The 72,089-nt window shown below is 38.5% G+C and overlaps 1 protein-coding gene across 1 annotated transcript; it reads left to right on the top strand.

Moving 5' to 3' along the window:
• The first annotated feature begins 20,955 nt into the window (after positions 1 to 20,955).
• Positions 20,956 to 70,213, top strand: SLC35F1 (solute carrier family 35 member F1). Its single transcript, XM_019613024.2, has 7 exons — positions 20,956 to 21,054; positions 42,660 to 42,787; positions 54,590 to 54,749; positions 59,216 to 59,372; positions 62,700 to 62,752; positions 68,533 to 68,687; positions 69,970 to 70,213. The coding sequence occupies exons 2-7, from the start codon at positions 42,707 to 42,709 to the stop codon at positions 70,006 to 70,008; spliced, it is 645 nt and encodes a 214-aa protein (XP_019468569.1). The 5' UTR covers positions 20,956 to 21,054; positions 42,660 to 42,706; the 3' UTR covers positions 70,009 to 70,213.
• The last annotated feature ends 1,876 nt before the right edge of the window (positions 70,214 to 72,089 follow it).

The following is a 72,089-nucleotide window of genomic DNA, read 5'->3' as shown; positions in this document are numbered from 1 at the left end:
TATTTCTGCATGACAGCACTATAATAACAATTGCAACTTCATCTGAGAAGTTGTTTACAAATGTAGCTCTCTAGGAATAAGCTGCTGTATTTTCTTCCCTCTGCTTACAACCTGCTGAGCAGGCAGAAGCACAGAGCCACTTTTGGACATTAATGGAATTTCAGGGACCTGGGGACTTGCCTCTTGCTTCAGATCTCCTTTTGGCTGAAATTTTGGTTCACAAACCCAGAGGGTGATTTAGACACAGGTGGCTACCGAATAGAGGAGTGAAGGTGCTCCCTCTCAGTGCAAGTTCATTAGCAGTCTACTCTACATTATCTTTTCCTGATTTAATGTTAAAGAGAGAAGGAGAAGGATAATGTATGCTGTCTGACAGCCTCCTTCAATTCTTACTCACATTTCCCCCTGATGCATGGAGGGCTCTTTGACAGCAGTAATGAGCTCACTAAATACATGGAGGAGGCAGAAGCCATGGACGTATCTCAGAAAAGAATTTATCCTTCAGTTTTCAGTTATAGATTGGTGACAGTCAAACTGTTACAAAAATGTAGCAAGTGAGGTTTCCAAGGAGAGCTATGTATCTATACCTTTTCTGAGTTAAATATTCATGATCTTGCTTCTGTGCAGGTGCTAGAATACTTAATACCAATTTGTCCATCCTTCTCTGTTCCTCTGTGATCTGATACCTGGTTTTGTTTTATTAAATTGTACAGGAGATTTTAAAAACTCACAGAAGAAGTGAACTGTTACTGCTGTAATTAAATGGATCTGCACTTATTTACCCTGATGATAATATTAATGAAGAAGTGGTATTTTCATGACTGCGTTAAAATATATTCTATTATCATTGCTTTTTCAAATCTTTTATTTGAACGTGTTCTTGAGTATCCTGTTAAGGTTTCAGCCAATTGGAGCACAAGAAGAACGACTAGCTAGTGTCTATGTTTTGTACGTTTGGTATTTTAGTGGTTTGGCTCCATTTTAAAGAAACAGTATGATTTGTTCTCAGGAATACCAGATTCTAAGAGTATAAATTATTTTTAAAATTAGTGTATATTGCTTATTGTCTCAAGCTCTGGTTAGCTCAGGAATACCTGATGTTTGCTATGTTTAATTCTTCCTTGAAGGGACAAATTATAAGATGTAGGCCATGGTATAACTAGAGACATTTTGTGTCCTCACACAGCTTTCATAAGAGTTCAAAGAAATTAAATGCCATAAAGGGGACAGAAGCTTGCCAAAATCCATGCTTTCCATGGAGCCAAGTTGCCAGTGAACTCTTTGCAAGCGTGTCCCAGGGTGAATTTCTGACACCAGTGAAGGATCCTGTAAATGCTCTCGCAATAGGATGTTGAAACCATGGACTAAATTTTATTGTAAGAGGTGACAGGAACTGCATTCTGAAGCTGAAGGGAGCAGAAAAAAACATCTGAAGAGCTGAATTTCTGTTGTCCTCATTGCACGCTAAGCCGAAACTTATACTGTAGAAATGCTTGTTAGGAACTGGTTCCTGCTAAAGCTGGAGGTAAGAGAGCTGGGTGAACTTGGCCATTGAGCTAAGCAGCCATCGGTCAGTGATTTGAAATCATTGAGTTGAATGCTTTCTACGAAAATCATGTATCTGAGAGTGTGCAGCAACTGGCAGGAGGCAAAGTTAGAGAGGCAGCTTCACAGTCAGAAGTCTGAGTGAGAATATCTTAAGCAGAGGCTGAAAACTGACCTGCCCTGCTGCTCTTCTGAATGCTGGTATTTGACAAACTGCAGCATGTCAAGGTACAAGAATACTGTACCAAACAAGAGTATGTCTTGACTTTTTAGTTCCTGTTTAGATGATAGTTTGCCTGGCATATAGAATTGTAGTGTTGTTTGTGTTGGAAGGGACCTTGAAGTAGTTCCAACTGCCAAATATATTCCTGTCGCATCCCAAGCAACCTCTTCCCATGATGTTTTCCTCATCCTACAGCAGATACTGCATGTCTGTGGCAAGGAGTCCTACTGAAGATAGTTGTAGGAAGGGTAGTAATCATTGAACATTATTGAGCAGAAGCAAGACTAACACTTTCTTCAACTTTTCTGCCCACACTGCAGCTTTAGCACTGAAACTGTGTGGATAATTGTGATTGAGAATGTTTGTAGATCTGCAGTGTGTGGTGGACCAAGATCTGCAATTACAGGAACATTGCTTTTTTTTCTCTGGTGAATTGGATGCTAAAAACGTAGAATTCAGTCACTTTTAGTTTAGTGAGGATATTGAACCTGTGTGATTTTTGTACTGTTATTTGCTTAGACAGAGTAGAACAATCTATCAGAAGAATATTTATCCGAAGTATGTAGTGAAATAAAGCTAATTTAAAATAAAAAAAAAAATTCTTTGTAGGAAAGTACACTTTCAGAAAAATATTTTGCTGAAGAGAAAATTCAAGTAATATCTCAGAACAGCCTGCCTATAAGAGGACAAATGACTGTAGTAATTATGATAGTATTTTTGCCAATAATGTATTGTTTGTTGAATAGCAATTTGTACTTGTGTAGTATATGCAACTATTTCTTGCTCTTTGCTCTGTATGTTTGTTTTTCCATTAAGAGAAATTCATAATTGCAAAGAAGAGTCCTCAATGTGCCTGTGAATGAATTTATAAACTTCTCCATGGGAAAAGGAGGGAGGTCTTAAATACAGAGAAGCTGTGTCAATTACCTTGTATAGAAAATCATGAACAGTTTTTAATAATTATTTATAAGCAAAAGTACACATCAGCCATTTAAAGGGACATTTATAAGTAAATGCATCTGCAGTTCTAAGTAAAATAGTCTAATAAACACGAGCCAGATTACACAAGAAAGAAAATTACTTCTTTCAAATCTAAACAAGCTGTATCTTCTTAGAAGTGTCACAGTTGCCTTCTGTTTTTTATATACACACTCAGTAGTATAGTAGCAATTAATTCCTAACTGGCATTAATGCCAATTGTAAGGTTCTAACAACTTTCTTTCTCACTTTTCTCAAAAGACTAATTTCTTTAATCCCTGTTAATATATTTCATGTTTTGTCAGTATTATGATAAAATGTCATCTCCTTTTCCCCAATATTTTGAAATGTGGAATAAAAATGTCAATTCATTTTCAACTGTCTCTGTCACATTCATTACAGAGGAATTTCTTCTCATGATTTCCATGAGGCTTATGTTTATTTCCATTATTTCTACTAATCCTGCCTGGGTGAGGAACAGTCTATCATTTTCTGCTAATGACAGTGCTTGAAAGAGAATGTGACTAGGTTTCTTCAAATTTTATCAACCATACTGGTGATGTTTCTCACTGTCTATTTTATTTTGTACTTCCTTAAACTCTGTTTAATGTTTTATGGGCTTAATCTGTCATAAACTGTAGAGTATTTAATGGACTGGACACGTTATTGGTTGAAAATGTAAGAAACATTTGAAAGGAGCAGATTTTTTTATGAAAATCTAGGTATTAAGAGAGAGCTTATTGGCTTAACTAGAATGCTGTAGAATTACAAAGTTACAGGTAAGAGGATCAGTAGCACTAATGACGGTCATTGCCTTTTGTAGTCTCAGGTAAAGGTTCATATTTGTTTGATTGGAACTATTTAGTTGTACAAGACAATATATAATTAGTGAAGAGTTTTGAGCAAATTACTGGTAGTGGTTTGCCCTTATTTCAGCTGAGATAGCGTCATACCAGATACTAGAAAGAAAACTATGTTTTGGCACTAAGCTAAGAATAATGTTGATAACACACCTATATCTTAGGTTTTGCTGAGCAGTACTGTACAGATCCAAGGATGTTTCAGTTTTTCAACTCCTTGTACCCTCCTATGAGGAGGGGGCTAGGGGTGCACAAAAAGCCAGGAGAAGCACAACCAGGATAGCTGGTCCCTACTGACCTAAACAAGCTGAAGGGATGTCTGATACTGTATAGTGTTCTGCTGAACAATAAAACTGGAGGAGTCAGCCAGGCTGCTGCTGCCTGGGGACTGGCTGGGGGGTCAGGTGAGCAGTTGTGCATTGTTTCTGCTGTATATGTTTCTTTACCATTATTGTTATTTTCCTTTTCTGACCCATTAAACTATCTTTATCACAGCTCACCAGTTTTACCTTTATTCAGATTTTTTCCCTCATCCCACTGTGGGAGTTGTGAGCAAACAGCTATGTGGTTCTGCCTGTCAGGTTAAACCACAACATGGTTTTCATCTGAAGGCAATATCCTATACAGACAATTTAGCTGCAGAGTGGCATTTAGGAATAAACCATTCCCTTTCAAGGAATTTAATATCAGACTTTTTTCATTTGAGTATATTCATTTGAATATATTGAGTATATTTCTGTCAACATTACTTCAGAACAAGGATAATAGCTGCTCTAGTAGATATACTGATAACTATTTCACAGCTATAGATGATTGAGAGAAAGAGCTCTTTTTTCCACTTTCTTCCAAAATTATATCATTTAATAATAGTTATGTGAGGGGGAAAAAAAAAAAAAAAAGTTAAAGACCTTCCAATGTAAGCTTGGTGGGGATATATTGCCACTCAATTGATCCACTGCATCAACAGTTACCAGAGAAGGCTTTAACACTTCTTTGTTTTATAAATCAGTATTTGAAAAATATCTTCTAGAAGTAATATGTATATACAAGAAATCATCTCTGTTGCAAGGGGTTGTATGAGGTTGTTTATATTTCCGTACATTCTTTGGCCAAGTACAAACAGTATGCATGCCCCACAACATCTGTTCAAAGGAAGGCATCATCCTGTTGGTATCTGAAATAAGAATATTGAGTTTGAAGCTCCTAGAAGACATGGTCAGAGATGGAATTCTAAGGAAAGTTGTGAGACAAGGTCAGCAAGCTATGAAAGCCCAGGAAGAGCAAATACTTGTTCTGGATACTTGCCCTTGTGATACAGGAACATCCTTTACAAGTGAATTATTTTTGTTGTATTGGACCGCTCACTGTATCCTAAGTACCAAGTTAATAAGCCGTGTTGCCAGTTTTCTGTGGTTGACTCGTATGGTCACAAAACAGGTTTTTTTTCCATCAGTACTCCCAAGTCCATCTCTGAGACCAGTATAAATCTCTTTCCCTCCAGTGGTCAAATGTTCCCAAGGTGGGAAGTGATAGCCAATTAGCTGTATATGATCGTGAAGATAAGTAGAAAAATCATTGCTGGAGCTCTTTTCTTCTGCTTAGATTGACCAAAGGATATACTGTTAGGGAACTTCGTGGAAGTGAAGATAGGAGAACAAAAGTGGGATAGTTCCACAAGGACATTTCCTGGAGATCTCATCATTGTTTCTCCAATTCAGGGTGGCACGTAAGTCACAAGAGTTCTGTGACGCTGCTAAGCAATTTTCTCACATAAATGCTATTAACTGCCACTCCTTCTAGTGGCGAAACAATCTAAGGAAAGGGGAAGGATTTCAATTCTGGCACTTGAAAGAGGAAGTCTCGTTTCATGATGTGTCTGTAATTTACCTCCATCAGATTTAAGAAGCCAGGCACCAACCTTATGCTCTGGATTTCTGAATTTGCTGATGGCACCATCTCCAGATGACTGCATGATGGCTATCTGCTTGGACAGTCAGATCTGATTTTTGTTTTTTTTTTTTTTTTTTAATACTATTACAAAGCAAATCATCCCTCTTCAAAGTATGAATTTGCAACTTTCTTTCTCCAAAGTTCAGATTAACGGCGGGAGTTGATGACACCTCTTTCTAACTCTGCCACCCTCATGGAACAAATGAAAAATAGTCTTTTGATCATCCTCAGTTCCCATGAAAAGTGAAAATTAAATACAAACTTAATAATAAATGATCGTGTCTGAAGATGGCATTTAAGGTTTTCATGGACCTGAATGGGTTGGGCAAAAAGTAAAGTGCAGCAGAAAGTGGTTTATTTTCATACTTTTAGAACATAAATACTGTATGATCTTCGTGCAGCCTTCTGGGCAATTTTAGAGACCCATACGAGGAAATCTGTGTAGGGTTTTCACGAACAGAAATTAAGACTACAAAGCTATAATGAGCAGGGGGAGTTGAGACCAAAATATTGATGGAGGCTTACACAAAGATAAGTGAGTCAGCATGCTTGGAGAACAACAGTTCTCATCTTCTACTTAATTTGAAAGCCTTGTGTTGAATCTGTGATCAGTGGAATTCCCTGCTGATTGCAGTCTTCTCCATCATACCAAAATTATTTTTATGCTGCTTGTCCCTACTATCAGAGTTTTTTTTCTCTTCTTATCTATGATGTTCTCATTTCCTTTTTTTATTAAATCTTTTTTTATAATGTTGCTTTCCATACATTATCCTATAAACATTTTTTTTCATTTATTCTAAGTGCTATCTGTAGATGAAAAATGCTTGTCAACTGATTGTGACTTTTAAACTGTCTTCAAGTGATGCATTTGTTTCTGAGTCAGGGCTTAGCATCTTTTCCACCTATTTTACGTTAATGTATTGGTAGCAATTTTTATTCTAATATGGTTTCATAAGGATGCAAATTGTTTACTATTTTTGGTAGGAGAAATGAAACGAATATCAGAGCTGTGATAGTGTGTTGTACAAGGCGCTCTGCTATCAATTGAAATTAAATTAATGAATTCTGACATCATTCCTCCAGACCTTTCTCTAAAAGAATTGTAATACAAGGAAGATTTATGTAACGAGGAACAAATGGAAAAAGAAGCTATATTTTAGAACAAGATGCTGCATTTTCACTATATCAGTAATAGGTTACATCCATACCTAAAATAGAGACAAAAGTTGAATTAAATTTCACAAGGATTTGGGTTATGTTTAAGCTATAATGAGAATGCAGAAGACTCCAATTAGCTTTGGGGTTATGTGCTCTGGTAAAGTGGGCAAAGGTGTCTATCTTTTTGAATTGTATGTAAATACAAACTGTAATTTATAGAGTTTTAACAATTAAATGTTTCATCACAATATACTGGTGTGGTTAGTTTGAGTGGGGTAACCTTTTCATAGCTGCTTCCTTGGAAATGAAGCCAATAGTCATGTCTGAAAGGTATGCCCCTTGTGGTTAGACTTCAGTCAAGCATAGCCCTAGGAAATTAGTAATTTCGGTGCTGAAGACTACAAGTTCCTTGGAGACAGTAAATCAAATGAAAAGCGATCTGATTATCTGTCTGTCCATTCATTAATTACCGTGGTAGCTGAGTGCCTTTAAAATCTATTTTATTTTAAATCTCATATGTTCAAATATATTAAACAAAACACTGGAAGTGTCAAAATTCTATTTCTAGCTTTGATTCTAATTCACACTGAACAAGTCGTTTAAAATGTAATGTTCTTTATCTGCTGTGAACAGGAAAGAAAATCAGCAGAGACACTGAAGCAAACTTTCAAAGACTGTACTTCGTACAAAATAGTATTGCCAACTTTTTTAGAATACTTTTGTAACAAAGAGATTCATGCTCATGTGGGGGTTTTTCTTTTTCTTAAAACCCTCATTTAATTTTGTCAATCAAGAGCACCTCCTCCAAATTTTACAAGAAGTGTGTTTCTTACATAGCTGCAAAGAAAAACGCTCAAACATGAAATGTATAATTCACTTATTTTTAAATCTCAAATTTAGGATGTTTATTACAATGTGATTCCTAGAATGTTTCAAATTTTGAAAGATATATCTACTTCAAAGAAATTTTGGCATATTTGTGGTTGGTTGTACTAAAAATACTATATGCCTCGTAGGTTTAGTAGTTTGTTGCTCTTAAGAATAGACTACATTTGCCTGTGCTCTTTTTGGCAGAGCAAATGAAAATAGTGACAAACAAGATAGGAAAAATATGATAAATAGTGCTGCTGATATTATGGTACAGCCATACGTGGTGGTTTGTCCACTGATTGTAACTTTTATAAGTATCATGGACTGTACAGCCTTCACTCAATGCAGAGGGCTCAATGCCACCAAAACTGCCATACAGTGCACAGACTGCTCATTTACAGTCACGATGGCTCACTGATCTCTCCACTTGTAAAAGGAGGAAAGCTTTCTGACATCAAGTGCATAGTATGGGGGACAAGATGCTGTTTGCCACTTTGGACACTTGTCTTGTAGAACTTTTAAGAACTTACTAAAAACCCAGCTGAATCAACCTGAAGGTCTGCCTCATGTAGTCTTCTGTCTCAGAAGTGGCATAAAGAGGTGCTTATGTAAGGAGACCACAGGAGCTTGTCCACTGTCTATGGTCTTTTTTCTTCCATTAGTAAATTTTTCTAATGCTTTTGTGAACTTCTTGATATTCCATGCCTTCTTGTGGTAACAAGTTCCAAAAGTTTGCCACACATTGCATATGAAAGCATTTCACTCATCACTCCTCTCTTTTTAAACAGCTTCAGCTCCTTTGATCACTTCTCTTAAAGCAGCTGCTCCATCCCTCTCATAATTAGTTGTTCTTATTTCTACCTTATTTAGCTCCACTTCTCCAGCCTGACAAATGACCAGTGAACCTGTGTTTCAGTTAGCTTCCAGTTATAAGAGGACTTTTCCACCAGTCCTATGGCAGCTGTTTCTTCAACAACCTGTTGTGAAACCTTATAAAGGATTTTAAAATCCAAATATGTTACACATATTAAATCCCTTGTAGCTGCCTGCTTATTGACAACACCATGGAACTGTAGCAGGCTTTTCCTTTACAGAGACTCCTGTAAAAGCAGAAAGCAGACTTTTTCCCAAAAGGAGCTCCTAAGCAACAGATTCCCATATACCATCCTACTACCAGCTTATTATTGACCATATAAGTATTTTTAAAAGGATGATTTGTAAGATAGTCCTTGGTATGAATATAGATAACATAGTTGAGTCTGTAAGCTTTCCTACATAGCTGTTATGAGTAACCTGATGCTTCAGCTGGAATCCAGTATCAAAAGCTTCTATGGGCCTTGCAGCCTTAGTCATTCAAAGGTTAAGTGGACCTAGCTGAGCACTGGGTGACATGTTCTTCTGATTTAACTAAGGTCTTTTCAGTCTTCAGTGGTCCAGTGCCTCAGCAATAGACATGGCTGGTTGTTTCTAAAACCAGCAGTGATGATCTTACAATCTCACACTTCCATTCCACAGTGGTATGTGGCAACTGTATTCCTTCCAGTTGAATCCTCATTTCTTGATGCTGGATGATCACCATAAATATTTTTATGCCTGGTATTGGCAGTCTGCCTTTCATCTCCTGGCTCCAGTAAGTGAGCAGCCCCTCCTTCCTTGCTGTTCCCAGTTTCCTTGTAAAACTCATCATATTAGAAAGCTTAAGTGTCATAGTAACTTGAAAGAAAACCACATGATAAAGAGCCACTTGCTTGGTTCCAATACCCCACTGGCTACTACAGCTAGCCTGCTAGAAGAGTGCCTTTCATTCTGAGAAAATAGTAACTACCCGAGTTTTACATATCTGTTCTGATCCTTCTTTCTTATGCCATTTATAAACTCAGAGATACGTTTCCATAATAATTTTCTTCTGCCTTCTTTAACTCAAAGGGCTGACAGAATCTCTAGCAAGATTTCTTAATTTGCTGAAAACAAACAGCATCTTTTGATATTACTGAATTTATCTGTAATATGACCTAGAACCAGTCAAGTATTCCAAAAAGTGTGTATCTAGCCTGAACAGATCTTCTGACATTTGCAGAGCCTAGATAATAGTATAGTAGAGTTATGTCTCCTTAATAAGAAGAACAAATTCACAAAGTAGGAGATTAGAGAGGTTTTTAATTTTCCAGTTGAATATCTGAGATTGCTCTTGATGTCTGACAAGACTGGGCACAGCTGAAGGAATGCTGCTGGAATTTTAAATGACCATAGAAATTAGAAGGGGAAAAAAAAAGGAACAGAAACAACTTTACCATACCTAAAGATAACTCCAGAGGGATAATGCTTTTTTACTGTAACTACAGGATTAGTCACGTCTTAAGTTGGCCCTGCAGCCAGGTGGAAGTGTTCCCATATCCTTTTGTCTTCACTAATTCTTAGTGAATTATACCAAAAATAGAGCACCCGGAGATCAACTTTGTGACCTCTTACTTTAGACAAAACCAGTTTCCTGGCATGGCAGTAATAGTATTGAAATTTATGTCACCCATAAAACTTTTATAGCAATGTAATTGGTTGGGCTATTAATAACTACCCAACCTTAGCCTTCCTTTATTGCTGTGAACACAGCTTGTAATTACATAAATGATAATAAGTAATAATGCTTAAGGGCATTATATAAACCCAAGCATTTTAGTCTCTCTAGTGAGTGCTTTTTGTGAACGAAAGTAGGGGATGCTAAAGCTTTACCTCTCCTGTGAGTACTTATTTCCATGCTCTCCTTAGAGAATTCTCTAATGGTAAACAAGGTCATAAAACTTCAATTCTGCTCTCACTGCTTTAATCTGACTCCACTAACTGCTGTGCTAATACAGGTGTAAATTAGGCAATAGCAGGAAAGATTCAAAGAGTTTGAAGACTATCATTTTGCAGCACACTTCTGCAAATCAAATATATCCTTTTAAAGTGTTCTGGTGTTCTCAGTAGGGGATTATTAAAATCATCTCCTTATTGCCTTGTCTATGTTTCGTGCTGTTTTGTAGACTTACTTTACGAATAGGATAGTATTTGTTCAACTTGTTTTCCTTGGTGAGTAGAGAGGATAAATGTCCTGCAGTTGAGGAAAGCATAGTTCACTCTGCTTTGCAACAGGTTTTGAAGTTGCTTCTGTTCTCCGTCAAGAGGAGTCTGGATGGCTATTCCTTCTGTCTGGTGCTTTGTGTCTCCAGTATCTTGTGTATTTGGACTGCACCACTATTTTAAAGTTTTCTGACATATCTGGTCCTCCGGTGCAAGTCAGCTGATCCAACAGCAGATCTGTTGTTTAAGTCCAGTAAGAATAGTGCTTTTATTAAAATTTATCTGTATTTAAAATTTATCTGTAGCATTAATAGTCAAAGGAAATTTCACTTTGTTGGTCAGCAGGAATTTAGAAAGCGTGAAATAGACTATAAGCTAACTGCAAGCAAATTGTTCAATATTTATCTTCCAACCAGGCTAAAATGCAGTGCATTTAAAAACAGCTCAGAATGAAACTCTGTATGGGTCTTCTCACATTTACCAATCTACACCACCTTTGTTTCTATTTATTTACAGAATCGTCCATCCTTAGGTTGCTTAAGCTGAGGGGTGCAAATAAGACAGACAAGGTCAATCTGTCATTTAAGGTCTTTCTAATTACCCGGCTCTTTTCTGCTCTTTCCCAGAGGTTGGGGTGAGACAACATTAAGCATAAAACTTAAGTATAAGTAATAAATCTATTTTGCCCATGCTGAGGAGATAGAAAATTACTAGAAAATGCCCAGATTTTGAGACTGTTTAATTCTCTTTAAGCTAAAGGCAAATTAGCCACTAAACATTCTAGTTCTAACTGACTGGAAATTTCAATGAGAACTTCCTCTAAAAATTTATTCAAGAAAAAGGTTCTCTGAAGAAGTAAGCAGTCAGCTTTCATCTTCAGTCATTAAACAGTTTCTCCCGTAACTCCCTCAGGAATACTTCTAAATCTCCTATAAAAACCTCATATCTGTGTGAGAATTCAATTTCTGCTGTATTTCTGAACATAATGAGGTTCAACAAGGCCAAGTGTTGCACTTGGGCTGGGGCAATCCCAGGTATTTATATAGACTGGGGAAAGAACTCCTTGAGAGCAGCCCTGAGGAGAAGGACTTGGGGGTCCTGGTAAACAAGAAGCTAGACATGAGCCAGCAGTGTGTGCTTGCAACCCAGAAGGCCAACTGTGTTCTGGGCTGCATCAAAAAAGAGGTGGCCAGCAGGGAGAGGGAGGTGATTGTTCCCCTCTACTCGGTTCTTGTGAGGCACCATCTGGAGTACTGCATCCAGGCCTGGGGCCCCCAGCATAAGAAAGATGTGGAGCTCTTGGAATGAGTCCAGAGGAGGGCCACTAAGATGATCAGAGGGCTGAAGCACCTCTCCAATGAAGAAAGGTTGAGGGAACTGGGCTTGTTTAGCTTGGAGAAGAGAAGGCTGCAGGGAGACCTCATTGTGGCTTTCCAGTACTTGAAGGGAGTGTATAAACAGGAGGGGGAATGACTGTTTACATGGGCTGATAATGATAGGACAAGGGAGAATGATTTTAAACTGAGACAGGGGAGGTTTAGGATAGATACTAGGAGGAAGTTTTTCACACAGAGGGTGGTGACTCATTGGAATAGGTTGCCCAAGGAGGTTGTGGATGCCCCATCCCTGGAGGCATTCAAGGCCAGGCTGGATGTGGCTCTGGGCAGCCTGGTCTAGTGGTTGGCGACCCTGCACATAGCAGGGAGGCTTGAAACTAGATGATTATCTGGTCCTTTTCAACCCAGGCCAGTCTATGATTTAAGAGAACCTTTATTTTACAGTATTTTGCACAAGTTCATGCTAAACGTTAACGTCAAACAACACAGTAATTGTCATTTAGAGGGCCTTGCAGAACTCCTTGGTCTGTTGTTTGATTTTGTTTGGGTGTGTGACCCAAACACATATCTTCTTCTTAAAACATCCGAACATCTGTCTCTTCCGTCAGGGTTTGATGCTTGTATCAGAAAAAGTAGGAAGCCAAATTCAAAACATAAATAGATTTGTCTTTGCTACTAGTCCTCTGAATACTCATGATCAATATTATTGGACTGTAATCTGTGAGGGAACATTGTACTTACATGGTACTTTTGGCTTTAATGCTTTTGCTGGATGCCTGCACATCAGTACTCTTCCTTCCTCTGCTTAGGTGCCTACTATTCAGCGCTTGTAGTTGTAAAGAAATTTTGCCTGACAGCTTGTCTTTTTGTCTTCAGCATGGTTACTTAGAGTTTTCTAGCTCTTGTGAAGTATTGGTTCTGTGATGAATGAAGGATTAAGTCCCATACTGTTTCCAAGCTCATTCCTGATTTTTGGCTTTTGCATGGCGTTTTAACTTTAGAGTGATTTTTTTAGAGTTTCTAACAAACACTCTTAATTCATGGAGTACTGTGCTACTTGAAAAATACAGTACGAGTTCTCTAATCTCAGAGCATGCTCCAAAAGCTTAAATATTTTTAAATTGTTTAGTTTTCACTTCTGGTTTATTACAATTTAAGCATCCATAAATTGGTCTCACACTAGGATATCTTGTAAAACCTCAGGGCCTCCTGATATAGCCAATGCCCTAATTGTTTTTTAGACACTTCTGGCGGAGTTTCCTTGTGCACTCTAATACAACAGTCAAAAAATCATGGTTGAGAGGGAGCCAATAAGTACCCTCCATCAACTTAATGTGGTGCAATTACTGTAAGCTGAAGAATGCACAGTAACTGGGAAGAGAAGAGATGAAATGCAGAGCAAAACAGGTTATCCCATTCAGACTTTCCAAGACAAAATTATCAGCAAAACCAGCAGTATCTGTCACACAGGTATTCTATATAAGCATTTGCTGTAATTGAAACAGATGTGTTGTTACAAATAGTAAGGGACAGACTCCGAAAGACAGCTAATGTAACATGTAGTTCATGCACATTTGCATCACAAAGGAAATTTTGAAACTTTCCTTTAGTGTTATTAATAGCTTGCAGTCCAGCAGGTTCCTTTTGGAGTTAAGTATGGCTGCTTAATATATTGTGATGTTTTTATGAGCACAGAAACATTTTCTGTTGCTCTGGAGTGGTTCATTGGATGCACTTAGCTCAACTAGGCATACGTTTCTGCATGTGATTTTCTGTTTTCAGCTGTCCCATCAGTTAAAGCTCTCCAAGACTAAAGCAATAAAAATTGCTGTACTTATTTAAAATTTAGATAATAGGCATTAACAAATGTTGCCTATCTAATCATGGATAAAAAAAAAGTTAATTTCTTCTAGCAATAAATACCAAAATGCTTGTTTGACAAATAATTGGAAGAAAAAACTAAAAATAGATCTGTATGTGTCAATCTAGCAGATAATAAATGCAAGTATGTTTGAAATACAAGGAAGAAAAAGCCCATTCAGATAATGCTCTGAAGCACTTCAAACTCAGTGCTAACATAGTGCGAATTTATGAAAGGTGATTGTATAATGATAAAAATCACACACAATATGGATGTGAAATCCTGAGTCAGGAAAGCATGTTAACACCACATAAGCAAATAGTAAGGGGGCGTTAAGGCAGTACAGGTATGAATCCAAAGGTTTTGCATTAAGAAAGTTCCCTAGAACATTCAGCACTCCTCAGCACAGAAAGACAGGGAATAAAATGCCTTCACTGCAGGATAAGCTTTCCTTTGTCAAATTGAGTGTTGCCCTGTATTTCTTATCACTTGTGCTCTACTTCCTGAGTGAAGTTTGGGATCAACTTAGGTATTCATATCAAGAAGAAGCTTCATCTTCTATGTGATGTATGTGTGAGCAGGATCCTGCATTGTGGAACCAGGAAAGCCATTCCCAAGGCTGAGCCCAATCCTAGTTTCACCTAGTCTTCACCAAAACAGAGACATCATCTTTTACTGACAAATCCTTTAATCACACGTTTGTGAGAAAACAATGGGGGAGGAGGGGAAAGGAAGAAAAAAAAAAAACACCCTTAAATGTTTATGTTTGTTAACAACCTCATTAAAAGTTATTATTCACATGTTGATCATTTATGGATACTAATATTATTTAGCTGCTCTGACCACAGAGATTACTCAGAGTTTTAGCTTAGTCATATTCAGGATAGAAATGATCAGAGTTATCCCATAAGAATTGTTTCTCCATCGAGCAACAAATAGTTCTAACCCATGATTAAAAAATCACCATCAACCAACTCCTCTATTTATTGCCAATAGCAGTAATTAAAAAAAATTGCACATCCTGAATTTTGGAAGCTGAGTGACTTCTGTTCACCTATTTAAATTACTTCTGCGTGCTTGAATACAATCAGCTGTGACTAGAAACAATTCAAATCAAAAATGACACCTGGCAATATAAGCAGGTGTTGCCTTAAATAGCAATTCTTCCTTCTTCTGGCAAAAAAACAGAAGAATTACTTCTGCAGCTGGATAGTAGAAGTAGTATTTTACAGATCTGATTGGTTTCCTTAAATCTCAAGTACTTTTAAAAAAATTTCCTGAAATTTCTAAAATTTGTCTTTAGTATAGAATTTTGTTGCTCTTTTCTAAGTTTATTCACATACATTTAAAGCCAAAACTCTTTATTAATTTGCTTAGATTATGGGATATGTTAAAATACTGAGGAACATATATGCATCAGAGTCATCACGAAGAAATTGTTTTCTAGTCTTTTGCATGGTAATATATCCTTCTTATATAAGTGTAAATTGCAAGCACATTCTTTCAAGTCAAGTGCTGTGTAGTCATGTATAGTGTTGCATCTTATGACTTTTGTTCACACTCAAATTTGGATGAAAGTATTAATTATTTACTTTCTTACCACTTCCTAAGTTTTGCTTGCAGAACTCAGCAGTTTTTTTCCCACCCAAATAGTCACATGACAGCTGCGCTACAGAAATTTCTAAGGCAGCATAATGGCTTAAAGCAGAATACATAATTTATAACCTGTGAAGTTTTAAATTACTTCGAATCACAAAATTGTGGGGGTTGGAAGGGACCTCTGGAAACCATTGAGTCCAGACACCTGCTATAGCAGGTTCACACAGGAGTAAGTCACACAGGAAAGTGTCCAAGTCTGTCTTGAATATCTCCAGAGAAGGAGACTCTGCAGCCTCTCTGGGCAGCCTGTTCCAGTGCTCTGTCACCATCATAATTGAGAAGTTCTTTTTCATGTTCTTATAGAACTTTCTGTACTCCAGTTTGTTTTCACTGCCCCTTATTCTGTCGCTGGGCACCACCAAAAAGAGCCAGGCCCCATCCTCTTGTCTCCTACCCATTAGATATTTACGAGCACTGACAAGAACCCCTTTCAGTCTTCCCTTCTCCAGGCTGAACAGCCCTAGGTCTCTCTGTCTTTCCTCGTAAGAGAGATGCTCCAGACCCTTCATCATCTTTGTAGCCCCCTGCTGCAGTCTCTCTAGAAGTTCTCTGTCTTTCTTGAGCTGAGGAGCCTAGAACTGGAAATGGTACTCCAGATATGGCCTCACTGGGGCGGAGTAGAGGGGAAGGAATAACGAATACTTCTATCTGTGAAGACTTTGTCTGTTACTTCTCATTTATTTATGTATATTATTTTCTTTTCTCCAAGCTTCAAAGTCTTTCAGAACAATGGCTAAAAATACCACTTTCAGGCATCTGATCCTCACTTTGCATTGCTGACTCTGAGGGGACAGTCCTCTCCTGGGGTCACCGGTGCTGTTCCAGATCTTCACTTCCTTCTGGAGAACAAAGCTATGCCGGTGACTCCTCTTGCACTGAACTGTACATAAAACAAGTAAAGTTGCTTTTTTGTTTGGATGCTTTTTCCTTCTTTTTTGAAGGGCTGTGTGTTAGTACCAGCCTTGCTAAAAGCTCACCAAGGATCTCACTGCTGATCAATTCCTAACCTCCATTTCATGAAAAAAAAAAAAATTAAATTAAATGATACTCTTTTTCCTCAGTTTATTCCTCTCTTCATCTGCCTGCTTCATTTATTTTCTGTTGCTGGCAGCAAAGGTGTTTTCAATTCTCAATGACACAGGGTATTTATTATTGATAATACTAATTGTAGATGATTTCTGATCATTCGTCCCTGCTATGTCCTGCGATATACTTATGATTGATTCTGCTAAACTGTTTTCTCATTATGAAAGCTCCAAGATTTTGTTGCAAAAGTAAAGATAATCAAGCTATAGAGAGGAAAGCAAATTTTTATGTGTCTGCAGAGGAAAATTTTGTTGCTCTGGCTGCCCCCACAGGGATTTGTGTTTAGGACTTCAGGACTAGTAGAAAATAACTAGGATTAATCAACACTTACCTCAACTTACTACCGCATCTTCTATCAGCTGAGAATTAGGTGTTTGGTGGTGTTTACAAGAGAACTGCTGCAAGCAATCTTCATCACAGACTCAGAAAGAGTGAAGTTATTGCAGCTCTGTTTATTGGTGGCACTGGTGATTACAGTCACCTGGAAACATTATTCTACCCAAGGAGCCTGCTGTCAACAAATAGCTTGAGTTTACTAGTAAAACACAAATACAAATGAAATGAATACTAAAAACAACAACAACAAAACACACATAGGAGTAGCTCTGATAAAAGGAGGACAGTATAAAAATGAGTTGTGAATGATTGGAGCTCTGCAAAGAAGACCTTATACCATTACATTCTCAAATATTTAACTGACTGACTGATTTCTTAAAACTCTGTGATAATTTGGAATCTTAGTTCTGTATTATAAGCAGATCCTTTGCAAACACCCTCATCAGATGAGCGATGCAGCAAGGTAGTGTGTACAGAGGCAGAAGTATGGCACACCATCCATTTTCTTTGTCTTCATCCCAGCAATCACTAGAAGCAGAGCAAAGAGATCTCAGCATCTATCTCCATATTCTGCTATAGTGTATCTTCTGGTATTTTAACCATTGCAGAAGTTGTCCAGACGTGGTGCTGGCTAAGCAGTTGTAAGTGGCCCTGCTCAAGCTGCAGTTGGACCAAGTGAACTTCAGAGGTCCCTTCCAACCTCAACTATTCTGTGATTCAGACTTAATTCGAAGATTCTATTTCTAAAGTCAAAACTATGCTAATCAATTCTTGTTAAAACCAAAAAGCAAGTCTTTAACTATTCATGGATAAGAAAAATGCTCTAAAACCAGACCATAAGTGCTAAAAGGCAAAAAGCAAATTATGAGTGTTGTGCTCAACAATTATGAGTAAATGTTACGTTTGCTCTTATAATTAGGACTGTAAAAGACTGAAGATGGTGAAATAGCCTACAGAAGTTCAGTGGTGTTGGATCTATATTGTTATGGAGGAATAGAGCCTGCTCTTACTCTGTGTTTACATCCAATACACTTCACTCATGCAAGCTGCAACTGCTGAGCACTGGAGAGCTGAATTCTAAAAAATCATCTGCTAGCATTAATCTTTTCTTTCCTTAAATTCTTCTGTGCTATGCTCAGCACATTGACTTTTTCCCAAGCCATTGTAAGAAAATAAAAGCAGGTGCACATTATTAAAACATCAGTGTCTCATCAGTTTTAACTATATGTTTTCTAAATTACTTGTGAGACTAAATAGAAAGTCTGGATGCCAGAATCAGAAGCTGGCCATCTGTGGGCTAACAGTTGCAAAGCACTGCATTCTTTCACAAGCAAAATGCTGGCCAAGCTATTGCTTCAGTGAGGCATGGCAGCAAAGCTTAAAAAAACAAAAACAAAAAAACCCACAACAGATTCTTAGCATTTATGCATATTCAGAGGAGGTCATCATGATCACTCTGTGTCAGCTGCACATGTGCTCTGAGTGAGGCACAGAAAGGGGGAACAGAAAGTGAGGGAAGTGAATAATATTACTGAGAAGGATACTTTTATTCTCTGCTAGAGTCAATGGAAAGTGCTGTCAATAACAAGCACCATAGGAGAGTAATGACTGCAGAAGACCTCTCTCCCACAGTGAGATGCTGCAAAACCTGAATGCCAATCAGACCCCTCCTCTTTTGGCTGTGCAGCAAAAAAATTCCCTTTGCTTAGCGCGTGTGTGGCTGATTGAAGCTATTGTTGTTTAGTGCGGCTCTTTTCTTTGTGGCTCACTCAGGGAAAAGCAAGCACTGAATTGAGGCTTTCTATCCTCAGAGAACAGCCATGAAGGAGATCAGTCCCATTCCCAATTAAAGGCTGTGGTCCCACAGGAGAGCAGCTTGGCTATCACTTTGTGTAGTGTTTGAGGCCAAGGGTGAAAAGCAGATGGCGGGAGGAAGAACTGCACTGCATTTTCTGGGTCTTGCAGCTTATGTTAAAAACAGGCTATTTATAAGGAACTCTCTTTCAGACATTTATCAGACCTTGTTACAAGAACTGATGATATGCTGTCATTATAGACTAGGGAACTGATTAAATGATGACACGAGGCACAGAGATGCTCTTTCAGGGTATGTTTCATCTGAGTAGCAGTTTATTAGCAGACATCCTTAAAAGAGGTCAATCTGTTGAAAAAGTAAATGCATGTTAAGAAAGCATTATACTGAGCAGAATGACAAAACCTATAGAGAAACTGCATTAGTTGCTGCAAAACTGGTCTCTGGTTCTGTTTATCGCAACAGAAAGCAGCAAAAAGGCCAATCTCTGAGTCAGGATTTCTCATGGAGTCAGATGAGCAGATGGATGGCTGTCATTTTCTAAAGAGAAAGGAGGATTTTGTTGGGTTAGAGAAAAACTTTAGGTCTTACAGTGCTGACTGAAAGTCTTGCTCGACATTTGTAAGTGAATCTAATTAGTTACAGCTCCAGGTAGGACCAAGACAAACTGAAAACAATATGGAAAAGACTATACCATTCACTAAACACAGTAAGTGGTAGAAATAAGACTGGTTCTGTAGTGCATCCATTGTAACCCCACTGACTGCAGTAAAATCTCTTTAGGCTGGTGCTCTCCCTTCAGTCCTGGTGATTGCACAGGAGGGCACCAGACCTCGGCAGCTGCTCCAGGCAGAGCCAAGTGGAAGCAGATAGAGCAATTGTGGGGACACGGTACAAACCAGAGCTGTGTCAGTCTGGCTGCCTGCTGTTGTCCTGATGTGAAGGTGCCTGCTGCTCTCTTGGCTGCTAGGTAGACATCCAGTACAATGGCTGAAAAAGACAGATGCCCTTGCTTGGCCATTGTTGCAGCCAAAAATGGTGAGAGCCTTTCATCAGGTCCTGAGTTGACAGCAGGAATGGAGAGTGATGTAGGTGTCCCTGTCTGAAAGCTGAGGGGCACCCATAGCAGCATCAGGTCAAAGTGCTGTTTGCTGAAGGCTGAGAGCTTAGGAGACAGCTGGTTGTATACCCAGCCAGTTTTAACACCTCCATTATCCCATGCATCTCTTCAGTCCTGAAAAAGTAATGTTAGGGTGTGTTTTCAGGACTGAGGCTAGTCAGTGCACAGTGGCAGCGCTGCTGTTGTTGTGGTTTCTGTCTCCAAAATTTGCCCAAAGTAAGTCATGAATTTCTTAACAATTCACGGTAAGTCCTTATGGCACAGCCTTTGCATTGAGAGTCATATTCCAGCAAAGACAGTGTGATAACTGTTTCCCAGTTAGAGGTATTCCCCATGTATGGGAAGACCAGATCCATAGTCTCACCTCAGTGTAGGCACATATCAACATTTCTCATTATTACTGACTTTCCCACGAGTGAAAGATCAGCCCTGCATCTCCCACATCCCCTTTATTGAGGCTCTGCAAAGGAGTGAAGTTAATACCTGGTTGGAGGGGACCAGCAACAGTCAGGCCATGTCTGCTATGGAGTTGCTTATTCACTAAGACTTTTCAGTTAATTTCAAAGTTCAGATCCTGCACTCAGATTTCTTTTCAACCACTGGCAACAGTGGCCAGAATTTTCTTTTGTTGACCTACAAGAACTCATATTCCCATATTTGCATTTTTTAGCACTCATCAATTGCTATTTTTGAAAGCTTTGTTCTTATTCATTCTTTCTCGCAGATAAAACCTAATAACAATGCTTACTGGATGTGTTTATGAGACTCTTGGCTGAAAGATATAGTGTAAACTCCGTGTTATGCCTATGGCAAACATGTTAGAAAATAATTAGCAACTGAAATTACCATGTTAGCATAGATTTAATGAAAACTAATATTTCTTTTATGATTTAGATCTTACATACAGATTTATGAAGTCCCAGTGGATGCCAAGCTGGCAGTGATTGTATTACGGGCATCAGCTTATTTCAGTTCAGCCTCAGGTCTAGGTTAATGGACAGGGCTGCCTATAGTAAAGAAAGTAATAATAATTGATCAGCAGCATCCCTTTGCTCAAGTTTTCTTTCTCTACAGCAGCATGAGATCACAAAGACCAAGATTCCAGAGACCTGTACTTCTCTGTCAACAGGCAATATTGTAGTGTTGTTGCTCTACATGGCTATCCAAGCTTGCCTCCACTTGGCAGTTTCCCCACCATGAGGTAAATCAGTGTTAGTCTATGTGTACTACAGAAAGCTCATTTCCCTGCTGCCTCATGATCTGTGTCAATCACTACCCCCTTAAAGAATTTATTAAGCTATTATCCAAATAAAATACAGTGCAGTAAGTTAGCATAACCACCAAGAAGAAATACACCAGCTTTACAGGGGGAACGAAGATAAAGTAGAAAACTACAAATGTCAGTATCTTCAGAGAAACAAAACAAATCACATTTACCTGCTCTTGAAGTTATTTTTTACACAGTGATAACAGACTATCAGAATAATACAGTAGCTTATATTATGTTTCAATTTAATCTGTTTCAATTTAATAGTAGTGAAATCTGGCTTCAGGTTTGGCTTTAGTATAGGTGAGAGATTTCAACTCAACGGCATCATCAGTAGTAGTAATTTCCTGTTGTTCTCCACATCTGTTGCTGCTTACCTGCTACCCAGCAAGCCCCTCAGAGATACACAGCTTTTCTGTATGACTGCTTAGACTCAGTTTCCTTATTCTTCAGCTATTGTATTGTGGAGTCCTTTTTCATCAGCTCATCTCAGTACAGCAAGCCGCTGAGTTTGTGCTTAACCCGTCAGAACTTCAGGTACCAGCAGTATTCGGTGTCAGGGTGCTACTGGCAGCAACAAGATGCATGTGTTGAGTCAACATTTCTCTGCACTTTAATCCCACCTGTCATCTGTGTTCTTTTACATATACATGTCCTATTGTCAGCATGGCAGCTCCAGCACAAGTTTAACTTGCACATCAACTGAGGCCTCTGCTCTTTCCTGTTGATTATTCCAGTTAATTAATAGTGAAGTTTCTCCTTTCTTCTTTTTTATCTCATGCTTGTGTTTTAGTACATTCTTGTTTTTTATCTTTTGTTAGCCATTTTCAAACTCCTTTCTGTTCATGTGCAGGAAGTTTTTATGTGTGATCTCACTGATTTTGGCCCAGTATTCAGGCTGGCTTCTCCAGCAAGAGAGAAACAGTTTGACAGAGTCCAGCAGCGTTACCTTTTCTTTTTATGCAGGTACCTGGGGCATGCTACCAGTCCTTTTGAGGTATTGAATTACCTGTTCTCACCCATTTAATTTCAGTATAATTCAGTTCATTTAGCTCTTAATCAGAATCCCTGTGTTCCGGTTACACAGGATAACACAGTTATAGCTGTAGTTGTAGGTACTGAGACTCACCTTGAGGCTGCTCTGTTTTATATCAGTTCAGCCTCAGGTCTAGGTTAATGGACAGGGCTGCCTATAGTATTATAAGCCCAATTTCAAGGTGCTTTGGGACCAATACTTGGTACTTTCACTGATCCGCGTACGTGGAACATCTACTTGGAGCAGATAGCATTTGTAAAAGGTAGATAATCCATGTCCATTCTCAGAGCTATAGGACATTTCTTAAGGACAGCAAAGTACTGAAAGAGGAAGGAATGATCTCATGAAATAGTAAGGAAATGCAAAGGGAATGGAAATGGAACTGAGTGCCCTGATCTCAGTGAAAGCACTATATTGGCTGTAACATAAATTAGGATTTCTTCCCTTTCTCCCATTGCTTCTCCAGCCCCACAGCACAGTGCTGTCAAAAACAGGTGCTGGAAGAGACCTACAGTGGGATAGTGATGCTACCTGTTGCTACATGGTACCTGTTGCTTCTCACTTGCCCATAACTTTTCTTTCCCTGTAATACAAATAAGCTTAGTCCTACATGGTTTGTTTTTGACAAATTTGTCAGTATCACCCTTCTTTGTATTACATTCATTTGCACTCTGTGAATTCTCAGAGCTGGTAATAATTCAGTGACTGTGTCAACAGCTCTTCTAAGCATCCAAGGACAGGGCTCTTCAGAGTCAGCTGATTTTATGACATGTAATTTATCAGCTGCACTCTAGTCTGTCCTTTGGCTCTTCTAATCCAATCTGTTCCCCCTTTGAGAACACCAAGAGCATGTGAGACTTGAGCTTCTGTGCAAGCTGTATGACCTCTCTGTGCCTGGTCTCTTCAGCTGTAGTATTACAAGGGCTTTGAGGTTCCAAACCCCGGGAGGCTGTACTTGGGTAATGCCTGAGGAGACAAACCTACAAGAGGTAGAAGATGGGAAGCATTATTATCTCAGTGTTATAGATGAGAATTTAAGACAAACTGCAATTGAGTGATTTACATAAGATTACATTAGATGTCTCTGTCAGAGCCAGAAGAGCCATCAGTTTTTGATATCTTAGATTAATATTTAATAACATAACTAACAATATTGATTTAATATAACCAAAAGTCCTGGCTACCATTTCCAGTGCTGGTGGTTTTCCAAGATAAGCTCTGCCCCTCCTACACACTGAAGCTCCCTTCAGCTAGTGCTTCTGCCTCTGCTGCTGACTGATCTGATAGCTGTTAGCTGTTTTTGACTTTGCTCACCTAGGCTGTCAATAGACTGCTGGCACTTACGGGAGCACTATATTCCATTGCTGATCTGTGGGCACACTAGTTCCATCAGCCTTTCAACTCTGATTAACAGGAGTAATTAATTGTACACTGATGAGGGCTTGCGGTGACTAAGCCCTCTGCAGTTAGGTGAGCAGCATGTAGATACTGGAAGGCAAACTGTGAAGAAAAAAAGAAAACAGGAAAAAAAAGCTATGTGGACTTTTGTTCCTTCAAAATGACCTTTCAACACTGGTCCTTTACATTTTCATTTCCTTTATTTTGTTCTTTCTCTTATTTGTCCTGAAAGGAATCAGGCATTCTTTGGGAAGTTATTCATATGCAAAAAGTTTTTGCATTGGGATTCATCTGATAAGGTCCACAGAGGAGACTTATTTACATTGACAGGTTGGCAGCCAGACAACCTCTCAATTTTCTAAATGAAAGGAGAGTAGCAGCAGGACATCTCCTACTCTCTGCCTTTCGGCATTGGAAGAGAACCAAAATCTGGCAAGCAACAGTTCTGTGGTGCCAGCTCTTTAGAAGATGAAGAAATGCATGGGCACTGAGAATGCAACATAAGGTTTGCCTTCTGTGAGAACCAATGCAGACAAGTGACATTCGGGTTGACAGTTTTTGGAGGTTGAGAACCTTGACTATCAGATGCAATTTGCTTGCTTCTTTTCAGCATGAATTCCAAATGTGAAATAATCTAAATGGATTTTGAATTCTTGTTTGTAAAAGTCAAGAATGAATATTAGTTCAGTTTTATATTCCAGCCTGTAATCAATGTTGAAACACTGTGCCATTTCCTTCAAACCATCCCACAGGGAAAGAGAATAAAGGTATCTCAAACACCTGGTTCCCCCATATATCAGTGGTGTGACTGTCAGATTAATAACACCAAGTCTTAGGCTAAGCTGTGATCACTGCCTCCATGTTTGTCCAGTTAAAATAACATATGTATGCTTTAACTCCTACCATGTGTTTTAAACAAGAACACATAAGTCAAATCAGTGCAGCAGAAAAAAAGTCACTTATTGATTTCTGCCTTTGTCAGGCACCAGCAAAAAAAATCTACTGCCCAGGTGCAGCATAGCCTGTATCAGAGCATCTCAGAGGAACAAAATTTCAGTTAACACAGTAGCAAATTGTAAGTTATCACAGCTTGCTGTTAGTACAAGAGTCCTACACTGACAAATAAGAGTATGTCCTTACTGTAGCAGGCCGCATCTCTCTTCTGCACACTCACTTCCCTGGATGAGTTTTAAGTATGCTTTTTACAGAGTCATAACTGCTGTTAAGCTTGGTATTCCTCCTGATGATGCTAAGGGCACTGGGAAAATATATACAGTAAAGGAATACCTAGCTATGTTTCAGAAAATGTTGTGTAAGTGCAAAGGTTGTAGTATGGAGATGATACATGTCATGGTTGCTTACATGTGTTCCAATTAGTCTTTCTCTTCTGCTTTAATGAGTAAAATAGTGTTGATACTTGAAAATAGGTAGCTTCTTGTGTTAACTGCATACTGTTTGATCATACCCTTTTCTCTTTGGCTGGCTGCCTTGTTGAAGCTGCTGCCTGCTTTCCTGACCAGTGCACATACCTGACATCTCTGCTCTACTTGTTCCTGCTGCAGCTGTTTGCTAGAGTTCACGTTCTTAAAAAGAAGGCCGCAGACTTCACTGATGTTGCCATGGTCATAAAATTGAGATAAATTAGTATGATTCCCTGTATAAGGTGAGAAGTCACTTCTTGGTCACACAAATGTCACTGCAGACTAATAGCAGTGAAAATAATTAACACCCCTACCCAGATTCATTGCTTCTGTATATATTCCAGAATCACAGGGTTTGGAAGGGACCTTGGAGATCATCAAGTCCAACCCCTATGCTAAAGCAGATTCCCAACAGCAGGTCACCCAGGAAAGTGTCCAGGCAGGTTTTGAATATCTCCAGAGAAAAACACTGCACAAACTATCTGGGCAGCTTGTTCCAAGACTCTGTTACCCTCACTGCAGTGTTCCTTCTCACATTCAGATGGAACTTTCCGTGTTCCAAATTGTGCTCATTGCCCCTTGTTCTGTCGCTGGGCACCACAGAAAAGGGCCTGGCCACATCTTCTTGACTCCAACCCTTTAGATATTTGTAAGGACAGATATCACCCCCTCCTAGTCTTCTTCAGGCTGAATAGCCCCAAGGTCTCTCAGCCTTTCCTCATAAGGCGGGTGCTCCTGGCCCCTCATCATCTCTGTGACCCTCTGTTGGACTCTATTTAGAAGTTCCTGGTTTTCTTGAACAAAGGAGCCCAGAACTGGACACAGTACTCCAGATGTGTCCTCACCAAGGCAGAATAGAGAGGGAAGATCACGTCCCTCTACCTGCTGGCAATGCTGTTTTTAATGCACCCAATGATACCATTGCCCTTCTTGGTCACAAGGGTACTTTGCTGGCTTACAGTATTCAGTAAAGCTGGCGCTTTAAAGACTTAACTAGAAAAATGTTCTGTTGCTTTTCATTCAATCTTCATTGCGTATTCTGATGTGCATTTTATTGAAAGGCTTTACGATCTTACAGTAATGTTAAAATAAGTTTGTTTGTCATAGTACACAAAGGGAAGCCCTTCTCTGTCTTTTGCATAGTCACTAGGTTATTTATCATATGAGGAGAGGTGATTGTCAGGCATATGTCCAAAAGAATATTATCTTTTGCAGTGAATTACTTTATGGAGCCTAGAGCAACTGCTTTTAGTAGCCATGAGCACTGCTGAAGCCAACAGCATGAGCCCAACTGCCCAATGCAGGCAGCTGGTAGACAATGAGCAGATCACAAATGATCATTAGGGCTTGGATGAACATTTTTCAGGGGGAACCAGTGTGTCATGCAGAGTTCACACTGCTAAATTGGACCGTATGTGGGTCAGAATCCCAGTATGAAAACCTGACCTGGCATGTTTTCTGGTCCAACTGCCATTTGCCTGTGTTTGTTAAGTGATAATAGACCAAACACTGTAAATATCATTGAAGTCTATGATCCGGAAATAATGGTCATATACAATAGCTTTCATGCACTCTCTGAAGGAAGCAAAAAGTCCTTTTATTATTGCAGTGGGAGTTTTTGGACATGACAACTGGAGCAGGAGGCCTAATATCTTAAAGGTTAAAGTTTCAAAAACCAGGTTACTTTCAAAATCAGTGCTGCTATGAGATAAAAGCAAAGGCAGCTGGTAGGGGAAAAAAAGAAGGATGTGGTACATCTTTCAAGAATGAGGCCTATAGTAGCTTTTCTACATCAGAAAATAAAGTCTTGCTAGATTAGCCCATATAATCCAGTGTCAAACCCAAAAGCAGATAAATGAACGTAGTAGAGATGATGAACGACTCAGACTTTGGCTAATTCTCTGACTCAGTTATATAGCTGGTAAGAATTTTAAGTACAAAGAATTTTTAGAGCAATGTCATTGTGTTTAAAAATATATTATTAAGGGAAACTAATACACTCATCACAGTTCTTTCCTTCCTTAAATATGATTCTTATTGGTTATGGCTGACTTTGTCACTATCCAAAGGAGCAGCTAAACTATACTGGCATCTCATATCTAAATGTTAATAGTTGAATTGCACCTTGCTGCTCATGCTGATGATCAAGGAGGTAAATTAAATGTTAAAATGTAAGGTAAACTTAGCAATGTTTGGAAAGGTACTTGTTGCCTTTGTCAATCTCTGCCTTTTGTTGGAGTGTGGGTCCTGGAGGTGGATGAGAGATGAGAGCTCAGGGGATCCTAGCTAGTGAGCTTCCTTGCAGGTCTAAGAAGGAGGAATTAAATATTCATATGAGAAAAAGGCATTTTTTGAGGTTTCATTAATAAAATAGAGAAGGAATGGATGGGAAAGTAGACCTGAGAGGTTACTCATGTTATTGGTGGCCCAGTAGGAAGGCAGCATCAGGGAAGAGAGGAGATATTCAGAGCAAGCTCTTGTCAGAGCAAGCATTAGGCTGACAAGCTTGTATCCTAAGGGTTTGTGCACTTATTGCAAGAAACAGCAAAAAAAAGCTTTTTAAATCCTAGGCAAGGAAAGGCTTCGGGCTTCAGGCTTTTTCAGTCAGTACTGCAGAAAATCCCAGAGGGACAGATTTCCACAGGGAAAGCTGCTGTGCAAGGAGACACCAAAGCAAGACAGGGGGAAAACTGGAGCATGCATATTCAAATATTTATGAGATTGATGACCTGAAAAATTCACCTTGGAGGAAGTTTGATTCATGCATTTTTCCAGTCACATGATCAAACTCATACAATGAGCAGTTTTGACTTTTACTTTTTAGACCATAAGCCTGGGAACTGGGGCTCCCACTTGCTCATTTTCCTCACGTCCAGATTGGCTTTAAGCAAACACAACCACAAAACAAGTGTAGTTAGATATAAAACCTTGCACTCTCCTAATATATGAAAATAACAGTACTGTTCAGCTGAGGGTATCAAAATATTGTGGTATTTCAACATTGTAGTGTTTTAAATGTAGCTCTTTGAGTGTCTCTGAATAACACTCCAGCCACTACTCAGATCAGAAGAATTATCCTTCACCTCCTTTTACTCCTGTCTAAATAAAACATACGTGTGAACCATGCTTTTCCAAGTTTTCGTGTTACAGCACGAAATGGCCTTCTGTCTTTCACTGAAGCAAAAGTGTAAGATTAAAATACTGAATGCATGTTGGATTACCCTGTGGTTATGCAGGTTATACTCCCAGCATGGTCCTTCTGTATCCAGTCCCAGCTATATCTCGGCCATCCTTACTACTTCTCTTTCAATTCACATTTTCTCTTTTGCAACAAATGGAGAATCAGGCTTGTGATGGAGGGTCCAATCCTTCTATCAAAAACAAGTGAGATTTAAATCCAATGGAGGGTCTATGATTTTATGACAGAGTAACAAATAGCAAAATGTCATCCCATCTGAAGTCAATAGAGAGAAAATAATTTCATTTGGTAGGAAAAGTGTCAGAGAGAGAATCAGCTGCATGGCAATGAGGAGAGGAAAGAGGAAGGTAAAGGTGAGCAGCTGCTGAAAAAGCCCCAGAAATCTGGCTCATGTAACTTGCTGAACGTTGTCAAATGGCAGCATGGTAGAAGGTGCTGTCCTGAGTGGCATCAAGCTGACCGCTAGGGCAGATAGAGGGATCTAGTATGCTTTTGTACTTGAATCTAACAAAATAGGTTGGCAAAGCAAAGATAAAGCTGCAGAAGACATGTAGGTGAAAGTGTACAAAGGAGGAGAGTGGTATGAAAGGGAAGCGGGAAAAAAGGAGAGGGAATTATTGGAAGATGTATTTCACATTCAAGCGCTGGAATTTTCCAGAGTGCAAATCATATCAGTCCTAGGAGACATTGGAGTATGTTTTGAAGTCACAAAGTGCTCCACTGTAAGAGTTCTTAAAGGCCTGTTGATACCAGACCATCTTTTGAAAGAGTGTCCTTTCCAACAGCTAGTCTTAATTCTTTACCTAACGCTATACTTGCAATAGGTAAAGAAATCTATTAGCATCACAGAATAAGGATGATAACAAATAATGTTGTGAATGGCTGGTATTTGGACAAAGACATCTCTCTCATCAATTTCTTCTGCATGCTCTAAGGCAAAAAGTTTGTAATAAGAGCAGAGAATGTAAAGCCACAAGACAGAATGAAATCCATACATCATGACTAATGACTTGCTGCAGTATTATTTTATTCAATTTTAATTTATTTCCATACCTGTGAAGGGGCAGCTTATTTTCTTTTTGAAGATAGGTACTTAACTAAAATTCAATGTAATATCTGTATGTGGTAACACTAGTGCAGTGTATAAGTTACAATGTCCAAATACTCTCTGTGGTTTTCCATGAAAATTTAGAAAGCCAGAGAAATGAAGAACAGAAAAGCTAAATAAAAGAATGGCATTTTGAAGCCTTCTACTAGCGGACTTGTGACCACAGTTGTCGGCAGTTGTTTGGGGATTGACAGAGATCTGATGATCAGTCTGTAAAATTACAGTAGCTCACAGAATTCTACAAGGTATTCCTAGTTCTTGTGTAAGCCAGATGTCATTGCTGACAAGGTAAATAAGCAGTCTCTTCTGGTGCGGATATGCAGGTATGGTTTCAGCAGGTGAATGTGCATGTCCAGCAGTATTACTGTGTCCCAGTACTAGCTTCATTCTCCACTTCTCCCTTTGCCATCTGTCTGTAATAGTCAGTTTTATGCCATTATTTTATTCTTATTATTTTATTTCTCAGCCTAATCCTTTCAGCTAGAAACCCACAGCTGTGTGAACGTCTCAAAGAACCTAATATATCTGATACCTAATATATCTAATTTATGCCCCACATAAATTTCTCCTGAAACCTGTGTGCTCACATTACATGCCATATCTTACTGTCGGTGGTAAGTTGGGTGAAAGGGCTGAGCCTTCTCAGCAAAAATAGATTTCACAATTTATAGATCTGCTCTAAAGGATGTGTAAGGTGGAAACATCATAGATAGCTTAGATTCTCTATTGTTGTGCATCTTGAGGGGCCATTAGCTCACTGGTCAAGGCAGATGGTAACTCACCCTTGTCCACACTGTGTTCAACTAGGCACATCACTGCAGAAAATCGAGGTCATAATTTAAAAAAAAAAAGTGAAGAATGTTAATTGAAGTATCAAGGAATGGGAACACTTACAGGATATTCAGTGGTGCCTTCATTCTTGTCTGATGGGCTTGCAGAACCCTCAGCTTTCTCTTCAACAGTTCAGTGATCAGCAGCAGCTACTACTTCCTTTTCCATCAAGATCACATGCGTGTTCATCACCTGTGATTTATATTTCATAAAAAAATGTGATCACACTACCTGAAACTTTTCTTATTTCTAGATGCCACAGAACATTTTATGAGAGTTCTTATATTAACTGCATTTCCTGAAAGCTTACTATTCCATTTCTTTCTCAGTCTGGGGCTGTTTTACTATTGCTGGCAAACAGGATTTCATACTTATCCATCACCTTCTTTATGAGGAAGTTTGAGTCTTCCACATTGAAACTGAGGTAACATCTCTTCTCTGGGAGGGTCAGATAGCCTGCTTGTGCATTTTGACTGTCGGATCTTCTATGATATACCTTCATACTGTCTGTGTTGATGAGTTTTCTCTGAGATATGAAATTGGTAAGGTGACCCTTAATTTTGGAATGGTTTCCTCTTCTTGAAGCATTGTACTGATGCATTACTCAACATTAGACACACCAGTACAGCTCTCTCATATTCAAAATATCAAAAAGGCACTGTCTCTGTGCTTTTTAGCTCTCAGTGCTCTGTCACTTGTGTTGGCAGCTCCTTCTAGAAAAGTGTATTGACTCTGTTCTTTTGTGTGCTGAATAAGTTATTGCATGACTGAACTACCTCTGGATTTGGACTGTGAAAAGGGGGGGGAAAGGGAAAACAATGGTGAGGCTTTCATTTAGTGTTCATAGCTGGATTGATGAAATTGTCAAAGAACATTAGTAGTGTCTGAGTCAGATATACATGTATGTAAGCATTTGAAAATGTGCTGCAGAACAAGTGGTTGTTGATGATACCAGCATAACTGTAAGAAGCTGGATGTGTAAAAGGGCATCTTGTAGTTGGGATGTATGGTCATAATTCGCACATTAATGGTTGGGTGCTCATCGTTGGGTATTAATTGTACATGATGCAGTGACTCTAACCCTGCAGTTTCACAGTATAGACCCTCATGCTACATTATAGATCCTCATGCTACAGTTATTTGTCAAAATATATGCTAACATGCATGTCCTAAAAAAGTCTTGGGCTTATTTGTAATTAGGTGTTATGTTTCAGTGTTGTGGAAAGGCTACTCTGTCAATTACAGTTAAATATCAGATGACATTATAAGAGATATTCAGCAGTTTGCTTATTAATCAGCATTTGTGTAGAAGAAACACTTTTCTATAATAAAGTTGCTCATTGCAGTTGTCAATACTTTTCCGCTAGTGTAGATTTTTTTTTGAGTTTCGTGGCAATCAGCTGGGACAAGAGAGAACCAGTCACAGCTGCCGTATGAAGTTCTTGTATCCCTCAGCAGAGTTTTCACATTCATCTTCTCTTGAATTCTTGGTGGGAAGGGGAGGAAGACATTTAGCTTCTAGTGTGCTCTACTGAATGTTGTCTGATGCAGTATCGCACATTACAGGAGAATTTATAAAAAGAGTTTTAAAGTTTCAGAGTCACTGAATGTTGATTATTCCAGGGTAGATTTTTAGACACCATTGCAATCTACTCGCAAAAATATGGGATTGGCCATTTCTTCTAGCAGCTGCCATCCTACTGATCTCAATGTGCCCTCCCAGGACCCTCAGCTCTCCTGGGACTGCACCCAAATGGGCCCAAAATCACCATTCAGGGAAGCACCCACTTATCTTCTGGCTCCAAATTCTCCTGCTAGCATCATTTCTTTATAGAATCACATTTAGCTTTTCTGAGATGCAAAGTTCAATTTGATAGTGGATAAATTACTTGGGTTTCTCTGTTATGGTAGCATAGCAAACAGCAAATGTAACGCTGGACTTTAAGCAGCAGCACAGCATTCAGGTGTCCTGAAATGCAACACCAGAGGATCTGCACTACATCTCATTATTCTATATATTTACTGAGAGCCTGAAATTCTCTGTCATACTCTTATTGGTTGTCATCTTCCGTAGAAAAACAACATGTTATGTTCAGTTAACTGCTTTTTCAATACCTTAAGTGTGCATACAATCTCCACTCATCGTCAGTGGTAGATGCTTGATTCAGGTTCTAATGGCATTGAATGAATATTTCTCAGCTTGTATATCCATCTGCAGGTAACTTTTTGCCAGAATTTGATGGACGGCAAGCCTCCAGCTTGTTAGTGCAGCATCTAACTGCTTCTCAGTCCCACTCTCAATCTTCTCATTATTTTGGTTGCACAGCTACAATAATTAAATACTACATTTTTTTTTTTCTGGATTTCCTAAAATAGCTTGACATTACACTAGGCAGGGACACAAAATTTCTTTCGTCCGTACATTATCTTGGTTTTCACTTTGTATACCAGTCACTGTTTTGTTCAAAAATAAGACCAAGTGCATTTTAATCCATGCAACAGCGTTGCTTTGATCAATTTACTGAAGCTAATCTGATATAGAGGAAGCATCTAATTAACATTTGATTTTCTATCTAGATTATTAAGGTGTCTGAACTGCATTCCATCCACACGCATGACTCCTCACCTTTCTGGGTATGACTGCACTTATGTGCTATTTCTGTCAACTGGTTTGGCAATAAGTAAAAGAAAATGTACTTCTCTGAATATACATGTGCAAGAGGTAGTTCATAGACCTGTATGTTGTCTTGTTTGAATCATGGAAAATTTGTAATTTTCTTGTCACAAATGCCACAGGCTTGACTCCACCACAAAGTTTCTTCCATAACAAGTGCTTGCCCCAAGTAGAGGTGCACAACTTGCATGCAGGAAAATGCCCAGGTGTTGATTTGGCCATACCAAGAGAAGAAAGCCCTAGTTGGCATAATTAATGTTGGGCTGGTAGAAAAAAAAAGTACTGCACAGCTCCTGTCACTGTGGGTGTCCTGAGGTGAAAAAGCATGATGAGGTGATGAGTGTGTCTGTACACTGCTACAGAAAGGGCTATCAAATCATTCTGTGAAACTGTGCTATATGTGGTGGGCCAAAATTTTCCAATTTTGATCTACCCAGTGTAGCAGAGCTACATTTGGGGTGTATGAGCATGCCTGTGTATGGGAAATGGTGTTGTACAGTCGCATATGCTCAGAACACTACTTGCTATCAAGTCCTTCCACGAATGCTTTCACATCCAGATCCTCATTATCTATTTCCTAATGCACATAAATTTAAGATTTATTCTCTCTTTACCCAGCATGGAGGATTCTTCTTCATTGTTTCTATTGTATCTCAGATTGCTCTCTATTTATGTAACTATAAGGATGTATAATGCTATTTTTTAATCTGGCTGTTCAATATTAAGATTGTTAAATTTCCAGAGGTCCAAGGAAGACCCCACTGTTGTAGATATACTACAGATACAACAAAATATCTCTTGCTCCAAACAGATTCTTATTAAAAAAAATAAATAAATAAAAACTGACCTGATTTCTAACTTTAATGCTCATTTAGATAACTCATTTAGAATTATGTGATAATGGATAATGGATAGCCAGTTCTTCAGATGAATTGCCTGTAAATGCCTAGCTGTGTGTACTTGTGATACCTTATGCCAGTAAATCAGCATGGTTCAGTGATGTTTTATGCTTTTAGCAATATACATCAGAGTATGCTCATGCTACTCTGCTCATGCTCAGGCTCTAAACATCTTTTAAAAAATATTTTTGATCATTGTAGACACAACGTTGAGATTTCTGGTGTGTGTAAGTCCTGAAAGTATCATAATAGGCAAATTATTGAGGGTGCCAGTTCTGGGTGTTACTTGAAGTCATTGTGATTTACACATTTCTCCATGCCTGCATTTTGCATTTTCTCTCTTCTTAACTGGGTTTTCTCCTCCGTGGTGCATTTTGGAATTTCTGCCATGCATATAGCAACAGAAAGATATTCCCAAAGCATGAGTATTTCTCCAGGGATAATATTTAATTTGGAATTTTAACAAACCGTATTCCGGTCTACCAGCAATGGGCTGAAGAAAGCTGCTACTGCAAATAGGTACTCCAAGAGGACCGAGTGCATATTGGTAACCTTTTGACACAGAAAAATACTGAAATACCTCTAGAGATCATTGACCATCTGTAGTCATATTCCTCTTGAGCCATTCATCACTAACATACTCTGAACTCTGCAGGTCTCCACTTGGCTCAGAGCAATAGCATGAAACGGTGCAAAAAAGAGCATTCTATATAATTCCAGTTAACACTCTTAACTTCACATAATTCTGCCAGCAGTGCTGTTATACCCACTTTCCATCTTACTCTACTTAAGTCCCTCAACACTATTGCTAAACTAACAAGAATTGTCATTGTAACAGAGTACCTGGGTGCCTGTAGTGCTCATCTCACCAAAGAAAATTCTCCCTTTTTCAGTTACTAACCAATAGCCTTTTCTTACCAGAATTTTCCTTTTCATATTCATCATCAGGAAAGTTTCTTTCTTAATAGCTATCTTTAGGTTTCTTAGTCCATGAGAACATGTTCTTTTACTCACATACCACGTGTTCTGTATGGTCCTTGCTTGGACAGGGCACCAGCACCTGCTGCAAGGCAGCGGTTCTGGGAGCTCCAGCCCCAGTGCTGCCTGATCTAGTAGGAATTTATATCCCAGGGCTGAGTGAATTGCTGCCTAAGAAGATGCAGATTTTAGTCATTGGTGTCTAAAAGTGAGTTCACCCCCCAGCAATGGTGAAATTTTCTTGGTAGCATTGGTGCTAGATTTTCTCTCCTGCCCAGTTTGCAGTATTATTCATGGTAAAACTCTAGGAACTAATAGATTTGTACTCTATCTGTGTCAAAATAGATTTAAATTGGATCACTGTTTTCAAATGTTATTAATGGGAAGCTGAGAAAAATACACATTCCTTGATTTCCTTACTCCTTTAAAGATAAGGCTGAAAATTCAACTTATGTTGGATCTGCTTGATCTATAGCTTGTTAATAATCATGGCAATTGATATTCTGTCTTTTTTTTCCTGATTATCTCAGGCAAATCTCATGCTTTGGGAAATGAACTTTATAGGAATCATAAATAATAACTTGGTAATTCCTTATTCACATTCCTCTCCTGGGAGAGAAATGTCACAGAGTGCGTAGGTGGCTGGACCAATCCTTCATAATGAGTTGGTGAAAGGAAAAGAAAAAGAAAGAAAGCCTATGCATCCTATGCAACTGTTTCCTCTGCCCTAAACAATGAATATTGTTTTTCTTAAGATTATTTGACTAACTTTAAGTCTTGTGAATATGATTAATATGCCCAAGATCATCCAAGAGGATAAATTATTCATGCAAAGTACATGTTCATAAATGGTATTCAGAGATGTATACAGATGTCTTTACTTTCCCTAATGTTCTGCTGTATTTGAAAATGATACTTTATTTTTTTGTTTTTGACATCCTTTCTTTGCAGTGTTATAAGTAACCTCACACTAGATAACATAATTTAAATAGTGGGAAAAGTACCTGACTGCAGAGCTTACAGAGTAAAGGACTAGGGTTGTCTGAAGTACTTCTGCTCCAGTCTGAGCAGGTTTAACCCCGAAACTTGCAGTCTGGGTGTTAGCTCAGAGTTAGCTTTAGACTTAAGTACTGTAGTTAAATCAGTTTTGAAAATTGAGTGTATGAAAACATAATAACCTCATCCAAGCTCAAGTTTGAGGAAAGGCTCCATTTTCATGTGTTTGTGACCCTAGTGCTTCTCTCACAAAGCACACAGCCAGCCCAAGAAATGCGGAGGAGGTAAAACAATGTAAGTTAAGCAATTGTGTACTAGAAACACCTCAGAGGTTTGTATCTTGACATTTTAAAGGGCTGAGTGTTTAGAGGCCTATGTTTAGAAGCAGGACACTTCTCAGTGTTCTCACCATGGCTCTCATCGCAGCCCATGTCCTGCGGTGACGTGTGGCAGGAGCGGACAGCATCATGTCTCCCACAGAGGGAGAAACCATATACCCTAGTGGGAGGGCAGACAGGAAGAAACTGAGACATAAGCGGTTCTATTGCTTTAGTTTTAGTTGTATTTTATTCTTAAAAGAAAATTGATCAGTAATCTCATGAAGTTAGAAAACATCTGAAGCTCATCAAATCTAGCCGTGGCTTGGGCTATATCAGAATCAAGGCACCAAAAATTAATAATGTAATATTGTGAAAATGTATGTTTACTTCCTAGATTTGACGTCAGCTATTATGATTTACATCCAGGACCAAGCCCAAAAGTTCCAGTTCTGTTTCTCTTTTGTATGTAGCCTAAACCTTTCCAGACTAACGCATAGAATCTCTAACAGGAAACAGCAAATCTAAGTACTTCAGATGAGCTTGTAAGATGGTTGCTGGAAGGCTATGTTATGCCATGCTAGTTGGCTAAGTGTATTTTAGAGGAGAGGATGTTCAAAATGGCAGCAGACAAACCTTCAGCTTGAGGTACTCAATGTCTAGAAATTAAAGGTTACGTAAACTACCTCTTTCTAAAGGACTAGCTAAATAAGTGTTAGTGTAGTAGCTGGAAACATTCTAGGAAGATGTTCAAACATCAGAGAGTTGGAACAGGCAGCAAAAATAAATAGTATCCCTTTCAAAACTAAGAATTCATGTTGATTGTGACTGGTAAGTAAGGTTTTCTCCACAAGAAGGTGAAGACACATTCCCATGACATAGCTGTCCCCTTAAGCTAGGCCTACAGCTGGTGTCTTGTGATTGCATCCTACTTCAGCAACACCATCTATTGCAGGTTTACTTCAACATGTACACACAAGCCATGATATGCAGGACATGCCAATTTCCCACTGTGGGAGAGGCAGCAGAAAGATAAGATCATAAGATCAGCGTAAGAGCATGAGAGCAGGCAGGATAAGATCATGTGTTTGGAGAAAGCAAAAAGAATTAAGGTTATCTCGGCTCTCAAGCAGTTTGCAGAAAGCAATAGAACAAATGCAGTGCAGTTATAGCAGTCATCCATAAAGTGAACAGAGTATATGCAGGTGCTTTGTGAAGCAAGGTTGAAGGAAGACTTTTTCTCTGTTGCATGAATAATTAAGTGGTGGTGGTTTGCCTTTAGGCTACAGTACTTCCATGAAGTAGTTATCAGTAATACAGATAGATCTAAGAAAGTAGCAAACCATTCTGGGTCAAAGACTTAAAATCTCACAGAAGACAGACAGTTATTTTGACCTTTCTGAGAGCTGAAAACCATTTACAACAAGCTTTACATCCACTGAACCAGCAACTCAACAAAGCAGGAAACAAGCAAGTTTTTCAGGCTTCTTGCTCCTGTCACAGAGTCACAGAACTGCAGGATAGCTGAGGACCTCTGGGTCCATCCAGCCCAGTCCGTTCTCAAGCTGGGAGAGCTGCTTGCCCAGGCCCCATGTCTGGACAGCTTTTGGACAGCTGTAAGGAGAAGACTCCACAGCCTTTGGGCAGCACAGAAGTGGTTCCTTGTAATCAGACAGTATAGTAATATAGAAAAGAGACCCATTACACCTGCAGAGCATTGACCCCTTTTGACTGTTTCCCATCCCTCATCCTGCTTTAAGACTGGATGATTGCAAAGGCTGCAAGGAAGTGATGCTGTTAATGGTGAAATTCCTTATCTGCAGGACTTCATATGCTATAATGTGTGAAAATATAGAAGAAACAATTAGCCCATTATTGTGTGTTTTAATTCAGGTTGCTGTTCAAAGCAGTGATAATTCTGATCTGATCCTCATCCTCTGTGAGACTTCTGCCTCTTTACCATTTGATTTTGGCACTCCTGGCCGGATAGAGACGAAACAGGACGCCAGGCAGCTTTCCCTCTCCATGCTCCTACGTCACCTTCCCCTCTGCAAGCCTCCTGCACACATTTAGATTGCTTCTGCTGAGCTCTGTGCTGCAAAGTAGAAGAGGATCCTAGTGTCTTTGATGATCCTGATCTAAATAGCAAGTTGTCATTTGAATTAAAAGATAGAGACTGCAGCAGATGAAAGAGAAGTAATATGCTTATTTTCTGGTCTAACAGAGCTGTTATTCCACTGGTGTCCCAAGCCCATAGATAAATAATTAGGAATTTGCTGTCTTTTTTTTTTTTTTTAATTGTACCTCTGCATCTGTGTGGGTGAATGCGAAAGTGTTTTTGCACGTGTACATATGCATTTTCAGTAGACACTGCACAGCTAAAGCCTCTTTTAATTTTCTCTAATTTATTTTTAATTTTGTAAACCCCCAGGGGTAAATCCTTGTTATATGGTGTAAAATCATCTCTTCTACAAAGCAGCTTATTTGTTGATTTTTAATTTGAGCCAATAGAGGCAAAAAGCTGTAGCTTTTTTTTTCCAAACTCCAAGGGTTTCTCTGTATATATAACTGACAACTGTGTGTTTCACTGCAAAATTAGGTAAAAAAAAATTAAACCTATCCTCTAAAGAACAAAGAGAGTTTGTGTTTCTCTGTACCAACAATATGTTAGACTTCTGAATCTAAAAACATTCTTAATATGTGATTTAACTCTACAGTACATTAGGATTAGATTGAATATAAAAGCTCAAATTTTCAAAGTGTCCAAGTGCTGACAGAAGTTAGGGGTTTGTTTTTGTTTTTTGAAATGGAGTTTCCATCAAAAAATGGCACTGTCTGGATGGCATTACTCCATGCAGTCACATAAACACATGTTCACCAGCACCAGTGTGTTCTTTTGGCTTGCTGGAAATGTTGCCTTCCAGCTAACCTGTGCTTGTCAGTTTGATTATTTGTTTTTATGACTGCCTGGAAGCCTTAGTCACAGTCCTTTTCAGATAATAACAAAAACACACAATCTGACACAATCTCTCCTGCTTTTACATTCAGTAGGAGAGATGTTTGTTTGCAAAACACCCATTATCTCATCCTAAACAATCCATCTGGAATATGTCAGATGAATAATTCTAATGTTTTAAAATGCCTTACCAAGTAGTTCAGGTTTAGGCATCTACATTTGTTCCTTCATCCTAGAATGCTTACAACCTGTATTATTCAATTAATTAATTTTGCTGTGATTTGTCATCAAAGCAAATTAAAAAAGAAAAAAAAAGAAGACTGCCTCTTTTTGTTTTGTCTTTGAGTGATTTTCCCCCCTTTTAGGTTCTAGTGTAAAGCTGATATTTATTCCTGTTTAGGATGTAGACTTATGAATGAACCTCTTGATACCCTCTGCTTCTCATTGTAGTCTCCCCAAATTAAATAGAGGTTAATCTACCTAACTGTGAGTGAGTCTCATTACTCTTCTCTCTGTTGATACTGTATTCACTGAGGATGCCACCTGTGATCAGTATCCAGAGGTCTTCTCCTGACAGACACATCTCCACAGAAACCATTGCCTTCTACTCTCTATGAATGATCGCCTTTCAGCATGGTGAATTTGTTTCAGCCCCATCTCCAAACAAGGACTCCGCCTACCTCCTCCTGATTTGTACGTAGCTTTGGATTGACACCCACTGCAGATGATCATCTTCTGTTCCCTGCCCTATTCACATAAACTCTCCCATTTTAAGAGCAATTCAAATTAATTCCCTCTATGAATTTTGATTACAGTGCTAAAAACAAAGAATAGTGAACAACTGACATCCCCCATACTAACAGTGAGTCAAACAAGATAACAGCAATACAAACAAAGGGACTCATGTCGGAAACCGAACGTTTCTTACATACCAGATATGATGAATTACAGCCTGTGAATGGAAGCAAAGACTGAGTGTGTTCCACAGAGAAATACAGTTCATGCACAAGATTTTTCTTCCAGGAATACATTCTCTGTTTTATTTCTGTCATGCTGAATGCCTGTGCATCTCTCAGCTTTCCACTGGGTCAGACAAAGACACTTGCTATGAAGCTAAACCAATGTTCATCAAAGCTGTATGGTGCCTGCATAAATTCATTTCGTCATTACCTTTTGTCTGCAGAGTCTTCTCAGCTCAACTTGATCTTTTGTGGTTGGGAACATCTCAGAGCTTTACATCAAAGATAAAACACCACTTGCCACTTATTTTTTTTATTTCTGTCATTAATCTAGAAAGGGTTGAAAAAGCAAAAGGGAGAATCATGAATATCAGCTAAAGTTTAAAAGATTTATTTTCCACCTATGGAAATCCTGACTTTACCCTTTAGCCAGAACACATGACCATTCCTTTCCACACCTAATTAATTTGTCTACATTTGAGCAGTACAGTGATCTGTGGTTGGAAATTGAAGCTGGAAAAAGGAGTCACTGGCAAACCAAAGGCACCAAAATGCCCCTTGATATTTGTTCATAGTCTTAGTCAAATGCAATGTTCAGGGCTTGAACCTGCTGCTTCTTTCTGCTTTGTAAGTGTGGGTCTTAGTGGAAACACCAGACTTAGGTGGGATTTTCGCTTTTGGAATAAGGACTGCAATAACACTGGGAGCCTAATACTGTCTGATAATTTGATATCTTTGGTTTTTAAACATTCTCAAAATTTGCACTGAGGTGCCTTTTCAGCCTTTCCATTGCGTTGGTGTTTTTCAAATGGTATTATAAAGGTATTATGTGGGCAGCATAAAAATTAGAGAGAGTTTCATTACCTGGGAAGGATCTATCTGCATGCATTACACTGATTTTAGTAGGAGTTAGGACATCTCATCTTAAAAGCTTTTTTGAAAACACCTCCCTAAATGATCTAAAAGATACAAAAAGATCTAAAACTTTCTGCATACTCAAGTCACCATAACAAATACATAAATTTATTTCATATCTGAAATGCACTGTTCCTGAATCACAGTACAAACAAAGGGAGGGAATTTCTCTTTAGTGAAAGCTCTTGTATGAGTTGGTGGTGACAGTGGGATATGGGTGAATGTACCATTGAATCGTTCTTATTTAGTCTGTAATAATTAGCCTCCTCAGCATCTTGTTTCTTCTATTTCTCTGCTGCCTGTTGAGAGAAAGGAAGAAATAGAAAAAGGGAAGAGAGAGAAGGAAGGAAAGAAGGACAGGAAGGAAAGATTTAACATTTATGATTTCACACTCAGTGTCATCATCACTGCAGCAAGTAATTAGGTTGTTGCCTAATAATATCTCCCTATAAGTGTGCATATATGTGACTATCTGTTAATGAACAAGTGTCAAATGATTCAGATGCTTTCTTCAGGTAAATATCCACTCAAGTCACTCAGTGGAGCCACGATTTGGCATCTCAGATTCTGAATGAACTGCTGAAGTTATTATCCATTTTTCTGTGGTTGCATCTGATAAAATCTGAGATATTCCTGCACAGTAGAAAGCCTGCCATTTCTTACAGTATAGTAGTACACATATCACCATTTGAACCAGAGAATGAACACACTTCTAATGATGGATAATGGTGAGGGAGAGTTGGAAAGCCTGAACAAGTTTTAGTGCCAATTGAAGGTAATGTTTCCTTTCTTCAGTATTTTCCACCACCCATTTTGATGATCACAGACACTTAGAAGGGCTGCATCAACCTGGACAAATCTCAAAATAGTGCATTTGTTTAACTTGCAAGACAGTTCAAATTCTGTTTCTGACACTTTCACAGTAGGGGTCAGTCCCACTTAGATCCCTCTTAGGGCTGCACACTCTCAAAGACTTAAAGCTTTACTGAGCTCACTATCAGTTCGCCCATTGTAATGCAAATAAGTAGCGGGCTTGCCTACCCCTCACTAATGAGCATTTGCACTGAGAACAATAATAATCCCTAGCCTAGAGTGAAGACTCCTTTGACCTTTTGAAAGCTGTGGGTTTGATCTGCAGGTCATATTGTTCTGTCACTCTTCACATAGTAGAAATTAAGTATGGGGTGATTGGCAGGGTTCCCATGCAAGGCGTTACGGAACAAACCTTGCTCCTTCAGAAACTGGTCCTGGGAGCAGTGCAACCTGTCACACTGTCTGTTTCAGTGCAACCTTTCTCCGAACAGGTCAAATACTTTGGACCTCTAGGGTCATAATAGCTATCCTTTAATCAGGATCTGCCATCCACCCAAAAGGTATCCTATCATTGTCCTTTTCTCATATTTCACTGTAGCTACAAATATTGGTAATCTCTCACTTGTGGCAAGAAGCATCTATCAGTATGTATGGAGAGTGTAAGTATATATAATAAGAAGCTCTATTCTTTACTGTTTTATACATACATATATATGTGCATGCATAAAAATAGAGCTAAGAACACACTTAAAGTCTACCCGAGCTTCACATGTTTTTCCTAGCATTGTTTATATCTCAATTGAAGCAACAGTCTGGCCTTCACAAATTACTTTGCCAAGCTGTTTTATAAAATATCTGCAAGACAAATAGGATGTGCTAGTTTTCATTTCCTGGCAGTACCTAGCTATACATAGTGTTTTTCAACTGCATATTGTAACTGCAAGAGATCTTCTAGATAATTTCTCTTGGCATGCAGATACCTTGTGCACATAAATCTACCTCTTTTACATAATTATTTTTTTCTCTTTTTTAACCGCAGGAGAAGAAAACTTGCTGGCAATTTTGAAAAGGAGATGGTGGAAGTACATGATCTTGGGGATAGTAGATATAGAAGCCAATTACCTGGTAGTAAAAGCTTATCAATACACCACTCTTACTAGTGTACAGGTAAGTACATAAAGGATATTCCCTTTCTGAGGTAATATAACAGCTTCCATTGTCTTCAGCACACTGACAGTTGTTTCTTTTCTATGTCTTCTCCGTGCTTTTAATGCCATCTCATAATTTTTCATATTGCATTAGTTTTAGTATTCCGTGTTTTCCAAACTCTACAAAAGCATAGTGGCTTTCATTTTGTTTATCAGTGCTAAACCACGCAATCACATTTTTACCCAATTACTTAATTTGCTCCTTCAAGGAACTGTTTTCAGATGGTATGACATTTTTTTTTTCTCTCTTCAAATTGTACTTGGAAAAAATGTAAATGCTTCTTTTAGGATTCTGAAATCAGACCTGATTGTCAAACTTATCATTAAGTAAAATAAATGCAGCTGTGATAAAGAAATACAAGCAGAGAGATGCATTATGTTATATAATAGTTTATATAATAGTTATATATAATACCTTAACTGCAGCTATCAAAGTGTGTCCCTTAAAATCTGAAAATGGAGTGAATAAAAACTATGGTAGAGACTTCTCCAAAGATCAACCTGTATGTTTTAAATACAGGTTCCAAAGATGGAGTCTTCTTCCCATTTAAATACAGAAGTAAACAACAGAAACATTTTTAAGAGACTGGAAATTGTCTGTCTTGGGAAATCATTACATTCTTCATTGCTACTTGCTCTAAAGCAAACCTACTCCCTTTTTATGTTATCTGTAAATCACAGGGCAACACTAGATAGTGTTCAGGTTATTTTGCACCTTGTTTGCCTGGAGTTTGCTTCAGAGACAGTAAAATACTGGAGCAACACTTAATGTTCTGCAAAACCAAAGCTAATTAGGAATATATTTCTTCCATAGCTGAACAAGTTATATTGGAAAATACTGAATGTATTTAGCTCAATAAGAAGCAAGAATAGAAAAAAACACAAACCTATGAATCCAAGGTTTATACTAGATATTCACAAATGCCTCTATTGTCAGAGTACTGGTTTGAGAATTCTTCAAAATTTGTCCAGACAACTTGATAATACTTTTAAGACTTATCCACGTCATATTACTCAGGAATATCGTATACATATATACATGTGTGTATATATATATATATATATATCGTGTGTGTATATATATATATGTATTTTTTTTTTTAATTCACTTCTTGTCGTAATTTGATTGAGCTTCTAAGTGTGAACAAAACCTAAGATACGGTCAGAATAGTTAGAACAGGCCTGTCCAACCCACAGCCTGCAGGCCATATGCAGCCCTGCAGCCCAGCCTGTCCTGTGGACACCCCTTGCCTCATGCCACTGTGGCAGCATCTCTGCCATGCCAAGCAGCCAGGCCCAGTCCCAGGTGCACACCCATTGCTCAACAACAGCCACACATCAGTGAGTTCTTAATGCTGTCTGAAACCAAGTCACAGGGAGGGCTCAGTGCAGTTCTAATTCAAGTTATGGCAAATAATTTTGTGCATCTTGATACACTGGCTGAACACAGTCCTATGAGCAGCAAAATATATGCAGTTCAGTTTTCTGTTTTGATAAAGGAATTTAAGAATATGTTTCAAGATTGCTGAATAATTTCATCGAAAGTCTCTGATGAGCACCATGAGAGCTTATTAATGATTGCATTCACTGCCATCAAACCAGACTGATGCATTAGTTTCTCAAAAATAGGCTCAAATATCCCAATAGTTCTAAATTTTTTTGCTCTTCTGTACTTTAATAAAAAAAAACAAAACAACAAAAATGTATAAGTTTCACTACTTATATACACTGACTTATAAGTAACTATGTATATATTCTATATGCACAAGACAATTCCTCTTCACTCAGTGTGGCCCAGACATGACAAAAAGTTGGACACCCATAGGTTAGTGGATGAGGTCATTTGTTCAGACATTGAATTAAATGACACATTTTGTGAGTTGTAGACAAACAACACCCTATTTCAGCTGAAGATGAAACACTGGTATAACTGATATGAAAAAAAAATAAAAGATGTACAAAAGCAAGCTGCTCCTAGAATCAAAAAAGGCAAACAGTCTACTCTCTTCAGGAGAAGAAAATCCTCATTCTGAGGAGAGCACTACTATATAAGAGGCCATAAATGTTCACTGACACCAAATCTTTTTTGATGGAGAGAAAATAAGTTTTTAATATTTTAGACTTACCAGCAGGTTGAAATTGACCCTTAGTAAATGAGAAATCTTGCAGTGTTTTTATAGGGGCGATACATGGGACCCTTTCATTAGGAAATCGGTTTTACAGCATATGCTTTTCCATATCCCTGCTCCATCACACAAAACTAGCAAGTGAATGTAATGGTCTTGTGGTGCCTTTAGGAAAAAAAAAATAATCTACTCCCAGCCAAAAAGAAAGTCTAACTGTAAACCATTATATACCATCATTACAATTGATTTACAGTTCTCCTTTCATTGCACAACTGTGAGTACTCAGCATTTGTTTTCCAAGTAGCTCTGAACTCTCAGTACTCTTGAAGTTTCTGTTTTAAACTCCATCTCTTTTTTTCCCCCCAGCGGACATTATCTCATTATGGTTTAGGGAAAAAGATTGAAAATTTTGCCCTACTTTCCCGCACTTTTTTTATACTCAAATCTTTTCTAATTGACACTTTAAAGTTTTTGTTTGTTTGTTTGCTTGTTTTGTTTTATTTTCAAAGAGATTTTGGTTTGGGAAAACAGAAATACCTGGTAAAATTTCCTAAAATATTTCACGTTTCCTTCAGAACCACAGTGAACCAGGACACACAAGCATAAGCCAGAGATGGATATGTTACCTACTCTTTGCTTTTTGATGTCCTTCAGATTATTTCAAATCCTCAATTATTGTATAATTGTTGCCTGAAAATGTGTTGCTCGGTTCCATCATAACATCCAATGCACTGTTTACATTTCAGAATCCAAGGTTTCAGTCATTTGCTAAGTATAAAATTCAAGATATCCTTTAGGTACCTGGAGTGCAGTCCATCAGCATTATAATAGAACAATTCAAAAAATATATAAAAATCCACACCTAATTTTCTATATATAGCTAAAATGCTTGTAGACAGCTAGCACACCTTGGTCTGTGTATACTAACCTGATGCCAAGGGCATGGTCTTGGGATATGAGCGGTTCAGGTTGCTCCTTTGTAGCTTCCAGTTCATTCCTTGTATGCCTAGAGTGCTTCTGTATTCCTGGAACTTGCCACCTTAACATCTACTTCCATTTTAAAATTCAAAAGCTAAGTATTCTTGCACCAAAGTGCCCTGAAGAACTCATTTGTTAGATATGATCTTAGCATTTCTCAAGTGCTTACAGAAAGTCTGGAGTGCTTTCCAAATTGCAACTGTAGAGCTACTGTTTACATATAGTCATAGCTGTTAAAACAGTAGCTGATACAAGGAGTTTGAGTTAATTCTATCTCAGCTGGAGGCGACTGAAACTCAACATTCTACATCAAGGAAAATTCTTAGAACAGCAATCCTGCAAATGAAGACTGTCCTCTAAAGAGTTCATTTAAAAATTGAGAATACATCACGTAGAAGGCAAAAGTAGTTTGTCCATGGATTAATTTAGACTTCCAAAAACACACTGTTCAAGAACTCCTAGAGATCAGTCACATTTAATGCTCCCAGTTGCATTTGTCCTGATTCGCAGGTAGCCAAAACCTTGTAAAATTATTTTTATTTTCTCTTTGATGTTTTGATCTAACTTACACTAATTATTGCAGTCCTTTCAATGTCATTTGTAGCAGGTACAGAACTGCACTAAAGCCTCCAGTATATACTGGAATTCGAACCTACGACTTTATTTTAAAACTATACACCTAATTTTCAGGACTGCCTGTGGTAATGCTTTCCATATTTATCCCTGATTTTGACACAGCTCTGGTGTAGGCCTGTGGAAATTTTTATAATTATTCAAGAAGTATGTTTTGACTGCTGTTAGAGACACCACTTACATGGCATATAAAATTGGCTCCCCCAGAGGGAATTAAAAGATTCTGAAGTTCTTGCAACTATTTAGATGTAAATAATATAATTGGTTTGAAACTACATTTGGACTTTGACTTTCAAATTTGTAAGCTTCCAGGTAAGTACTTTCTCATCCTATTAGGCTACATTATGAGGCAGCTGTCCTCCCTTCTCCCTCTTCATCCCCACAGCTTTCCTTTCTGCAGATACACTGTTCTCCATATTATGCTGTTGATTTACTCTGTCTAGTGGTAATGCAATCCTTTTCTGTGGTGTGACATCATTGAACTATATGTGCAATGTCTTTCATAGTGGAATGTAGCATGTGCATCTGGTATCACAAAAAATAAGCACTGTCAAAGAGAGAGCTATATTTTCACATAGCGATTTATCTGGTAATTTATTCCTTGGGCAATCAAGCCTTTGATTGGCATGATGAAAACAAAGGTAGTAAAAGCTAGGATTTATAGACACCAGGAGACAGACAATAAAACTATGATTCTTATGTTCTCAACTACTCTTAGATCACTGTGAGCCTCAGCAGTACATCATACTTCCAATTACCTGTGGCAGTTTTCATACCTCAACAACTGCCACCAAAAAAGGAGAGAAGTCAGCAGTAGATGCTTATTATAGGAGTGCTGGATGGCAGACTTTGCTTTGTTTTTAGTCCCTGTGGACTCGATGTGCATTGAGGCAGAAGATTTGAGATAATTTTGAAGCAAATCTGGGAAGTGATGATCATCTGGGAAGTGATGATCATGGGATTTGCAATACTGAAGCTGTTAATCCACTTTGCCTAGTGCTCACTAACGTGAAATATCTTGGAAGCAGAGAGAACACTCCCTCCCTTCCTCCCCCAATCCCCATGCATGTAAGCTTGGCCATATTTTCCTGTTTTGCTTCAGGGCTGTGAGAGAAAACGTGCACTGTTAACCAGGTTTGCAGAATGCTGTTGTGCCTACTATACATGTATACTGGGAGAATCTGTGGGGTGTATCTGGCATTTGTTTTTTTATTGTATTTTGAGTTGTTATGCTGTCTTTTGATGGTTACGCACTCATAGTTCACAAACCAGCTCCCCCCCTACCTCCCCAGTCTCTCTATGTAGTTTTGGAATCAGCTTAGCTCTAGGTATTCTCTAATGGCAAGATTTACCCCAAGCCAGGCATTTTCCTAACATAAATATGCAAAATCTCCTTAAAGTCAGTGAAGCTGTGCCCATTACAACAGCAGAGAATTTGGCATTCTGTGCCCATTTTGCATATTCTTGCAGGTGCAATGCAAAAGCAGAGTATTTGCTACAGGAGTTATCTCGATTTTCCAAAACCATGCCTTACAGTATGACACAGAGAAGTATCTAATTGGTAACCTTGAGAAAATGGCCTTCAAAATCTATATCCAGTCTTCTTACTTGGACAGAAGCAAAAGAGAAAATATGTTTTTTTCTACAGAAATATGTGACTGCTGGAGAAACCATCTGCTGTCTTAGAATGATCTTCTGCCAATGATGGAGGCAGTCGAAGGAGGAAGCTGGTTAAAGGAAATTCTATTTCAGGAGTCAATTTGTTTGTACTCTTCCTTGACTGTGGTATTTGAGCAGACATTACATAAGCGTAGCTGCAGTGTTTGTAGTGAAAAGAAGAAAGGAATGAAGAGGTGTGTCCTAAGATATTTTTTTTAGAGGAGTCAAGATGAAATTATTCAATTTCACAATAAAGAGTATACACAGTATTGAGAGCAGAGGAACTCTGGGTTGATGTGACCACCACTTGTCATTTTAAACATCTGTATGACTTCAGTGAATTCCTTTTACGTACACAAAAATTTGGAGCCGTAATAATCCTCATCTCAGGTGTTGATGTGTGCATGGCTGGTGTAGATGAAGGACTTTCACTAGTGAATATTCTGAAGTAGTTTCAGCATCTGCAGGGAAAAGGAGGAAATCCTGGAAAAGAATTAATGGAGCTGAAGGGAATGGTTATAGAAATATTAGTCATGTGGCCCAAAGGAAAATAGTTTAAGAAATCTCAAGAGCAAAATATTAAAGAGGCTTCATACTGGGAGAAGTCTTCTTGTTTCTTCCATAGCATGAAAGCAAAACATTTTTACATTGTTTTGTAGGCAGATGACATTGCTAACTGATTCTTTCATCAATCTTCCTACCTGTAGTACTCTATGCTTTGGCATGATGAAGTAATGAACAGTTTTTAAACTAAATCTGTGGTTACATAAATCATGGGAAAAAAGTGATATGGTTATGATAACAAGTAGAAATACATCTACTTGAAATACAAAGAACACAAAAGGTAAAAACAGTGCTTCATTTTTTAATTTGAATTGCTTAAAATAAATCTGCCAGAAGCATTACCAGCATCCACACCTTCCTTACAGAAAGTTCTGTTTGGGGGCAGCCCAAAGGCAGACAGCTCACTGAGGTTTTACATCTCAGCTGGTTTTGTGCATGTGTAACATGGAGTGAATCAGGTGAGTGTGACATTGTAAAAGCAGTGGGAAAACTGGAACAAAAAAATTGCTGGAATTAGTGGCAAACCATTTCTTTCTTAGGCTGAAAAGCAAAGTACTTGTTGAAAGGTGTGTCTCTTCCTGGATACTGAACTTGCTTTTGTATTAAACTTATCAGTTCTCATGCTGAATTTCAGTAGCCATAACATCTACGTGACAATACAAAGCTGTGTGGCTGTGACACTGATTTCACTGATCTCTCTGCTCTAGAGAGCAAGCTGAGTAGAGGGTATACAGCTGACTCTCTGCATGCTTTGCTTGAGGGCAGCGCTAATGAGAAACCCCTAATGTGAAATAAAAAGAGCTTATTACTGGGGGGAAAAAATCCAATGAATGATTAAAAAGGAAGATTCAGCTCAGCTGCTCCCACAGGAAGTTTGCTGACCAGCTTTTTTCTTTTTGATATGGCTACAGATCAGCAGTTCACACTCTGTATTACAGACCTTTTTTCTAAAACTTGCCAGCTCCACTTTCCAAACACTAGCAGCACGTTCTTGCTCGATATGGGCAGGCACTTGCTGAATTTGTGAGATCAGAAGCTGGGTGTTTATTGGTGGCAAGAGATTTTTTTTATTTTTTTATTTTTTGTGAATCAGTAGTGTAAAGAAGTGGGTGTACTTCTACAAACAGAGGAAATAAATTTCAACGTTGTGTATCAACAGACTTGGATGCAATGTGATATCTTTAAGAATCAAATAAGAGTCTTCATTCTCTAAAGCAACACTATTCTCTTATTATCAAGTAGTTTCTGTAAAATTATGTATCAGTAGATAAGGTGTTTTTAAATCCTGACTTCTCAAGTGACCTGATTCAGAGCTCTCAGTAAGAGAGAAAAACATAGCAGAGTCAAAGCAAAGAGATGTTCTTCTGCCTCCTTCTATACAAAATGTTCAAGCTGTCTGCACTGCACTTTGATATCAGTTTTAATATCTTTCCATAGCAAAATAAGAAATATGTTTTCCTTTAGATTACTGAGATCTGATAACTTGTGTGATCTGATAACTTTGACTGAAATCAGGTCACTCATTAATTTAACATAATGACAGGGTGCTTGCAGTACCTTTTGAATAAGCAATTAAAAAGAAGGAAGGTATAGAAGACTGTTCCTAGGGAAATATTGGTAAATGACTGACCTTTATTTACTGTAAATGAAATTCAAGCCAAACATAGTTTATCTTTGTTAATGTTGAGGCTTTATAGTCAGAAAAATGGCAATTAGGTATAATGTGTTTTATTAGCTGCAATGATTAGTAGCAGACAAAAGAAAAAGCAACAAAGAATTCAAGAAAGCCTTATCACATCAGGCAATCAGTGATGGCACATCTTTTGTCTGGAGAAGGTATGTGCATTTTTTCTTTTACTAGGCAGGTATGTCTGAAGGAAAAAGAAAGGCAGTGTGAATATAGCCTGGGAGAAGTGAAATGTAAGGCAGTAGTTAGCAATATACCCCATGTAATCTTAATGCTCACATTGTGATAAGGTATCCACCCCATTGTTTCTATCTATTCCATTGTTAAATTCAAGTGTAAACTGGGCACGATTCAAGAATTATGTGGTGTCAGTGGATGTTATCTGCATTCACTCTTTATATCTATTGATGCTGCAGTACTGCAAATAACATTTTGTGGATCAGACCTTGGACTGCTGGCTCCAAAGCAATGTTTTCCAGCTGATGACAGCATTGCTGGTTTGTGACAGATTCTATTCATGCTTCCCTTGAAATTAGTGCTTAAAAGAGACAATTTCATATACTTGAAAGCATAGGTGTGTTTAAATATTTATGGAATTAGATGAATTTTAAAAATCTTCCTCAAAAAGACTCTTAGTGAGAATTTGCATGTTGAAGTACAAATGCTGCAGATAGAAACAGTATTTAAAACTGGTTGTTGAAATCATACTAGCATCCTAATTTCTATTTCAAGAAAAAGCTCTTTTTGTCTGCCGAGCCCAGGGTAAATAAAGCAGAGCATCTGTCCCACAGTGAACATACTGGGCTGTGTCCTGCTTGAGAAAGTGGACAAGGACTGTATTTCGGACAGTAGGGGTTAAAAATACCCACACGGTCATTCTGTGTCTCTTGAGATATGGTAGTTAATGGCTGAAAGGTGACATCTTCATATTCTTGAATCTGTTCTTAAAAAGTTGTTCTGGACCTCCCAACTTTGCAAAATCAAGTGGTGTGTTCAGTGGTAACTGAGAATCACTTGACAGCTTTGCACAAAATAGAAGTGGAAAGCTGTTTGCATACAGTAGCTTTTCAATAGGAGCTGTAAGTGGTAGTGGATGGGTGATAAGCTGTTTCTGAAATACCTCTATGATTAAGTGCAGTATATGCATCTCTGTACTGTCTCAGGCATGGTCAGTCATCTTCAAGGTGGTGGGTATGTGTCTGTGTCTGTGTATGTGTATGTGTGTGTGTGGAGCAGAGCTTGCTCACAGGCTGGAGATGAGAACAGACTGTGCAGTAACTCTGGCTGCTGCTATTTCACTTGTGTCCAGCTCTGAATTTAGCATTAGGATGTCTCTTTCTCTTCTTTAGTACAAAGTTAACTGAGCTGTTGTAACTCTCTGGTGACACAGTAGAAGCCACTTGCTCTGGGCCAGGTAGAAGCGACTCTTATTGGTAGCAGATTTTGGTTTCCTCCATCTGGCTTTAATGCAAACTAGCAGTAAGTTAAGCTCACCTGTTCAGCACTGCAGTGGATGGGAATGAGATAGACACAGACCTTCGGGGATAGATATAAGGCAATGTCAGGAGACACTGCTTCACACCTTCCCTCCACCTTCAGCAAATGTGCGCTAGTGCTGCTAACAAAAAGCATGTGCGCAGGTGTGATGACATGAACTGTAATTGAGAACAGAGGTGTTCAGTTGGATTCATATCCCAAGGTTTACGCTGAAGAGAGCATCCCTCAGGCGTGTTATCTCTTACTGGTATGTGTTAGGACTGTGCTGAAGTTCAGAAATCCACAATGCTTGATAAAAATGCAGAGAATGCTGTTCATACAGCAGTGATGTCAGTGTTGGCTAGCTATGGCCTGTCTCTCCTCCCAGTGACACGAGAAGGCCATGCGTCACTTCACCCATAAAAATGCCTCAATGTAATGCCCACACCTGGCAGTCCTGCCCCTGGAGGTGCTCCCAGCAGCACAGCTTCTGATGTTGGTCCTTTCAGTCCTGCAGTTTGGCCTCTTGTCAGACCTGGGCTGCAGACTGGAAGAACTGCTGACACCGGGGACCCAAGTGACTCAGTCTCTCTCTCTCTGTGATTATGTGCCCAGGTATCATCTGATGGATAACAGAAGCCACCAATAGGTCCACAGTTGCTATGGCTGTCAGAAAATCTCAGTTGGCCACTGTTTCCTTCCCAAGTCTGACTGGAAAAGAGCCCTCCAGGAGAGAGAAACAAAGTTACAGCAGGGAAACATCCCAATAAGCTCCAAACTGTCTAGGAAAAAAAATTCAGGTGTTGAAGTCATGTTTCCCAAGTGTGCTTTTAAAAAATAAGTTACTGAGTGTTAGGTCAGTTGTGTCCTGTATATATCGTAGGCTTTTCAGTGGCAGAGCAAATGTTGCGTAAAAACAAAGGAACTTGCTCCAGTTCTGCTGGACTTTCAACCCCTGTTCCTTTCTGTAAAGGACTGCATTTTGAGGACTGGTGGAGGTGGTTTTCACTGTAAAGAGGCTTTGTCATGCATTTTAAATTATTAGCTCTCATTTTAAATGCAGAACGCTCTTTCAGCATAGAACTTTCCAATTTGTAATTTTCCTCATCAGTTCTGCTGTTCTTTGGGACTGCATGAACCACCTGAGAGCTGTGTGGCCCTGCTGGTGAGCCCTTTCTCTTCTAAAGACTGTTGCCACTGACTAACTGGGGAAGCTTTGAAAAGAATGCAATTCAACTGCATACTCTTGTATTTCAAACTTTTTTTTTATTTTTATTTTTTTTTAAGGAAAGATTTGAATTTTTGCAAAGCTCCTAAATTTAGTATTTATGACATAAGTAGCTCACAGGTAAAGACTGACTTCAAAATCAAATCATTGAAAATTATGTTTCTCTTCAGATAGCCCCACTAGCAGACAAAGAAGTTGAAAAGGTAATGATCATTATTTGATAATCCTTAGTGTGCTTAGTGACATGTCACTCTGAGAGAACAAAAGAACAGATAATAGGCCCAAAGAGAATTAAAAAAAAAAAACAAATTATATCATGTAAAATCAAGGTCATAATAACCAGAAGTATTTCTGAGAACTACAGTTGCAATCTCCCCCATTACTGTTTGATCCAAATCTTTTCATTAGAAAGAAGAAGCAGCTGTATAGATCCAGTTCCCATTATATCAAATGGCACTGAATAGTAATGTACCCCATACACCTCCTTAAATCTCATTCTTAATCAAAAGAATCCTATCTCTTAATTATATATACGCCTTTAGAAAGTGGGATTCATGTTCTTAAATTCAAATATCTTTGAGTGATTCCTACTCAGGTCTTTTTGTTCCTTGGTGACATACTGATAGTTCCTAAAATATAATTTCATCTCAAAATCTCAAAGTCCTCTCACAAACATTTGGTGTATTTCTTTTTTAATCGTGGATCCTCTAGGTTTGTTGCTGTGTATCTCTGAAAAGACCAATTAAAGGTTATATTTCATAACACTTATTTGAGAAAGCTCCTACCCAAGTCTGTTGGCAGGAAGACTAAGCTTCTTGCACTGCAGGCAAGGTGTTTATTTTTTTTCCTTCAGAGGCATATGGGACTATTTTTCTAAGGAGCTAACAGTCCCCACAGGGGACAAATTTTTCATAAGTATTCTGCATGCAAAAGCCCCTTGATTTATATGGCCAGATTTTGAAAATCTGGCCAACTTGTGTATTATGAACATTCCTGCTAATTGGACCTGAAACGTCTGAATCAAAGCATATGTCTAGACTGCAGGAAAAGTACATTCTGTCTCTGTCCCTTAATCACCAGAGGTGAAGACCAGATGGAGAATACTGTGACTCCCTTTTGGCCCAGTTTTCCTTCCCATGGATTTGGAATGTGCATCTGAATCAAAGAGCAATACAGCTCAATTGTGTCTTAAAACAGCTAGCAACATCTCTCCTGAATTAGTGGAATAGTTAGAGTATTGTCTTATCATCTGCCTGTTGGACGACGCATGGAGTTATATACATTTTCTATCTGTCAGAAAGTGCCATTCTTAAATTAATAACCCTGTTATCGTCTTCTGAAATCTATCCTAGAATTTAAGGGCAAAATATTAGCAGTTGATTTGTTGTTTTTTCTTCTCTATCTTTACAGCTCCTAGATTGTTTCGTCATCCCAGTGGTGATACTGCTCTCCTGGTTCTTCCTGCTGGTACGATACAAGGCAGTACATTTCATTGGGATCGTGGTCTGCATTCTGGGCATGGGCTGCATGGCAGGAGCAGATGTCCTTGTTGGGAGACAGCAAGGAGCAGGTGAGTAAGGATTAGTGTCTAGTACTACAAAGTTCTGATCACAGAAACTGTAATGAGAACATTTCGGTTTGGGGCACGGAAAATTGGAAGTTGGCAGGAAATCCTGTGTCTTCATGGATCTAAAGCACTACCACACTCAAGGGTGCTGTGTTGTCAGGAGGGATAGAGAACAAAAATGAATCAACAGTAAAAATTCACCACTTCTGCAAATGGACTTGCTCTGAGCATGCAATGCATCTCATCTTTTATACAGAGGGACAAACTAAATGCTTGTAGTTTCATTCTGCTTAGGGATAGCAAATCTCAGTTGCTTTCTTTCCAAATTGGCTATGTCTTTGAGTATACTGTCTCTCCTGTCCACTATGTACTGCTGCTTAACTTTGCTCCTTGTTTGTACAGAGACAAGGTCACTTGTTAGATACTAGAAGACACCAGACCTACATCCTAACTGTACTAACTGAGTTATAACACAGTCTCAAAGTAAAGATTTGGGATTTGCATGCATAACTATTGAGAAGTACCTTCTTGTGTACTTCTTTTTCATGCACAGCATCGTACAAAAAATGTGTGCATAGCTATTAATGTAGACTAGACAGAGTTAGATTTCATCGATGAACTTCCTCTGTCTCATTGATTTTTCTAGCGCCAACACAAATGATGTGGGAAGGCTGGAAATTCTTTTCAAAGGCTGTCAATTAGGCACAGTTTTCATCCTTAATTAAAAGCACTGAATTGTGAGCTGAACATAATACACTGGGTTTAAAATTCCCTCTTAATACAAATGCAAGCACTCTAAGATCTGCATTTGCCAAGATGCAACTGAACAAAACAAGGAAATTTGGGCAAGTACTCGTTACATCTCCCTGTCCCTTTTTATCTCTGTCCTGAAGACTTTTAGCTCATTGCTCTCCTCCAAAAATAGCTCCACCCTACCTATAAAGGAGAGAATATATTCTGTACTGCGGAGTCAGGCAGCCAAGGTTGCATTAGCAATGTCTGATTTGGAGGGACTGGGTTTTCAGCCCTAAGTTCTGGGAGAAACATCATGTTTGGGCATGTGAGTTGTGGTTCAGCAGAGGCATGCAAGGCATTGGACATCAGCAGAAAAGGCTGAAAAACACTGCAAAAAGGCTGCAATAATCAGATATTATTTGCTATATTAGTTACTAAAGCATGAATATAGCTGTTAGGAAATATATCCATAAAAACAATATCTGTTAACATACACTGTTGCTGTTTAATTTGGACCTGCACATGAAAGAGTGCATGCTTATTTCTACATAGAGAAGACGATCAGAGCCACACATGATAGAGTTTGCAGCTTCTTAGAATGGCAAAATGAAATGTATTGAAATGTAGGAATATGTTTCCACATTCTCTTTAGCAGAATAAAATAGAGTTGTTGTGACTAAGTTGGCTGAAGGGGTAGAACTATGCCTTAAAAACCTGAAAATTAAAATGAATATTGGCAGTAAAAGAGAAGATTTCAAGAAACTTTACATTAAAATGTTCCACAACATTTATAGGTTATTTCTTGGGACTGGGCAAACAAAATAAAGGAATTCATCAAAAGCAGTGAATTTGTATTTGCCCTCAGTAAACTCCTTTGTTATTTGTATATTTTAGGGAGCAAGAACAGTTGACTCTTGTTTGCCACAGTCTGTGAAATCAGTGAATTTTGTGGCTCACAGTCTTTGAGCGTCAGTGAGGTGGGGAAGAGCCATCACAAGCTGCTGTTTGGGGCCTTCTTATTTCTATGAAAATGTTCGACCTTGTGGTGTTTGACTCGTACATGCAAAGGATGATATTTTTGTATCAGCAGTTCAGCAGAGACAAACTCTAAGGTCAAAAGCTCTTTCAGCAGTACTTCTCCAAAGTGCTAGTGAGTGGTTATAATAAATACCACATGAGTGAGCTCAGTGAGGGATGATTAGATCCACTGTGGAACACCAAATGCATCAACGGTAAGGTTTTCCAAAGTGCTGATGCTTATTTTAAATTAAGGGTATGTGCCATCATCTTCCATGGCTGATTGCAAAAAGGAAAATAAGTGCCAGATCTTAAAAAGATAAATTGACAAATATGAACATACTGTTAGTCAAAGTATATGCAAAGCTGAATTTCAATGTGAGACTGAATCTAGTAATGTTTACACAGAGACCACGTCTCTGAGTCAAATGATGCTGGAGACTAGTCAGGTATTAGTAGGAGTGTTTTGATTATTTTCTCTGTTCCTGTTTGTCCATAAGCAACTTTTCTGGTGCTTATAACTAATTTTGGAGACATTAGGGGAAATCATTCTTGATCAGTCCAGTACCCTTGTATGATGCCATGACCAGCTGGGTAGATAAGGGGGGAACAGCGGATGTGGTGTATCTTTACTTCAGCAAGGTGTTGGACACTGTATCCCTCAGCATCCTCATAGGTAAGCCTAGGAAGTGTGAGATAGATGAGTGGACATTGAGGTGGATTGAGAACTGACTGACTGGCAGAGCTCAGATGGTCATGATCAATGGTTCAGAGCCTAGCTGGAGGCCTATAGCTAGCTGTATTCCTCAGGGGTTGGTGCTGGGTCTGATATTGTTCAACATCTTCATCAGTGACCTGGATGAAGGGATAGAGTGCACCCTCTGCAAGTCTGGTATAAAACCAAGCTGGGAGGAGTGGCTGACACACCAGAAGGTTGTGCTGCCATTCAGCATGACCTGGGTAGGCTGGAGAGTTGAGTGAAAAGGGACCAGTTGAGGTTCAACAAGGGCGAGCATAAAGACCTACACCTGGGGAGGGGTAATCTCAAGCATCTGTATAGGTTAGAAGCTGAACCACTGGAGAGGAGCTGTGTGGATAAGGACCTGAGTGTCCTCAGGTGAACTACAGGTTGTCCATGAGCCAGCAGTGTGCTCCTGTGGCCAAGAAGGCCGATGATATCCTGGGGTACATCAAAAAGAGAGTGGCCAGCAGGTTGAAGGAAATGATCCTCCCCCTCTACTCTGTACTTGTGAGGCCACATCTGAAGTATTGTGTCCAGTTCTGGGCTCCTTAGTTCAAGAAAAACAGGGAACTTCTAGATAGAGTCCAACAGAGCCACAGAGATGATGACAGGCCTGGAGCATCTCCTTTATGAGGAAAGGCAGAGAAACCTGAGGCTGTTCAGCCTGGAGAAGAGTGAGATCTTATCAGTGCTTATAATTATCTAAAGGGCAGGTGTGAAGCGCTTGGGGCCAGCCTTCTTTCAACAGTGCCCAGTGACAGAATAAGGGGCCATGAGCACAAACTGGAACATTAGAACTTCTATATGAACATGAAGAAAACCTTCTTTACTGTGAGGGTGACAGAGCACTGGCACAGGTAGTCCAGAGGAGCTGTGGAGTCTCTTTCTCTGGACATATTCAGAACCCACCTGGATGCTTTCCTGTGCTTTAGGGAACCTGCTTTAACAGAGGATTAGACTTGATGACCTCCAGAGGTCCATTCCAAACTCTATGGTTCTGTGATTCTGCAACAAGATACAGGATTTTTGAATTCTTTTTCTAACTTTTTATGACCATTGTCATTTCCATAAATTCCTTCTCACTGTGAAGTTCAGAACCTTTTCAAAGGAATTTCCATTATAGCCAGTTTTTCTGACTTTCTTTGGTTCTGCAGCAATGTCTGGCAGCTTTGTGAGGCTGTAACTGTAGTAGAAATCTTTCAGTAAGTCTTATGTGCAGAGGGAATTGCATGCATTAGGCTGCAAAAACAGGGCCTCAGTTTCCAAGCTGGAACTTAATTTTGATCAAATCTCTCTGCATCTCCCTTTGGCCCAAGGTAATAAAAGAACCCGAGACTTAAAAAGATTTCAAACATTCTTTGATAATATGGTGGCTTAGTAGTTATATATACCTTAAAGTACTGAAAATATAATTTTCTGTCCATTTTATGAATTAGATACTGCTATGTTAATTTACCTCCTTTTAAAAAACCTCTATTATCATCACCCTGTCTACACCTCATCCTTCCTACTCTCTTTATTGTCAAACAATTTCATGTGAGAATGAGGTCAGTATTGGGGTTGTAATGATTTCTTCATTCATTTCACAGGTACATAGAATTCTTTGTTCCCATCTAAATGCCAGGGATGTTTTTGCTTAGATTTCAGAATAAGATGCAAACTGTCCCATTCCACTTGGAAAAATAAAAGTTAAAATAATAAAATTAAAAGAACTGATCACTGAAGAGTTCCGTAGTTTACATAAGTTTTTCTTTACATTCAGATTTTCTTACAGAAAAGATAAAATTCTCACTTCACTTCTGCTAGATTTTATTGTGATAATTGGATGAAAACTGTTATGACAAAACATTTCATCTTACTGATCCAGATAAGGGCTACTTTGTGACTGAGTTTTCATATCTACAGGGCAGAACTTACAGCAGTTCTAGACAAAAGGTTGTTTTGACATGTTCTGATTTTTCCCGTTTATTCCTAGGTGAAAATAAACTGATAGGGGATCTCTTAGTATTGGGTGGAGCAACACTGTACGGCATCTCGAACGTTTGTGAAGAGTATATTGTCCGAAATCTGAGTCGAGTGGAGTTCCTGGGCATGATTGGACTCTTTGGCTCCTTCTTCAGTGGAATTCAGCTGTAAGTGAGCAGGTTTGAACTCTAAGGTCATTCAAATAAGTATAGTTCTGGCTTCCTTTGAGATACTGTGCCATACTCTTCAAAGGTAGCCATTTCCTGTGTAGGGTAGGTATCTGCAGATTTGGGAATTTGTTTTTAATATCTGAGATAGCTGGATTTGTACTCAATATATTTATGTATATATATATATATATATATGTAGCTAAGTACTTTAATTCAAGAGCTGGTTTTTCGTATGAAAGTCCCATGAGGAGGGAGAAGACACACATTATCCTGTATTGCTTGAAGACAAATAAATATTTCACATATTGTTCTGGTCTGTGAACAGGAAACTCTCTACAGCCCTCTACAGTTCTGTTTCATACTTTTTAGAAGTTTCTTAGATTGAAAAACACATGCAGTCAGAAGAGATTTTACTGATTAATTTGTTTTGTGTAATTAAGAATGCTATGGCAGAAATAATGAATATGTCCTTAAGAAATTGGCTTTTTCACTTTAAAATACTTAGTACTCAGAAGATTGGCACATGGATTTTAGGAGTCATATCCACATGTACCTAATGAGTAGGTACCTCACTTCCAATATTGCAACACTGTGCCTAATAAGAATGTATTAAAAGTCACTATGCAAGATCGACACATTTACAGAGATCTGTAACTGGTACTTGTCATACCCAACAGCTTTTGAATATTAGCCAAAAACAAGTTATTTGCCTGCACATCTGAGCTATTCAGCTTTAAGAACTGAGACTCATCAAAGAAATGGCCCATTGATTCCTACTTAATTAGTTCTGTTTCTTTAGACAGAAAGCTTATTATGTTTATGTAGAATATGAAAACATGACTTAAAATGATTTTTATTATATACAAGAACATGTATGTCTAGCATTGTTGGGCAAAGCATTTTTGTTACCTAAATCGCTCATGGTATGTAGGTACTGGCTTGTTCTAAAGTTATCAAGCAGTGCTTTTGTTTTGCTGTGCATTTAAACAGTAATATACAGGTCACATATTCCTAAATTTAATTATAGTACCATTTCAACTCTTCTTGAAGGTAGTCACAATTGAGAGTCTATTATTTATTTGTCTGGGAAGAAGAATCTGGTGCTGGCACAAGGACTCAACAGGAAAGAAACTCCAAAAGCCATTTCTTTGCTGAAAGCTTTAAGGAAGCTTCCTGGGGGAAGGAATATCTCAGAAATAAGGCTTTACAGCATGCTGGGAAAAACACTGGTCAAAGTTTGGTTGGCATTCACAAAGCAGGGATTCTGAAATTGTTTCTGCAGTTGCTCTCTCATAAATTGCTTCTTTCAACTTGCTGGCTAGACTCTTACTAACACAGCTGGTCTTCTCTGCTACATCAACACATTGCTGGCTCCTGTACACCAGGACTCCAAGCTTGATTTTCACAGTGTAGCTTCTTGTCCAGTCAGGTCCCAGCCTGTACTGTTGCATGGGGATATTTCATCTTAGACATTGGAGTTCATGTTTGCTTTTCTTGAACTTCATCAGATTTCTGCCAGCCCATTTATTCAGCCTGTTAGGTCTTTCTGAATGGCAGCATATCTGCTGCATGGAATGTCCTCTGTGAATTTGGTAAGCATGCATTCCATCCAATCTTCTAGATTGAAAATGTTAATCAGTTGTCAGAAGTACTCAATCTGCTGATCATTACTTTTTGAACACAGTTTTCCATTGATCCTTGTGGGTAGTCCATCCATCCAATATATGTCAGTGTATTTTCAATCTCTAAGGATTTTTTGGGAAATCATGTTGAAAACTTTGCTGAAGTTGAGGTAGATTACACTCCATCCTCACATGCATTCCTTTTCCATTATCTATGGAACCAGACATCTCATCATAAAAGGCAATACATTTGCTTCTGAAAAATCTGTGCTGACTGTTCCTAGTCATTTCTTCATTATTAATTTCCTGGAAATGGAACAATTACTCCATTATCTTCCCAAAGTCTAGAGTAAGGTTGGCTAGGCGGTAGTTCTTGCCCTTTTTGAAACTGGATATTGTTTTGTCTCTTTTTTCAATCTTCAGGGAATTCCTCTGATCACAACATCCTTTGAAAATTCATCATGGTTCTATTCTCCAGTGAATCAGGCATCACTAAATGAAGCCCTCTCGCAAAGTTGCTCTTACCCCTCTTTGTTTCGCAGATCATAATGAAGCACATATCACAGCATATCAGTTTCTACTTCTTTTGTATTGGATATGCAATAGTATGAAAGCAATGTTCGTGTATTTAAATAACATCAAAATTTGCTTGCTATCGCAAGACACTGCAGTTTGTATTTATAGTATTCTTCAGGAATTGCTGATAAAAGAAACATAGGCCTTCCGCGTGCAAAGACACTTTTAATTTAGTTACTCTGCAGACAAAATAATCTCATTATTCTGTCCACAGTATTAAATTTGCCACATATCAGAGGTAAGCAAATTAGAATTTCCAGGATGCAACTCTCTAGATCATATTTATCTGGAAGGCACTGAGTTCTGTAGTTTTACTATTAGACTTGGTCACCTACATCCCACTTTTTGTGCTAGGTATTTCTTTTTACAGTGTGTGTAGTTCCATGTTTTATGCTTGGTTAAAATAGTGCTCAGACTACTGTGCAGAGTTCCATACATCTGTAAATCACAGATCAGAAACATCTGCTGGTAGAGTAAGCTTCCTAATTTACAGGGGTCTTTTCTCGTGATTGGGAAGAACAGACTTTTTACCACTTGAGAATTTTCTGAGTCTGGTATCTTCATGTTAATGTAAAGTAAGACCTACAAGATGTTGAAAATGGACTTTTGCAGCTTGCCCATCCCTTGTTTTGTTTCCTGACTTTCATTGCCGTGACTATTTGCTCTGTCTCAGCATGTAACAAATTACAGCACTCTCCTCAAACCCAGCCTGTGATATCTGCCACCTCATGTCAGTGATTTACTCAGCTCTCACTGCAGAACCACTCTGAAGGGTGAATAACTCAGGCAGATACATTATTAATCATTAAATTTCAAAAGCTTTCAGAATATTAAGAAGACAAGAGGACTGAACATGTAGGGGGACAAGCCCTTTGGAACAGGTATTTAGAGAGCTGGAAATAAACCAGTGCAAATTGTATATTATTACATTATTATTACTGCCCTGAAGATCTTTCAAACACATAGGAATAGGGTGGATTAGCAAATTTTGATTGCATTTTGTTCCTACAGAGACTTTTTGTTATAAGGCTGTTTATGTTGTTTTGTCCAGCATTTGAATTGAATGAGTAGAAGTAATTTAACTTCTGTTCCCTTTCATCAGATTTTGCCTTCTCTTCTCTTACAGTGCAATCATGGAACACAAAGAGCTGCTGAAGGTTCCCTGGGACTGGCAAATAGGTAAGAAAACTCTTTACCTCATTGAAGATAGTTGCTGAAGGAGGTGTGGAGCCAACCAATTTTTGGAGAAGCAGGCACACAGAAGCCAATGTTTGTGATTTTTGCACTGATGTCTGCCAAAGGTTGAAGCACATGTCTTACAACCATTCTTAACTGATTTGTACCCTGAATGATATATTGTTCTTCCCTTGCACCTTTAGGTTAAGCAATAGAGAAGTGCTTATGAAAAAGATAATTATTCACAAAGCTGTGAAGTAAAATAATAATGGTGTTCTATTCTGAGATTCAGTACAACACTGAGACAAATAAATGAGGTAGTTACAAAGAGCCAAGCCTTTTCAATGAATACTAAAGAAAGAAAATGAGACCTAACAAAAAACTTTAAAAGTTCTTGTAATACATATTGTAGCATCTTAAACATATTTCCAAGGGACCATTTCTATATGCAAGTGGTTAACTGATTTTCAATTAGTCTTGGTGGAGTATAGCAGATATGTCATTTAGATGTGTTTAAGTAGCATATTTAAGTAGCATCGTGCACAATGAAGCTCTTACAGTGTTTTGCTAGTCAGTGAATTTCATTTTCCCATTTGAGTTTGGAAGCTGAGTTTCTGATCTAAGACTCCCTTCTAATTAGTCCAACAACTTACTTGCTTTGAAAGGAAATCAACATTTTGAAAATAAGAGTCTCTGTAATCGCTCTTTTAGCATTTACAACAATAGGAGAAATAAAAGAGTGCTAATAATACAGACCAGGGAATTCAAGTTTTGGCAATCCATTGGAAATAGCTTGTTAGCTAGTCTTAGAATGAACATCAAGATAACAGCTTGGAACTGTGCAAGGGCAACTGACTACATGGGAATCCCTGAGAATAGGAAATACAACTCTTGGATTTCACTATTGTTTTCTTTAAACATACTTCAACATTTCCTCTCATCATCCTATTTAAAAAGAGTGCATCTTCCACAAAATATTCCACATAGAAATTTTGGAGATTTGATGGTTGTGCTGTAATTCTAGATGGCATCAATTACACTGTCTGTGGAGAAATATGCTCAACTACATCCTGTAAATGTATTGTCCTTCTTTAAACTGCTGTTGTTAGCATAACTGCAGCAGTGTTCGTTTATACTTCATGATAAGGAGTTCAGGGACATAGTTAATCTGATACTAATGGAACTAGCAATGGCCATCATGAATTTACTTACTATACATGTAAATGTTACATATACTGTCTTAGAAGTTCTTTTGTATCTCAGTATCAGTGGAATGTGCCATTAAAATAAAATTTTGTGTATGACATTAAAAAGTCATCAAAAGTTAGTCAGTGGGACCATCTTAGCAAGGTCATCATATATGTAAAAATTGTGTAGTTAAACACAGATGAATTTGCAATAATTACATCATTTTTTTGTTCTTTCTGACTTCCTACACACCTACTTGTTGTGCTTTCTATTGTATTGACAGTGATACAAAACTGTCAGGTAGTTATTGATAAATATATGTCAGGGTGTTCACAGTGTTGTCCTAAGTAGTTATCTACTATAGCATACTTAAACCTGCAGAACAACAGAGTTAAATCACAGCCTTCTCAATGGCGATGTGAAAGTCACAGCAGGCAACCTAATAAATAACTCAAGGTGGCCTGTTGCCATCTGCCATAATTGTGTCATGAAGAATGTACGAGCAACCTTTCAGTTGATGTAATATGCAAATGAATTTGGAATATAAAGATCTAAAGCCAGTCAATTTGCTCAGGGACATAATTTAGCAGAGAGTTGTTAGAGTTAGGGTAGAATGGTTAGGTTGCAGTTGGACTCGATGATCTTTACGATCTTTTCCAACCTGAGCAATTCTGTGATTCTATGACCTGTTTTATCTAATGTGCTTAAAACAGACTGGGGCCCTCCTGATTTTAATTTTCGAAATTCCTTCAATACATTGTATCATCTTTGCAGTTAGTATAAATCAGTGTAGCTCTATTTAAATCTTTGAAGGTTTAAATATTACTAATTGCTGAGGATCTGATTGAACAGAGAATGATTGTATCATGCCAACTGAGCGGTTTAAAAGAAGAGCGTGACATGATTGTAGAATTTCACATGAAATAATAACAAATAGAAAACATTTTTGTTTGAGAGAAAAGCCAGTTTGATGATCCCGGGAGGTGTTCCATGTTACAGAAGCTCTGAATGCTTTTGAATAGTCTTTACTCCAAAGGACCAGTGTAAAAAGAACGGTTGATTCAATTTCATGCAAGGAAACTTTTGGATTAAAAATGTCAGGTCTAGAACATGGAACATACAACCAGCATACTCAGCTGAAAGAGAAGTTCCCAAGGCACATGCCTTGTTGGGACTCCTGAGAGTATTCCATGGGGGTAGGTCTTGCTCGTTTCTATGAAGATGCCCTATCTTAAGACAAGTAAGGAGATACTGGGGCACTGGGGCTTGTTGAGCCTGCAGAAGAGAAAGTTTCAAATAGCTATACACAAGGAGACTGTTAAAAGGACAGAGCCAAGGTCTTCACATTAGTGCAGAGCATAATGCAATGGAAGGAGGATGGACATCAAGAAGAAATTGAAATAGTGGATTCAAGCTGGACGAAAAGAAAACCTTTTTCAAATTGACAGCAGGCAGGAAGTGGAGCAAGTTATCCAGGCAGGTTGTGCAGACATTAGTGGTCAGTCTGAACAAAGCCCTGAGCAACATTGTGTGATCTCACAGCTGAGTCTGGTGTGAGCAGGGATTGAACTTGAGATTGTTGAGCTCTCTTCCAGCCTGAATTGCCCCACAATTCTATGATTCTGTGTTCCCGATTCAGAACTTCACCACACACTCACACTTAACCATGCCGAAGTGGTGACATTACTCATCAGGATGAGTGCTCAATGTAAAGATAGGATTCCTTGCACCAGCTTTAGACATCTGGGATGTGGATAACTGATGTAGTTGGACAGAATCCTTTTATCACGAACAGAAAGAAAAAGGCACGACACAAATCATACTGTGCTAAAGCTGGTGTTTAAAAAATGTTAGATAACCAGCACCCTAAAACTTCCAAATCTCCTCACTGGGCACCAACACCCTATATGTGTCCAGAGTTAAGTGTAGCAAATCTCACCCACAGCCACCTTCATACACATTAATCCTTCAGACCAGGACAGTATCTCAAAACATGCAGTTCTGAATGATGAGTTTATCAGGGCTTAAAACAGCTAAGTTCATGAGCAGATCATTGCAAAAGCACCTTCTAACTTTCCAGTTTCCTTCTTTCCCATGCCTGCTTCAGGCAGTCAGTCCTGGTGACTCAATGCCTGGCTAGGCACATGTTCTAGCATTTGCGTCTTCAGCATTAGTGGTGATTCCCAAGGTTGCAGTGGCACACAAGGAAGGTGAGACTGAAAGTCTTTGACTTAAAACATATTTCTGTTGTGAAAACTGGGCTTTTAGAAACACTATCTGAAAATCATACGACATTACTTCCATCTTGCTTATTGTCACAAATAGATGCTGTCTATCTGTTGCATATTGCTTGCATTTTTACATTGTAAGTAAAATGCCACTTTACATTTACCTCTGATAGGACAAATACAGTTTAAGAAGCTTTCCACTGATATTGAAATGCTCTTTGGAAAAGCAACCTGTGGAATGCGTGTGACTGCCTGCCAAAGAATATGAACACCAAGACAGCAGTATAAAATTGTACTGTTAATTGAGAGTGTAACCCTTCATAACAGTTGAATGTGTCTGTTAAATCCGAAAGGACTAACGGGCTTGGTGGGTCAGCTGATGGTTTTCAGACTGTACTTTGAGAACGCTGATTTGAAAACTGTCTTGTTTCCAGCTGAAACAGAGTTATTTTCTTCATAGAGTCTGATGTGATGCTATGTTTTGGCTATTGGAGAGGAAAACAATGTTGATTACACATTGATGTTTTAGCTGTTGCTGAGCAGTGCTGTACAGAGTCAAGGACATTTTAGTTTGTCCCAGAGTGGCCAAAGAGATAATCCATACTATATGGCATCATGAGAAAAAAGCATAGAACTGAGAGGAGTTGGCTGGGGGTGCAGCCAATGCTCAAGAACTGACTGCGCATTGGTCAGCAAGTGGTGAGAAATTGTGTTCTGCATTGCTTGTTTTCTATATATTATTATCATTACTATTATTTCTCTCTTCTTTTTCTGTCTTGGCAAATATTTTTTATCTCAACCCATGAGTTCTACTACTTTTTTTTCCCCTAGTTCTCTTCAGTATCCCACAGGGAGGAGGGGGTCTGAGTGAATGAATGGCTGTGATGTTTAGCTGCTTGCTGGGTTAAACCATGACAGAGACCAGAATGACTTTTGTGCCTGGCCTGTTCTTGACTTAAGACTGAAAGAAAAGCCAACTTAATGGTCGTCTGCAAATAATTTCTCACTGGTCAAAACTGTCCATTTGATGCAACCTACTGCTGCAGAAGAATTCCAGGTTTTGTATAAAGCAACTCTGCCAACGTGCACCTTAAAAAATTGCTACCTTTTATAAAAGCAGCTCTTACCACGGTTATACACATCCTGAATATAAATGCTGATTTGTTATCATGCCATAGAAACCGATATATGGACAGTGTCATTTCCTGAGTGTTGTATTTGTTCCAAGTTAATGTACACTTCAGTTCAAATGCTTCAGAAGAATTAAAGCTATCAGAGTTGAGTTTGTCCTTTAGATGGCTTTTCTAAACAGTTTTTAACTATGTGGAACATTGTAAAGACTTCAGTATTTTTTTTTTATCCTTATGTTTTTATTTTCTACTATTTCCTTTCAGGACTTTGGCAATCAGATTTTCTGCAACATGTAGTCAATAACATGCTCTGAAAAGCTGGCATGTGTCCAAATTTAGGTTCATGCATACACCAGCTGGGAATTCTGCAGCATATATCAGCCTAAGAATTATCATTTGCATTATAACAGATGAGTGAAGTGTTTGCTGTTTTTTTAACTTCTTACTGATTTATTTGCCTTGGGATTTATCAAGTAATAACTGAAGGGATGAATTCTTTCCCAGTAAGTTATTTAGTTAGTTATTTCGTTTTTGAAATGAAATTAGATTTTTACTGTAATATATTTTTATTATATTAGCCTCTAACAATCCAACTGTGTGAGTCACTCTGTAAGCACGTAGCAAGGAACAGTCTCAGCACCAGAAAGCCTTATTAAGGAAGACTGACAAGAAGTGGTAGGGAATGGAGGCACAAAACTGTGAAGTGATTTGTCAAGTTTGGTGGCAAAACTGACTTGAGTGCTCTCCTCAGATGTTTATCTGTTGGTTCATTAACTACTGTGAAAGTATTTTTGCATACATCTTGTGGGCCTGATTCCTAGAAAATGCTATGTGCTCCCTCCAATCAGTGAAACTCAGTGGGTTTTGGGGACATTTGTTTCTTAAAAGACTAGATTTGATATGTCTGAATCCATAATTTCATCTGAATTTATGTTGAATTTGGGATATTTGCTAGCAATATAAGACCAATTTAAAACGGCACTGCTGTTATGGGAATAAGAGGGAGCGTACCAAATGTTCAATACTGAATAGATGTGGCTTTCACTGGTTTTCATATATATTTAGAATAATGCTTCTAGTGTACAAATACATACATATATACATATATGCCTTTTAATAATCTGATTCCATATTTTTTTGAAAAAGTATTCTTTTGTAAAAATGGATCCTTATTCCTTCCAGCATAAGTCATTTCTACGGGCTGTGAAAGGTCACTCTTCTTGTCTCTCTTCTGCAGGCTTGTTGTATGTCGGCTTTAGTGCCTGTATGTTTGGCCTCTACAGCTTTATGCCAGTGGTCATAAAGAAAACCAGTGCTACTGCTGTCAACCTCTCCCTACTCACAGCTGACCTATACAGCCTTTTCTGTGGATTATTCCTCTTCCACTACAAGGTATGTGAAAATGAGAGGTGGATTTGTGTAATAGCTGTATGCCTATACAAATAGCAGTGCAGAACTATGAAGGTGAGCTGAAGAGCTTCTACCATTCAATGCGGAGATGAGAAGACTTCATAGGCCTTTCAGGACCTAAGTGGGGCCTACGAGAAAGCTGGAGAGGGATTTTTTACAAGACCCTGTATTGATAGGACAGGGGATAATGGCTTTAAACTAAGAGGGTAAGTTTAGATTAGATACTAGAAAGAAATTGTTTGCTATCAGAGTGGTGAGGCTTTGTAACAGATTGCCCAGGGAAGTTGTGGATGCCCCATTATTGGAAATGTTCAAGGCCAAGTTGGATGGGGCTTTGAGCAGCCTGGTCTAATGGAAAATGTCCCAGCCCATGACAGTCTGGTTGAATTAAATAATTCTATGATTCTGTGATTCTGCTGTCCCTCGTAGTATCCTTCTGGACAAAATCTTCAGTGTACAGCTAGGCAAATATATCACACAGTTGGCTGATGTGTTAGGCTCAAAAGATTGAAGTAAATGGAGTTACATCAGTCTGGAGGCCAGTCAGTAGTGGAGTTCCACAGAGCTTCATTTTAGAGCCATTCCCTTTAATGTTTTCACAAATGACTTGGAGGCAGGATTCAAATGTATATAAAGTAAGTTTGCAGACAACGCCAAATTAGAATGAGCTGTTAAGTGACTCGAGGTACAGAGGCTTTGTTTCATTTCATAATGATTCTGAAATTATGACTCATAACTGTCCATGAATTACACTTTTCTTGCCAGCCAAATCAGTGTCTTGCCTTTTGGTGTTAAAATGTCAAAATGTGCAGCAGATTTATGTTGAAGTTAAACTTTTATCTCTCAGTTCTTCTAATATTTAAAAGGTTGTTTTGTACAACCACACATTTGGTCTCCATTTGCAAGAGACTGCACTGCATTATTAATAAGCAGCCCTATGGTGACCGTTATATGAAAGTGGCACCAGGATGCTGGAGACAACTGCTTCGTACTATCTCATTTGTGTAAGAGGGAGGCTACTTGTTAGCTAAAATGGTGGCCAATGTGAGTGTTAGGTAAATGGAGGCATAAAAATACTGATTACTTAATCAAGCCAAATCAGATTTTGTAATACTAATCGTACTTGTGTGAATTTGAAAGAGACAGAGAAAATTCAAATCTTTGCAGTCCCAAACAAAATTCTTTTTCTTCATTGCTTCTTCTTTTCTTTAGACAGAAGACAAATATAGAAACTGAAATGCAAATGTTCTCTGCTGCTTTACAGGTCTGCTTCGTGGTGATTTGGTTCTGCCGCATACTTTAAATCCAGAATATTCAAAATTAGGTATTGGCTGAGAATTATAAGCCCCTACTAATAATATTTGATAATCATGATAAAATAGGTGATTTTAGTCAAGTATTTCTAAGAAGGATGTTTATACTACACAATAAAAGACTGACAAATTTAATTCTGAAAATAGTAGCGGTGGTGTTTTAACAAAATCAGTCTTTTAGAGGGACAGACTTGAAAGGCAGTATGTTTGGGATGATTTTCTGCTCAACTTTGCTCAAACGACCAAAAAAAAAAGTCAATTTTGCAAAAGTAAAACTCCACTCATGGATTGGGTCAGGAATGTCCTTTGCATGAAGAACACCTCTGTCTCCTTCACATTTTTACATTGATAGATAACAGAGAGCAGTATTATCATCTCTCAGCGCCTAATTCTCTAGTCAAAGCAAGCAATAGTCTTTAATTCTTTCCTCGTAGTTTGGACCATCTGTTCCTCTGTTCTCCTCATATCCAGAGAAAATTCATCCTTCCTGAGTTAGTCCCTTCCAATCATGAAGCAGGAAGGGCCCTGTATCATTATCAACTTCTGAAATGCTCTTGTCTCTCAAATTCTTTGGTAAACATTGCTCCATAAATATTAACATTTTATGTACTTTTTCATTCACGTTTCATATTTGTTATTTGCATGTAATCTGTATAACTTGTGCATGTCTACTTTGTTCTTCATTTGTATTTAATCTGTGTAACTCGTGTGTCTCCTTTGTTCTCCCTAGCAGAAGTGCTGATAAGGAGAAGACCTTTGTTAGAACTTGACAGAAAGACCTTTACCTTAAATGTAGTATCAGCTCCCAGAGCTCTCAGTGTCTCTCTTCATGCCTTTCAAACTCAAATTGCAGAGAAAAGTTAAAAACAGACTCTATATTAAGAGAGCATCCAGAGTTAAAACTCAACTTAATAATCTGATAATTTCTTTAGTTACTATGTTTTTATCCTTAGACAGAACATTTCTTCCTTTTCTTTCTGGTTTACTATCAGATATCATTTTATGTGATGTTATGCACTCGAGAACAAAGTCTCATTTGTTAAACTATCTAAACTTGTTCACCTCCTTAGACTGTGTACTCTTGCTAGTTTTCTACCTTCAAAAAAGCTGTTTCATTCCCAGGCCAGCTGTACGTCGCCTTCAAATGCAGAGCTCCTTCTGCTTATTGCTATGCTGACCAATGCGGAAAGTCCCACTTCACTAGAAAGCAAAAGGTTTTATGCTGAATTAGGATCGACTGAGTGGTTTAGTGCCCCTTGCAGAATATTATTTTATGAGGCTTACCAGAAACAGTTACAGTTATTCCCTGTGCTGCTACTTTTATCACTGAACAAGTTTATTGCGCCTGTAGCAGTAAATCTATGAGAACCCATGGAAAACACAGGAAATTAGTTTAAGTGGGCTTCAGAGCCTTTGAAACCAAACTGAGGAGATTACATTTGAAGTATTTTGATTGGTTAGCGTTTTATCTTTTATTATACAGACTTGCAACATCATGGCATAAAGGACAGCTGGCATTTATATCCTTTATCCTGGATGCCAGTGTCTTTGTATTGTACTGAGAAGTTTTCAGGCCTGCAGAAGTTATGAATAAAGTATGTTAACGTGACACAGCACTGGTGATAAGTTCATCATTCGATATGTTATTTGTTCAAGAAGCTGTTGTATTTAAACATAATGATCTGTGACTTTCAACTTAAGATAGATACTAACTAGATTGTAGTGATTCATTCTTACGGTTATCTGCAGCCCCCAAATTAAAGCTCAGTTGTTAGACCTTTTTTAAAATCAGTAACTGAGTTCAAATATTCCATTGGATGGGAGAAGATATTTGGCCTATTTGGTGGCTGAATATTTGCTAACGCAGTAGAGTTTAAACAAACATTTCATCATCTTCAATCATTTTTTTTATTCTCATCATATTTATATATTTTATGCAATTTTAATGTTCAAAACTTCTCTAGCTCTCTATTCTCATTTCATCTTCTTCTTAAGCACAATTAAACGATCACCTGCTTTGAAAAACAAAGGCAATCAGAGCCCTAAAACAAAGGTTTTGTTGTTATTATTA

The sequence above is a fragment of the Meleagris gallopavo genome, chromosome 2 (assembly GCF_000146605.3).
Source record: "Meleagris gallopavo isolate NT-WF06-2002-E0010 breed Aviagen turkey brand Nicholas breeding stock chromosome 2, Turkey_5.1, whole genome shotgun sequence".
Lineage (NCBI taxonomy): Eukaryota > Metazoa > Chordata > Aves > Galliformes > Phasianidae > Meleagris > Meleagris gallopavo.
The sequence above is the reverse complement of the archived record's forward strand: the minus strand, read 5'-3'. Positions and strand labels throughout refer to the sequence as shown.

Coding starts and splice junctions, on each gene's coding strand:
- SLC35F1 (XM_019613024.2), top strand. CDS start 42,707: ATGATCTTGGGGATAGTAGATATAGAAGCCAATTACCTGGTAGTAAAA. Junction 42,788..54,589: donor CCACTCTTACTAGTGTACAG/GTAAGTACATAA, acceptor CTATCTTTACAG/CTCCTAGATTGTTTCGTCAT. Junction 54,750..59,215: donor TGGGAGACAGCAAGGAGCAG/GTGAGTAAGGAT, acceptor GTTTATTCCTAG/GTGAAAATAAACTGATAGGG.